This window comes from Condylura cristata, unplaced genomic scaffold (assembly GCF_000260355.1).
Source record: "Condylura cristata isolate star-nosed mole 26May11 unplaced genomic scaffold, ConCri1.0 scaffold00008, whole genome shotgun sequence".
NCBI lineage: Eukaryota > Metazoa > Chordata > Mammalia > Eulipotyphla > Talpidae > Condylura > Condylura cristata.
Window position 1 is genome coordinate 31863891 of NW_004567109.1, and position 72089 is coordinate 31935979.

At 42.6% G+C, this 72089-nt stretch overlaps 2 protein-coding genes across 2 annotated transcripts in view; one reads left to right on the forward strand and one right to left on the reverse strand.

Annotated features, from left to right (window-relative positions):
• The first annotated feature begins 7035 nt into the window (after positions 1–7035).
• C8A (complement component 8, alpha polypeptide) lies at positions 7036–60209 on the forward strand. The gene is made up of 12 exons (XM_004679045.2): positions 7036–7112; positions 16121–16214; positions 20965–21109; positions 22312–22459; positions 27223–27412; positions 29721–29921; positions 31805–32045; positions 50630–50754; positions 51570–51573; positions 51889–52046; positions 55644–55866; positions 60050–60209. The coding sequence occupies exons 1-12, from the start codon at positions 7036–7038 to the stop codon at positions 60199–60201; spliced, it is 1758 nt and encodes a 585-aa protein (XP_004679102.1). The 3' UTR covers positions 60202–60209.
• Positions 60210–71078: 10869 nt separating this feature from the next.
• Positions 71079–72089, reverse strand: part of C8B (complement component 8, beta polypeptide) — a 34166-nt gene continuing 33155 nt past the window's right edge. Inside the window, exon 12 of the mRNA XM_004679046.2 lies at positions 71079–71271. Within this exon, the coding sequence (XP_004679103.1) occupies positions 71120–71271 (152 nt within the window). The 3' untranslated portion in view covers positions 71079–71119. The remainder of the gene's footprint in view (positions 71272–72089) is intronic.

The window sequence follows — 72089 nt, forward strand, 5'->3', positions numbered from 1 at the left end:
CTACTCAAGTCCCCTGTTGCATCACAGAGAGCTCGAGAAGTGCATTCTAAGGAACACACTCGCAAGCATTCTCAAGGAAGGGAGGCACACATGATTATTTTCTTACACTGAGTATGTAGGAGGCATTAACATTCACCCAGGAGCTGCTGAAATCCACTCAACTGGAACCAAGACTGGCGAGAAGGAGACTGACCAAATTTGTTTACAGTGGGCTAATCCGCTCTCTCTCTCCACACAGCTTTATGAGTGGAGAGACAAGTCTAATTGCAGACTGACAGCCTGAGCGTCTCATGGGAAGACAGTGCCGAATAAAAGTATTTGATCCATATTATTTTTGCTAGTCCTGTAGTTGGCAGAGAGATGCCTTAGATTAGCATTTTAGAAGCACACGGTTTCACAGTAGAGGTAATAGAGACAAGTTAGCCTTTCAGTGTGGACACAGAGAAGTCAGTGATTGTCCAAGGTCATGCAAAGCGGGTCTGGTAGAGATTGGCATATGTGTCTAGAAGCTGACACAGGAGTTATGGAGTTCCCACCATCTCCTCTTGCCCCCAAGCAGTTCCTTGTGTCTATCAGGAGCTTGGAGTTCCAGTCTCTGGGATTCAGTTTCTAATATGGTTTCTTTGCCCCAGTCTATCTTTCAGGTTTCATGGGAGTGCAAACTACAAGTCTGACCCATCAGAGGATCTTGCTGCTTCAATTTGTCTCGTGCCCTTCATATCCTTAGGAATGGACTCTAAATCCTTAGTCTCAGCCAAAAAAAAAAGTTCTTTGATGTGGCCTGAGCCTTTGCATCTTCATGGCTCTACCCATGCTATCTCCTTTGTCTGGAATGTTCTTTCTTCCTCCTTTTGTCTACATAAAATTCTACCAACTTCTAAACCCACCTGCCTTCTTCAAAGCCCAAACCACCTATACATGGTCATTCCTGGTTGCTGTCAGCCTAGCCTGCAGATGCCAGGGCCATGCCATCCAGGGACAGATCTGTGATGGGCAAGGACTGTGTTCTCATCATTACTGAGTGTTCCGTGATGCCACAGTGCCTGGGTCCATCTTGGATGCAATGGCTACAATAACAAATTGGCTGTGTTGTTATTTTAGCCAAAATAATGTGAAATACTAGTGAACAGATGGGCTTGGTCAGCTTCCCCAGAGCTCATGTTCCATCTGATTAATCCATCGGGTCACTCCTGGTGTGAAGCTTGAAAATTGCATCTCTTTGAAGAAGTCTCACTCAACACCACTGACTCAAAATATGTAGAAAAATGGCACACACGTGTGTCTACTGTATGAGCTTCTCAGAGCCCCTCACTCCACGGTGGATGCTTCACATGGCACCCTGAGTCCTAGCTGAGGGCAAGTCCCTGTGGCATGGCTGCAGGAAAGTGCTGCTGGAGTACAGAGGGGATGTAGAGGGGCAGGACGGTGGGTTACAAAGAGAAGCAGCGTCCTACATGCCTGGAAAGATCTGTTGCTTCAGGTTAATGTAACAGACATTTGCTAGATGCTATGTATGTGTGCACAGGTGTCTGTGGGTATGCGGGACACTCCCACCACAGCCCCACCCTCCCACTAACTCCACTCTACAGGAGAGAAGATTACGGCTCAGGAGTGGAATGAGCAGTCCAGTCACAGCTGGTTCACAAGAATGTTGCACTAGAAAGCTGCAGTCACCCCACTGCACTGCTTATGATCTAAGCAAGAAGTACCTACTATGTGCCAGCACTAGGAATATGAAGATGGCTTAAAATATCTGTTTTAGGGTCCTCCTTGTGGTGCAGAGAGTTGGGATGCAGCACTGCAAATGAGTGGCAACTTCTTCACTGCAAATGAGCAGCAACTGCTTCAGTGCGAGTTTGATCCCCTGCCCCGGAGGTGACCCACATGGCACAGCAGATCTCTCCTGACCTGCCCGCTGCTCCCCTCAGCAGTGTACTTCATCATTCTGCCTATTTTGCTCCCCACTCTGTCTCTGATGAATCCTCTCACTGCCCCTGAATCTCTGGCTTGTACCCTTAGTTCTGTATGCATAAATAAATAAATCTTAAAAAAAAAAACTCTACTCTGAAGAAACCCTGGTGTAACAGAAGTGTATGTGTAGAAAGTACCAAGCATTTCCATGCAACGCAAGAGGGGTGGAGGGTAGAAGCAGGGGAGCAGGGGCATTCCACTAGAAGTTTAGAGTAGCCTGCACTTGATGTCCTTGAGAGGGTGATTGAGATCTAGTGACAAGTTTTGCACATCTGTTCACCACTGTGGCCCCTCCCTGCCTGCTCCTGGAGCCCATGAAGCCAGTGGAGGCTTGGAGAGCCAGTTCTGCCCGGCCCCACCACTCTCACAGAGGCTCAGAGGCCAGCCTCAGTCCCCCCGCCCCCGCCCAGACTTCCAAGAGATCTCAGAAATCACAAGTGGGACAAACCGGCCCCCTCCAAGTAGGTGGTCTCACAGAGGGGCAGCAGAGCCAGAGCAGGGGCATCCTGTGCCACCCGGGGTGAGGGCGTGCAAGAACCAGACAATGAGACCATTGATAAAGCCCAGGAACTCGCTCCGGTGTAAAAAACTTCGGTTTTTAACTGCAGCCAAATTTCAAGAGAACTTTCCCAAAAGACCACCCAGATTTGGCCAAAACGGCTAGCTACACCCAATGCCTTCTTTGAGGATAGATCTTTAGTTTCTGCACTAATGAATCAGACCCTGACACCCTTGCATCTCACCCCTTCATTGCAAATACAGAGCTTCAACATGAATGGGGGAGAGCAGGCATGCATCAGGCTGTTTGTAAAGCTTCCGATTGAAAGCAATTACTCAGACCAGCCCCACTTTGCTTCCAGCTGAAATCCCACACTAATGCCTATTGGCCGCAGCCTGGGACTGATGAAGCAATCAGGAGGAAAAACAGATACCACTGACCTGCAATCTTACAAAGGGCTGGAGGGGAGGGTGATGAAGGCCAAGCAGTGGACTGGAGGAGGCTGGGGAGGGGTGGGGTGCAAATCACTGTTTGCAGATTTCATGCACACACATACCCCCACCCATCCCTGGAAAGACACTTCAAACAAACTAGCAAAGCTGTCTGCTGTGCCATCTACATAAACTTGCAGCCAGTAAGTTTCTTGGAAAAGCTTCCTGTTCCCCCTCCTCCCCGGCCATCAGTAGGGTGGCCAAATCCAAGCTGAAGTTGCTACCCTAAGTTGCTCCTGGAGTTTTCAGCCTTTGAAGGCCCAGAATGATACTAGAACCTACGCAGAGATGGAGAAGCAGGTCCTGGCACTCTGTCTGATGACCTTGTAACTGAAATTGTTTTATCAACTTTTGCTGGTAACATCCTCTCTCTGGATTCTGAAGACCACCCCAAGCACCTCTACATTCTACCCTCCTCCACTGTCCTCTCTGCCCAGGCTCCCCTTTGCTTCTTTGTTCCCCTTTGTTGATACTTAAGTGAAAGCCCCCATCGGGTGAAGGACACAGGTCGTGGGCAGGGGGAGTAGTGACAAAAGAGTGGAGGCCTGTGGCAACAGCCCAGCACCAGCTGTTCAAAGACCTCGATGGATTCTTCAGATCTTTCATACTGGTGGGGGATGTGTCCATTTTACAGATGAAGAAACTGAGGGCAGGAGACATGATGGTTAGTGGCATTTTCTGCCTTACAGCTGGGTTATTCCTTCCAAGCAAACGGCCTCTACTTGCAGCACTTGCTCCTCCCTTGTCCACAAGGGGCAGCTGCAGACGAGCACAGAGGCGGCAGCACAGTGCTTCCAAAGCTATTCGGAGAGCACTGGCCTGGACCTGGACGCTGTGTGCCTGTGGCAGTCCAGGCCAGCAGGAATCGCTCCCCTCTGAGGCCATAATGCACGCCTGATCTAGATAGTGAAACGTGCTTCCCTGGGACAAGCAATGCGTTTTCAAAATGAATTGCCATCTCTCTGTTCTGCATGGTATTTTACAACCATCTATCTTTGATTATGGAATGCTACCATTAGGGTAAAATCCTCAAATGCAAACCTACCCATTTTTGGCACTCATCTTAGAACATTTTGGCTGAAAGCTGGTAAGTGCCCCACTGCCAGGCAACAAGCACGGGCACACACACTATACACTCGGTCTTGGAGGTAGAGCTTGATTTCATTTGACTCAGCTTCTCTCTTTTTATTCTAACTGTGATTATCTTTCCATTTTTTGTTCCCTGGAAATGACCTTTTTTCTCTACACTAGGGGATAATGGACAGAAAACTGGACATGGAGCCACCAGACCCTGGCTTTTGTCCTGACAGTAAGTAGTCTTGCCACCAACCACCGCCCCCCCCCCTCAAATGTTGCAGTTGGGTACATTATAAACCCATAACGCCAAGACTCACCAGCTGTGTGATTAGAGGCAAATTACTTAACCGCTCTGAAACATAATGTCCTCATCTTCAAAACGCCTTAGTATCACTAGCCTTCAAGATTGCTGTGAGGATTACATTAAAAGACATGGAAAGCAGAATACACAGGTCCTGGTGTATTCTTGCTTCTGCTTCTTGCTTCATACCTACCTAGTCCTGCCTCTCAGGATCTCTTCAGGATCAAGATATTTATCTCACAAGATTATTTGGAGGATTAAATGAGAAAATATGTCTGAAATTATTGTGAAATACTAAACTATTTTAAACAATCATTTGCTAATTTGTTCAATCAATGAGCATTTCTTATTAAAGATTCAGTGTAAAGTGATGTGATTATAAAGAAAAACCAGAGAGAGAACTAGCCCTAGAGAGATTTTCCTTCTTGCTAAGTACCCCCACATCCCTGGAAAACCCTAATAGGAGGCAGTAATGAAAAGTGTTGGTAACGAGTTTATGACGCTCAGAAAACAAGCGATACCACCAGACACAGACCTCTGCGGGACTAGTCATGGAGGAGATCTTTGGTGGGAGGGCAGGAGATCTGGGGGCGGGTCTAGGAGGAGCATAGTAGTCAAAGTGTGAGGAAGGCAAGGGGAACCAGGACTGAGGTAGGTGATAATTAGGGTGCAGTGGCTGATAAGGGCACACTCATGGGGAAATTTCCTAGGTTTATAGTGGGGGAGCCAAGAAGGGTTTTTGAGCAGTTTGCTTAGAGATGAGTAATGTACAAGGAGGCTTGAACAAGGACAGAGGCTCACTAGGAGTCTGTTTTGATAGTTTCATAGAAGCAAAGGTCCTGAAATGGGTTCAAGAGAGTGAGAATGAAGGAGAGAAGTATGGTGGGAAACTGTTACAGAGAAAATGGTAGGCCAAAAGGCATCAGGGAAATTTCGAGGAGCTGGTCTAGGAAGGAAGACAATATTGTCTACATGTTAAAAGAAAAATAATTCACTAGAATGCCAGGGGACAGAAGGAGACATATCAGCCTTTTGTAGGACAGCATTCCTCAGCTTAAGCACCATTAACATTTGGGGGCATGTAATTCTGCATGGGAGTTGTCATGAGCACTGTGGGAGGTTTAGCACATGCCATGCCAGATACCAGGAGCACAGACTCCAAAGTCATGACAACCGTGTCTCTATATGTTCCTTGAAAGGCAAAATCATCTCCCAGTAAATTCACAGCTGCAGGGTGAGGTCTACTCATGGGGAAAGTTGTATAAACAGTGAAGGAAAATGAGACTATATGTTCCCCTGCAGAGTCTGTGGACTTATGTCAGGAACCTGGACTCTAGATGGATGGGACAAGGAGAGTGGGAGACAGAGAGTTGGTAGGATGAACTGTGTTCCAGAAGTGCACCCTGAGCTGCCCCAAGGTGTCCTGATAAAACATCTTCATCTTTATGAAAGCTCAGTGAAATAACAGTCACAACTGCATCACTCATGGAAAAAGGAGAAAAAGCAGTTTTCCAAGTGGGTCAGAATGAGGGTAGAATGAAGAACAAAAGGGTCCACACTTCAGAAGTTAGAAGTGAGGTACAGAAATCAATGCCGGGACACAGAATTGCTGTTCACTTCTGTCAAATGATATACATTTCTGAACAACCAGAGGCAACAACAACTAGGGACCTTATTAAAATTTCCATGTTGAAATAAAACACACATTTCTTAAGCGTGCAAGTCATTCAGTGATATTTTTCACAGCTTTATTTGAGATTAATAATGATACTTGCCAATCCTGATAATGAGAGATCTAAAGACTCCCAGAGATATCAAGACAGCTGTACATTCTCAGACAAGTTAATTGACTTCTCTGGGCCTCCATTTCTTCAACTGCAAAATGAAATGTATCATTTCTATCTCATAAACTTGTGAACATTAGTAAAATAAGACATACGGCAAGACTGCCACATTGGAGGTGATTCATTATTGTCTTTTAAAAATTCACTCCTCCATCCATTCCTCCACTTGTGAATACACCTGGGAGAGTTAGAGATTGTATCATCCAGAGGCCAGATATATGGCTGGTATCATGATTCTGGAGAATGTTTCTAGAGGTGCCAATTATATATATATGGGCTTCTTGGTATAAGCATGCTGCATCTTAACGATATCCAGAATGAAAAATGAGGAGTCCATTCAATTACCCACATTTCTCAGGCTCCAGATGCTTGATAATAATTTGTAGAACCTCCTTGTAACTGTTAGCACATTCTATAGGTTTCTGGTTGTTAACAGCTGAACTGATACACCCATATTCACCTAGTTTTAGTCTTGCAAAAGAGACTGATATGACCACAAAAGTTCTAAAAGCCCCACAAAAAGATGTTGAATTCTGGAAGTTTATCTTGGTTTGAATTTTGCCTTCATCTGAAAATCTGATCCCTTTCCAAAGCTGGAATTGGTTAAATAGTAGGTATCCACAACCATATGGACATTATTTCTCAAATGGTCTGAAGGACAGTGGCCTTTGGTGTCTGGAACTTTAGGATATTTGGCTAATCGATGCCCTAGTAATTAATTAACCATGTTGAATGAGAATCAAGTGAGTTATGTTGGTTTCAAACATTAGCTAGATCTTATGGGTCCCAGTTGGTAGACACCTTTAACTCCCTGAATAGTTTTATTCCTTCTGGGTGGTATTTCTGCATAAGATGTTCACTATTGCTTTTTTCATCCTGTCTTTGATGACTTGTCTGCCTGGGGTAACCACACAGGAGAAGATGAACCGGTGAGTCAATTACAAGTCTGAGCAGAATTTGCATGTAAGAATCAGCTGGTGGGGAACTGAGACAGTTTCATGTTTGCAACTGTCTATTTTAGGATTGAATGTTATCTCCTTTCATGTTATTACTAACTCAGTGAAGGAGAACAGGACACTGGAAAGAGCGTATACTTGTTGTCAGCTAGGTGGTGTGAAAGTCATAGCACTTATGCTCAGGACCTGAGTAATATGAAATGAATCACTTAGTTTCTGTGAGCTCCAGTTTCCCTGTCTGTGAAATGAGAATAATGTCTTTTTTATAAACGTTGATGAACATGAAATAAAATGTCATATATTTCATATACTCAACCCAACATATGTTAATTTTTTTGTGTATGGACAGTAATACCTACTTATCTATTTGTGAGTCATAAGAATACCAAGCTCAATGTTTGGGGTAAGATAAAATTAAGATGATGTGTATAAAACCATCTTGGACAAGGCAAGAGACTATAGAAACACTAGGTTATTTCACTCTAGAAATGAGTTTACTTTGGGCTATAGGGACGTGAACGGAAGTGATATTTTCCTATGTATATTGCAACTTTACCCATTCTATTTTCTTGACTTGTCCGACCTGACTTTCTGTTTTTTTTATATGGTAACATCAAATATTTTGTGGTATTTAACCCTTTATTTATCCTCTGGAATAATTTCAAAGCAGTTCCTGTTACCCAAGCATTAAAGATTTCCAGTAGATTCTTCTCATTCAAATAATAATTCATTCTGAATCATTACTTTCAAATGCTAGAGCAAAAAAGATTCCTTTCAAGTAACAGTTCAGAAGGGGGAAAGACATTTTTATAAGCAATTAATTTGCATCTTGTATTGAAAGCAAATACATTTCAAAAAATCAGAAAATTCATCTTTACTAATTAGAAGATAAAAGCAAGAGAACTGTGCTATAGGAAATCTCTACTGATATACTCTTAATTATAAAGCTTATCAATGCGATCCTTTCTGAAAATGAACAAAGAGTCTTGAAGTTTGATGAACTTATCAAATAAGGCAGACTGGTGAAGAGGCAAATTTGAAGTCAAGGCAAAGGAGAACCAATTAAATACTTTACAGAGTGCTGAAGAAGGAAATCCTGAGGTCTTTGTGTCTAATGCCAGTATGTCTGACCATGGCTTTGAAAATGGAAAACATGGTGAAAAAACGTTGCTGAGTTCAAATTCTGTCACTGGCAGTTACTGTGTGTGTTGTGTCAGACAAGCTATTTGAATTTTCTGAGCCATAAAGTTGGAGGAAAGTAAGAGGAAGAATTAATTTATAGAATGTTCTCAAAACAATGCCCGGTACTTTGTAAGCATTCATTGCAAGCTGTTGCAAATGATGTTGTGTGACTGTTACTGTCAATTTTGGTTTATCTGTTCTCTTTGAGGGTTGATAAAAATTAGAGTGCATTTATATGTGTAATTGCCATGGAACCTCTAAGTTTGCCATTAATGTTAATTTTTTTTTAATTTAACTGGCGCTTTTTTATTACCTCTACATAAAATATTATACACACTAAAATTAAAAACAGTGATAGGCATTTACATTTTTAATGGTGTAAATTTGTTTTTTAAGTCCATGTTTACCATTCATTAAAAGTTTTCAATTGCCTTATTTTTTATTGAGGTAATACTGGTTTACAGAACAGAATGTGCTAAAGTTTTAATAGAAAAATGGGGTTGTTTTAAGAAAAGTCATTTTAAAATAAAGATGATGAAAGAAAGTAAAAATCTTCAGCTTCACATAGCAATGGGTTTCTACAATTTTATGCAAATAATATACTTTAGCATGTGTTTCTTTAAAAAGGTAAGATTTAGTTAAGACTTTTTCCAGTCCTTTCTATTTACTGAGATTTGTTTTATGATAAAGACTATGATTTATCTCAGTGAAGATTCCATATGTATTCAAAAATGTATATTCTAAGGAGCAGAGAGGTGTGTGTGTGCGGGGGAAGTATGTATTCTACTACTGTTGGGTGTAGCACTGTCATTCAGTCAAAGTGGTTGTTAATGTAGCTCAAGTTTTCATCTCCTTGTTCTATCAATTACTGTACAGGGATATTGTAATCTCCAACTCTGTGGGTTTGTCAATTTCTCCTTTCAATTTTATGAGGTTTTACTTCGCATATTTTGAGGAGCTGTTGTTATATAGTTAAATTAACATTTAGAACTGTTTTGTCTGTGTGATGATTTATCCCTTATCATTATGAAAGCTTTTCACTGAATCTGGAAATCACCTTTGCTTTGCAATTGACTGCTATGTCTTGCTGTCTTAGGATTAGTTTTTGTGTAGTAATTTTGCCTAATATTTTACTCAAATTTGCCTGACTCTTCATATTTTAAAGTTTACTTCATGTAGATAGCATGATGAGTCTTGCTTTATTACCTAATCTATGCTCTTTTAATCATAGTATTTAGACCATTTATATGAAATGTAGTTATTGTCCCATTCTATTTTTCCTTTTGTATCATCTTTTATATTTAGTCTATTTTCTAGTTCCAAATTGATTGATTAATGTGGTTTATTTTGTTTGGCAATTACTCTAATATTTACATTAATCATCACTAATTCATCACAAAGTTACCTTTAAATAATGTGATATCACTTCTAATATAGTTTTACTCTGCTGAATGACTTCCTGAGACATTTCTTATAGTGCAAAATGAATTTTAACAATGAATTCTCAATGTTTTGGTGTGAAAAAAGTATTTCACCTTTATTTTGAAGGATATCTTTGCTGAATGTAAAATTTTACATGGAGAATTTCTCCCCTCTCAGCCCTCAATAACTTTAACAAAGTAATTCCATTATCTTTGGCTTGCATAGTCTCAGAGATCTATTTATTTCTTTGTAATATATCTCTTTTTATTGATGGATTTTAAGATTTTCTCTTTATCATTGATTCTTAGCAGTTTGCTTATAATGTGCCTTGATATGGTTCTGTAGGTTCTTATCAAATAAGCAGGGGGTAATTTACCATTACAAATTTAAAAATGTTCTGTGTTTCACATTCCCCTTTCCTTTGTATAGTCCAATTGCATGTATGTTAGCTTCATATTATCCCATGGAACACTGAGTGTCATTTTTGGAAGTACCTCTATGTTTCATTTTGGATATTTTCTACTACTGTAATTTCAAGTCTACTAATCTTTTCTTCTGCAATGTTTATTCTCATGAGCTTATCCAATGAAATTTTCATTTTTTATTGTAATTTTCAGCTTTAAATGTTTTATTTGGTATTTTAAAATATCTTATAGTCATATTCCTAATCTTCTTAAATACTTTAACATAGTTACAATAATATTTAAAATCCTTGTTTTCTATTTTCATCACTGATACTAAGAACTTGGAAGGATAGATAACATCTAGTTTAATTGACTCATGTGAGCCTTATGAGATAAGGGAAATGTTAGATAACAACCAGACTACTCTGCTAAACATCTTATGAATATTGACTAACCTAATTTTTATAGCATCCGTTTAAAATTGTTGATGTCATCCCCTCAGTTGAAGGCCAGAGAGGAATTAAAACAACTTGTGCTAAGTCACCTTCCTCCCAGTGCCAAAGTCAGGCTTTCTAATCCGCAGATGAGTGTTATTTTAGCACTACTGCTGCTACCCTCACTAATCCCCTCACCACCACCACCCCCCCGCCAAAAAAAAATGCTTTTCAAAAATAACTAAGCAAAGCAAGTATTTAAGTTGGAGCTAAGGTGCCCAAAGGCTTCTATAACATTTTCCACCTGACATTCACACTGATGAAAAATCAACAAAATATCTTAGGGGATTGAAGACACACACAAGAGAGGAACACAAACATAGATTTTTTTTTAATAGGTCAAATAGGCAATAATCAAAAAAAAAATCTTAATCATGATCTTTCTTTTTGTCAAGGACATCGATTGTTTACCAATGTTTCCAGAAGGAGGGCAATGTGGGTATTTGTATTAGTTGTAGAAATGACTGGAAGTCAGTGTGTATTCAGGCTACTTGGATTTTTTATATAAACAAGTAGACTAGTAGTTGTGATGTGAAAGTGAGTCTCATAAATAAGGAGACTTGTTCAGGATAACTAAGCTTTATCCACACTGCAAGTGGCATTGGATATAGGCTCTGGAGAGAGGTCAGTCCGAGTTCAAATTGTGTTCTCATCACTTAGTGTCTATAGACCTTGGGCAAGTCACTTACACTCTCTAAGTTTCAACTTTCTGACCAGTAGAATGGAGGTAATATATATTTCATAGAATGCTGTTAGAGGTTAAGGGAATTCATATAAAATACCTACCACAGAACCTAGCCTATAGTAAGCTTTTAGAAAGTTATTTTTATTACTCTGGTTTTTTTCCTGAAATTCTTTTTTTTTTATTGAAAGTCCCTTTTACTCCCCCCCCCCCAAAGCTTAGGTTTTAGAATCAAATAATCTTGGTTTTAATCCTTGCTTTTCCACTTACTACCTAAATAACCTCAAGTAAGTATTTTCATTACCTTATGAATCTGTTTTACTTGCCATTAAAATAGACCAATTCCTATTCCACAGGTTCTTATTTAAATTTAAATGATAGAAGATTAAATGAGAACTTAGATTTGGAACCATTAAGTTTGCTATGCCTGAGAGGCAATCCATGCAGAGATAAAATGGGACTTTTGGATAAACAAAACAGGATTTCAGAAGCAGGGTCTAGATTGAAGGTCTAAATCTAAGAGGTATGAGCTTAGATGGTTATGTGAAGCCAAAGAAATGTGTCCTTAGGGGTGTGGAAATGTAGAAAAAGAAGCAAAGCTAGATGCACCATGAAGAGTTTCAACTTTTAGAGGAGTCCAAGAGAGGAAAGATTTCAAGAAGGAAACAAAGGTGACTAGAGGGGAACTTTCCATGGGATTTAACAACATAGAGATCACCAGAGAGAGACTGAGCACTCTCAAAGTCAAATTTAAAACATTTCAGTTTCTTGATGTAGCTTCCAAGTGAGTGAATGGGACTGATTCAATCACAGAATTAGTGACAATCAGTCTTAAATATAAGCTGAGCCACCTCATTAGGATGAATTCCTGGTAATAATCAAGGTTCAGCCTTCTGACTTTTCCAGCCTAGGACTAATTATTTTGTGATCTGAATTGCTGAAGTAGCCACATTCTGAGGTCAAGCACTTAATTTTCAGGTTGCAAGTTCAATTCCAGATTTTAGGACCTTGCCCAATATGCTGTCCTTTTCAGAAGGCAGATGGGAAACACCCCCCTGCTCCATATGGTGATGGCTTTCCATACATTTTTGATGATGATGGAGGAGTTGATGAGCATGTATAGGGTAGAGAAGGTTTGAGAGAAGAAACTATCATGCATGTCAAGCTTTACATACATAACCTCATCCCAGATTCAAAATAGTCTAACAAATTGTTATTATTCATGTTTTTGGAAGTAGAAAGTCATTAAGAAGCAGAAACTAGTTTCACGCCACATGTTTGGTGGTCTCTAAGTCCCTTTCTGTTATCTCAGTTGTCTTCTACTATGTTACATATTGCTACAGATATTGCATAAAGGAATATGCAATTTGACTGTGTTCAAAACAACTGGCAAAATACTAAGTTAATTAAACTGAAATGCAGAATTTCTCAGAGCTTTTGATATGGAACATTTGAAATCTACAGCACTTGAATTGCCTGAGATTTATTTAAGTGTATTTGACCAGGGAACTTCTCTCCCTCCTCTTCCCCTGTGCACATCTCAGGAACCAGAACTCCCACAGAGGAACTTGAGGAACTCTACAATGACCCTGTGGCATTTCTATAGATGAATAAACTAAAAGTCAGGTCATTATGGCTTATACTAGCACATCAAACTAAAGCAACTAAATCAAATTAGCAAACTAATGGCTAGATTAAAGACCTGGAATCTGTGTTCTATATTAAACACCTTGCTGCTTGAATGGATTTCCAGTAGCAGGGCAATGCTTTAAAATGATCTGGCAAGATTTACTAAGCCACCAATTTGTTAGTGATTTCTTAAGTAATTGAAAAATTGATATGATTCCTTTGGAAAGTCATTTGGCCAGATAGGTTATAAAACCACTTGTATTCTTCTACGCAGTCATCCCACTCTATAGAATGTATCTTCAGTACATTATAGTGGACATAGAGCACCTGGATACTCAAACTTATAACTGTCTGACATTGGGGAGAGGAACAATATACAGCCATCACAAATACTTTGCATTCCTGCTATAAGTGGAAATACCATGATATAAAATGTAATACTCAGAATGATCTCAACTCATAAAAAGAGTGAAAGGAAATATAATAAAACATCAATGGTGGGAGGGTCTGGGGTCACTTTTGAATAATCATTTCCGTGTTCTTTTTCATGAGAATGTATTGCTTTTAGAGTCAGCAAAAACAAATTACCTTAAAAAAACATTCAGTGGAATGATAAGAGAAAATGTTGCTCATACTGATACTGGCCAAAGGCTGGAGCCCTGTAATCACTTCATGCGTGGTTCTGGTGAGCTTGGTGTGCTCTTGCTTCAGTGATAGCATTAGTGTATACGCCTCAGTCTAGACATCATGTCACAAAGCTTTTAAAACTACAGCAGCAGAATCCTGTTCTGTCTAAGCTTTTGCTTCCATCCATTAATACTGTTTTCTTCCATTTTGACATAACGCAGTCTCTGTGGGTTTACAATGACATTATCTTGACAATTTCTGTAGTGAGATGCAGAAATAATACTGGAGTCATTTTCTGTTCCCAAGCCTTCACCCTGAACCTTCTCTCCTACCTTTCAGTGACTAGAAATCGTGTGTTTCTCCATGTCCTTATGCTTCAAACTTTACTATTAAGACAACAGATGAGAAAAATGACATGTGGACAAAGACTTGGGTCATTTGCATGTCTATATACCAGGAGTATTTAGTCAGGTTCTAAGTGGGAATTAGGGCCAAATAATCTCCAAACAGCATCACTCTATTTTTTATAAATTGATTTCATTTTTTCCCCCTGCCTTTCCCTCCTTTGTCTCTTTCCCTTTCCTAAATATTTACTGAGCACCTTCCTTGTGTCTGGCACTATGATAGGTACTGGGACTTCAGTCACAAACAGTTTAATACCTGCGTTTAGAGTGCTTACAATCTAGTGAAGAGGACAGAAATCATGCAAGTCATGTTTTAAGTAAGTGCTAAGAAAAGATGTGTTGAAATGAACAAATTGTAAGAAGGAAGGCATCTAACATGTCTGGATATTGAGGATGGTTTCCCTATAGAGCTGATGTTTATGATGAGACTGAAAAACACCTAGGCGCTAACCAAGTAAACTGATAGTTTAATTCATTCAGGATTGGGTTTTGCAGGGGTGTGCTGGAGGGAGCAGGGAGGATTCAGGATCCAGAAAAGCAGTTAATATTTTAAAATGATGGCTCAAAAAACAAAACTGATTATAAAAGAAAATGAAGAGAGAATGCTCAGTGGAAGTCCAATGGGGGCCAACCAAGTGCAGTGAGAATCCTTGAGCATCAAAAGATAAAAAGGAGAAGGTGTGGAATCCTCAAGTAATTGCTGACACTGCACACACATTTAAGAAATGGCCACTTGTCATTTGAAGTATAGTATCAAAGACTACTTATGACCAGACTAGTGAAACACTCCTCCGCTATATAACTTTTCCAGCTGCATAGCTGGTTGAGGCTTGGTTCTTGTAACAGATTTTATCCAAAACAACATAAAACAACAGATTAAAATGAAGAAGCAGAAATAAGAATCCAGCTGCTTTCTGTTAAAGCAGACATTAGAGCTGTACAAAAGTGTAAAACAATGACATTCTTTCCACTAATTATTTTTCTTGGAAGAGCATTTCTAATAAAATCATGCTATTTATGGTAATGTAACAGATTTGCTACTGTAATTTTAATTTAATACAAATTTAAACATTTCTCAGTTTTGATTTCTTGAACATTGATAAATGCAGCCCTTTTGAAACAAAGGCTCTTTAGAGTCCTCAGACATCACTGGATTATGAGAGGTCCTGGGACCCAAGTTTGGGAACTAGAGTTAAAGAGGATATCACGATTACCCCAGCCTCCTGTCTAGGGTTTCAGCCTTGGAGGGTGCTCATTTATCACGAGTAGCACTCACTACATGAGATCTGCCATGTTTTAGGGAGATAATTGTGGCATTTATCACAGCAGAGGCTTCTGGCTCTCTGAGGCTGTGTCAGTTCATCTGGTGCAGAGCAAGTCTGCCCAGGGGCCTCACTAGGCCTGGCCACGGGCCCCAGAAATGGCCTGCGCAAAGGGCGACTGCTCCCAGTGAGGTGAGCTTGTGGATGGTCCATCTTGCCTGAGTGACCTGGGCTAGCTCCTGAATAGGCAAACTTAATAAAATTAAAAATATGAGTATGTATTCAGCCTTAAAGAAGAAGGAAATACTGCCATTTGTAACCACCAGGCTGAAACTGGAGGACAATATGCTAAGTGAACAAATCAGACAGAAAAATAATGTATGATCTCACTTGCAATGTAGAGTCTCAAAAAGTTGAACTCATAGACGCAGAGAACAGAATGACAGTTATAAAGGGCTGTGGTAGGGATTTGGGGTGGGCGGGTCAGAGGGTACAGGGTACACACTTTCAGTAAGTATCTTCAGTAAGAAGATACGTATGTTCTGGGCATCTTCTACATAGCACCATGACTGGTTAACCACACTGCATTGTGTATGGGAAGTGTACACAGTGTGTATCAATGTGAGCTGATAGATGTGTTAGTCAGCTTGATTGTGATGATTATTTCATAGCCTATATTTATAGCAAACTAACATGCTGTGCACTTTATATATGTTTGATTTTTATCTGTCAATTTTACCTCAGTAAAGGTAAGGGAAAAATCAGTGCCTGTTTTTGTACTATCAAGATGCCTTTATAAGACCTTTTTTGAACTTATAAGATGATTATCATAAAAATGTGCATACCTAAAGCAGGGTCTTTCCTCGCTTTAGGAGAGAGAGCCGGGAAGCTTCCTCCCCTGCACCAGTTCCCTGCCAGCTGAGCAAATGGTCTGAGTGGACAGGCTGTTTCCCATGCCAGAACAAGAAGGTAGGCTCTTTATGATGAGTCTGGGGGCACTTAATGTTTGAATTGTGTTCTAGGTACTCAAATGGAGATAAATAGTAGGGTCTGTAAGCCTAGCAGTATGGGGATAAATTGAGTCTGGAAAGAAGTATTTGGGAGTTACAGACTTGCAAATGGCTGAACTTTTCTTGCCTCTCCTGATTTTGTTTGCAAGGTATTATTGTGTGAGGCTGCAAGACATGTGTATGCTCTGGAGTATGTGCAGAGAAGTGTCCATCTGGACACAGGCATTCTGATCATGATGGCCTTTCTATATCCTGGCCAACCTATTTCCCTGCCCCCAGGATCATCTGGAGGGACGAATAGCTAACTGACAAAATGCCAAGCTGTGAAACACCCCTGGGAAGCTGAGATAAAGCAGAGCAGGCCACTGAGGATGTTCCTGAGGACCCTATTTACCTGGACTGATGTGCACAGTGAACCAAGGGCCTCTCTTGCCTATTTAAGTGGTTGTGAATGGTACAAAATGGTCACTAAACTCAGCAGCAGCACTCCACCCCGCCCCCCACCCAAGGCAGGGGGATGTAGGAAGCTCTCAATTCCGTTTGGGCAGGAAGGAGTGTTAACATTCTGACTGTTCTGAATCACTGACTCTTGTTGATAATGAAAAGAAGACTAACTTTGGTCTTATTTTGTTAAAATCTTTATAGGTAACAGGCACTTCACTGGATGCAGCCAGGTCCCTGCCTCCCCACATGGCTCCCCAGGGAATTTTATCTGTTGGCACATCACTGTCAAGGCTACGTCTTTAAGCTCTGACTTTACTATTTGATTCTGGCTTTGCATCTTCTTTGGTGTGCTATGTTGGGATTTTTAAAAAATACTCTGTCTGCTATTCTTGATCTACAAATGGGAATAGTAAAGGTATTTCCATTGTAGTTACTGGGAGCACTAAATTAGTAGGGTGTACAAGTACTTTTTGTGGCATCTGGAACATAATAAGCGTTCAATAGATGTTTTTTAAGTCACACCTTTGCCCTCCTCTCTCACTCCATCCCACAGCCTTCAATCAAGGCCTGCCCTTGCAGAGCCCCTGGTGTTATTCCCTCCAGGCCTGCTTCTGAATGTTTGATGGGCTATTGAACCACAGAACAGTAGAAACACAATTTGGACCTAGTTTACTGAACTTCAGAACCTATAATGTGTTATCCTGCCTTTCCTGTCTCTGAAATGCCAAAGAATTTAGACTGCCGCTGGTTAAACGTGTTCAGCCCCCGAATTCTCATTAGGCCTTGACATTCGGTATTAGTTATTTCAGTCTGCTGGAACAAATGACCACTAACTGGGTGGCTAAAAACAACAGATTTATTCTCAGTGTTCCTGAGACCAGCAGCCGGACATGAAGATGCTGGCAAAGCCGTCCTCTGCGGCTCTAGAGGAGGCTGGGTTTTGCCTCTTCCAGCTCCTGGGGCTGCTGCCAGTTCTGGGGGGGGCATTGTGCCCTACCTGCAGCCTATGCCTCCATGGGCACACTCTCGTCCCTTGCCTGTTTCTCCTCAGTCTCTGTGGGTCTGTACAAAGTCTCCCTTGGCCTGTATAAGGACACGGGTGGCACTTACAGCCCACCGGATAATCCAGAGTATTTCCTAATCTCAAAACGTTATGAATGTCTGCAAGGAAGCATTTTCCAAATTAGGTGACATTTACAGTTTTTGAGGAGGAGGACTTGATTTCCTTGCATGGCCATCAACCACCTGTTCTACATCCTATACCGTCAGGTGTTGCCGTCTAGGTAGCAGAGATTACCCGGGACGTAGTTTAAATTGGAGTTGAACTACTTCCTCAGTGACTCAAGACATAGTCTTTAATAGCAGCCTTAAAATAATTAAATTCTGTTCATTATTTAGGGAAAAGATCACCCTCTTTTTTTATTTTTATTTTTTAGCAACATTGTTCTTTCTTTTAAAATTACCCAAGCAATGATGTACATTTCTGGAAAGAAACATTACCTACCAGCTAGTAAAGGAGATTATGTCTTAATGACACTAACCACAGGCAATGACACGGAGCAGTCCCTGAGGGGGACTCTGCACCAACCTTTCTGTAACGTGATGTCTTCATCATTTGCTAGCAACTCAGACAGTAGGGAGTGGGTGGGAAGGAGCCTCTTGTCTGCACCATCACTACAAATACAGGAAGCCCAGGAGGGATGGCATTAGTAGTTACTATTTATTAAATGATTTTTATATTCCAGGCACTAGGCTAATGCTTTAAATAAATTGTTTTGCTGGGTTTTCATGGCCAACTGTAAGTGACAGATTTCATCACCCTCTTTGCTTAAGTTGCCCTTTAAGAAAGTAGCAGAACCCTGGGATTGAAACTAGGCAATCCCATATGACAGGCCATGTTAGTGGTCACTGAATCCAGGTCCCACACAGTCATTTGTTTTTCTGGAGTAGCCCAACAGCAGGAGGAGCCCAACATCTGACTACAATGACCCATGTTATAACCACCACGATGCAGTGCCCCCTGCAGCCAGATAAAAAGCTGATTTCTTTCCTGTATGAGCACCAATCTTCACAGCACTCTCCAGTCTCACTCATGCTACAGGGGAGGCACAAGGGACAGAGACAGGAAGCCATTCACCCAGTGATGTATGGATGTGAGCAGCAGAATGGAGTTCCAATCCAGTTTAAAACAGTACTTAACCACGTAAACAGGGTGAAAAAGTGTGACTAATAACCACCATTCAATAAATGGTAGTTTCTATCACCATGATCACCACTGATAACTGCAGGTTTTAAAACCCTGATGAACTTAGTAAGAAAGAGAATTGGTTCTACATTCAGTATGCGGAGCAGTCTTAACTGATTACATTATGGAGAAGGCAAGTGTGGGTAGAACATTAGAATATTCTGATATTCCCAAATGGACATTAATTATAATCTCTTACCACAGTTTATAAATCTCTTATGGATGTTATCAACTGAAAGGCAGAGGAGGCAAATGGACAGGTTTAAGCTTCACCTCTTTGACTAGCTGTGATTCATTCTTTGCTAATAAGCAGTCAAGTAGGCAGAAACAGACAAGAGGGGAGAAGACGGGAGCACTACATTGTTCTAGAACTCACCCACTGGAATCATCTAGAAAGACTTACTGAAAATAGTTATGTCATGGAACTGCATCTTTTTATTGAGTGCCAGTGATATGCCAGGCACAGGGTGCCACATCCATTCTGTCACTCCATGTTCATTCCATCCTCTCATTCCAGTATTGCCATTACACCCATTTTACATACTAGAAAACAGAAGCTCAGAAAAGGAAAGTGACTTGCTCATGGTCAGCTGGTCAGGGAATCTGGGCTCCAAACCCCAGTAAGTCTAATGTTTATGCTCACGTCTATTAACTGTAGTGCAAGAAATCATTAATAATTGTCAAGAGGGAAGTTACCACCTTACTTTACAGACTTGGAAACTGAAGTACAAAGTACCAGAACATAACATACTTTACACAATGAGTAAGAAATAGATTCAGGTCAGGAACTCTAACTGCTCCAATAACAGCTGGCTTATTTACTTATTGCCGTTCTTCAAAGAAGGTCCCGTGGGCTGAACCTACAGACAAAATAGCAGAACATGGCACTGTACCTTCCCTGATGGGACATCCTACATGTTTGCCTTTTAAACATTTTATATCCTCAAATAGACTCTAAATTTCTTAAAGGTGGTGGTGGGACCTTATCTTTCTCGGAATATCCTAATGTTCTGCTTCCTCCTCCACACTGTTCTTGACATGGTCCATCATGTGAACACAGTCATAGCAGCTGCAGTGCTGAAGCTGGTGTGCATTTTTATTCTTTCTTCAGCAAATACTTATTCCTCTGCAGTCAAAGCTTGACCTGAGACAAAGATCAGGGCTTCAGAGATCTTTGTCTTTCTGTCTCTTGAATGGGTTCTCACTACAGCATTGACAAGATAGCCACCTATTGTCCATAATTTTCAGCAAATTAAAAGAAGCTGTCTTTTCTAAGAGTTATGGGGGAAAAAAGTCAGAGAGAATTATGATTGACCAGGGTTGAGTCCTGAACTGATGTCTGAACCAATCATTGCCATTGCTGCTTTGATTGGCTGGGCCTCCGTCATACCTGACATCACTATAATTGAGGGGAGAAGGTCACCCCCACCTGACCCATAGCAGGAAGGGAAGCAAGGACCTCATGAACAGAAAGAACACTGTGAAGGAAACACAGCATATCTGCTACAGTGTCTCCCACACACCTGGCCTAGACCTATACCTACTGTGTGAGCTCAAATAGAACATGGGCTTTCCTTCCTGCACCCAAGCCTAACATAAACTAGTGGGAAAGGCAGACATATAAGAGACAACCCATAAAAGCTTTCATGACAAGGGCAGGAGCAAGGGAAGCCTAGGGAGCTGCAGAACACGTTACTAAGAGAAGGCACTGAGATGATAGGTAGAACTGGGTGAGGGCGGAGGGACAGGAGGAACAGAGCTACAGACCTCTGCTAGGGACTGTAGCTTTACCTTGTCCAAAATTGTCCTTTGATGCTTGGAGCCCTATTTAACATTCCAGTCGGTGACTACTACCGCTGGTTGCACATCACTATTTATAAATACTCACCTCTTAACAAGACAACTTTTTAAGCAGTCCTCAATCATAAGACAGCTGTTCCTTATGTTGAGCTGAGACCTGCCTACACACATCTTGGTTGACTGATAGACAATGAATGCATCTGGTTCAAATCTGATTTAGTACCGACACCGGAGCCTTCTGAAACCCAACAAGTTTGGGGGAAGCATCTGCAGTGGCGATATGTGGGATCAAGCCAGCTGTCACAGTCCCACAGCTTGTCTAAGTCAAGTGCAGTGTGGACAGGATTTCCAGTGTAAGGAGTCAGGTGAGTAGCTTCTTGGGAATAAACAACTGTGCCTGTCAAACTTAACATGCAAAATGCTTCTCTGGGGGAGCTTGTTTCAATGCAGACTCAGAGCCCTTCCTTGGAAGGCATCACTCTGCAGGCTTGGACTGGGGCCCAGGAACCTACATTTTAAGCAAATCCAGCAGCACAAGTAGTTTTGATTCAAATTTATAGGAACATCTGTGATTGATTTAGAAAAGATACAACTTATTTATTCATTCTTTCATTTAATATACATTGATTTGGTACATACTTTGCACGAGGCAATGTGCAACCTGCTGGTGATAGAGATGTGCTGGCCTCAAGGTACTCCTAGAGTCTTTGAAAGAACCTTAAGTGGAAGCCAAGACTATATCTTAGGATTTTCAGTGTGATGTTCCAAATGGACTCTTTAGCATGGGATGCCCAATGAGCTTTGTTGGGGATGGAGGGAATCACAGCAGGCTTTAAAATGGTACTTGAGTTGAGAGTTAGCGGGGAAAAAAAAAAAAGTTACCAGGAGAAAGTTACCAGGAGAAAGAATGTGCAAAAGCATAGGGATTTAGGCATTCACCATCATTCTTACATTGCCTTCCTTACATTCTTACATTATCTTCCTTTATCATTATAGATTGTAGCTAACTCCAAATTCTTCCAAATCAGATTTAATATTTTACATCATTTTGTGCTTTTAAGATTAAAGGATTTTTATTTAACCTTTATGATATAATATATTTCATCTAGCCCATCAATAAAAATCACTATCTCATAACTATGAATAAATTTAAAAATACTGCTGATTAAATAATTAATGACCAGTGCTTTGGAGAGAGAGAGACAAGAGATGGGTCGGGTAGGTAACAATGGCCAGACTGTGGCATTTAGAAGAAGAGGGATGGGGATGCACTGAAGGAATCGGAGTAGAAGGATGACATGGCCAGACTGGCATATTAGGAAGATCCCTGGGGCTGCAATGTGGAGGCTGAACTGGAGAGGGGGTGAGGGGTGAGGTCCTGAGCTGGGGGAAACATAGCACACTCGAAGGACAGAGAAGGTGAGGACCACAGAAAATGGAACAGGACAGATAGGACTGAAGTGTCATTTCTGAGGTGAAATGGACTTGATGACTATAGGTGTGGGTCATGAGGGGCAGGGAAAAGCCCACAAGTCTCTAGAAACATCCCCAGCCTCTCCTCTTGCAGGTCGCTGCCTAAAACGCCACCTTGTGTGTAACGGAGACATGGACTGCCTTGACGGCTCTGATGAGGAAAACTGTGAAGATGTCAGGGTCACTGAAAGTGACTGCAGCCACTATGACCCAATTCCCGGGTCGGAGAGGGCAGCCTTGGGGTGAGCTTCAATTAGTGTCTTCAATCAGTTTGGGGGACAGATTAAATAATTAAAGACCAGTGCATCCTGTAGGACAGTCCTCAAACCCCCCTTCTCCCCCCCACACACACACTTAGGCAGGTTCTCAGGCCACTCAAGCTGCTGTAAAAAAATACCTCCCACTGGGTAGTTTATAAATAATAGGAGTATGCTTCTCACAGTTCTGGGGTGCCAGCATGGTCAGGTGAGGGTCCTCTTTCAAGTTGCAGACTTCTAGTTGATTCTTCAAAGGGTAGAAGGGAGTTCCATGACTAGGGAGCTCTTTTATGAGTGCTTGTTCTCTTCATAAGAGCTTGATCTTCATTTCCTAATCTGAAGACCCCACCTCCTAATACCATCATGCTAGGAGTTAGGGCTTTGGGGCGACTCAAATATCAAATCATCACAGGTGGCTTGCCCAATCCTGCCTGCATGCCTTACCCCCACATCTCTGCCCAAAGAGCCACTTCTTGCTTCACTCTTCCTGTGCAACCACTCACCGTGTCACCGCTCACCTCCTCAGGCCAATTACATATGAAGCCTCCATGGAAGCCACATCTTCCATGCAGCCTTTTATGATGTCTCTGAAAGATTGCTCTTTTCTGACCCAAGCATGCCTCCTGGTAGCCCTGCTCATGTTCTGCTTGGCACTGTAGTTGTGGGTCTGACCAGGTCTAACGATACAATACAAAGGAATGGGCTTTGAGATGATGAGCAGGGCTTGAATTTCTCCTTAGCTTTTTCTTATTGACACCTCCCAGTACATAGCACTTGATTGACTAAGATTCATTTGTCTTGATTGTAACTTATGTATGCAATGTCCATGTTTGGTTTTTTACTACATCACACTTGTTACTTCTAAACCTTGAAAGACTTAGCTCTCTCTTTCTGGAATGGCCTTCCCCATCTTCCTAACTTGGCAACCCTCTTAATCTAATGTTAAGGGGCTGAATTATAGACACATAAAATTCATATGTTAAAATATTCAATAGAAGTTAAGCTATTAATGCAATTGAAAGGTTAGGATTTAACTACTCTATAGGTATACCACTTGCAAGAAGAAAAAAAAGGCAATTATAATAAATTAAAAATCAAAATCAACAGCCTATAAAATCAACTACAAATCAGAGACATTCTACAGAGGAGGGAGAAGAAGAAAGATCAACACAGGTGTGGGAAGAGTGCAAGGGACTATGGTGATGGTGCATGGGTAATTGTTGGTGGGCATTTCATAGGGACTAGACTGAGAGGGGAAAGCATACAGTACACAAAAATGAACCATGATGTAAAATATATAGAGAATTTAAAAATCAAATAATAAAAAAACCCTCATTCCCAGTGTGTCTATATTTAGAAATAAAAATAATCTTAAGATAATTAACCTTATTTATTTATGCATACAAGAACTGGGGTGTAGGCCAGAAATGGGGAGGGTAAAAGGATTCACCAGAGAGAGTGGGGACAGAACAGGTGGGTCTACTGAAATACACTGCTGAGGGGACAAGCAGGTAAAACAGGAGAGATCTGCTGTGCCATGTGGGTCAGATCCCTGGCCGGGATCCAACTCATGCCGCAGTGGCTGGTAGCAGCTTGACAGCACTGAGACTTAGGTCCCTGCACCACCAGGAAGGCCTCTGGAGATAGATCTTTAGGAAGGTGATTAAGGTGAATGTGGTCATCGGGGTGATAAATGGCGTCCCTATAAGATGAGGAAGAGACATCAGAGAGCTTTCTCACCTTATCACAGAGAAGAGGCCATGTGGGAACATAGTGACAAGGTGGAAAAGAGATCTCACCAGAACTATCACTTTGACCTTAAGCTTCCAGCTTCCAGCACTGTGAGAAAAAAGATTCTATGTGCTGAACACCCAGTCTGTGGCATATTTTTATGACAAGTCCAGCTAAGACATCTAGGTATTCTCTTCTCTAGGTGTTCTTCTTGACACTGTCTAGGATGGCTTATTATTCTCTCCTTGCTCCCAGAATCCCTCACGTGTCCCCCTCTCCCAGCACTTCCCCAGCAGGCCTAGGGCATCTGTCAGTGTCCACCCAGCCAGGCTGAGAGGTCCTCTCCATCTCTGCCTTCTAGCATCCAGCACAGGCCAAGTGAAACAGTGACTCTTGGTTTTGTCATTCCCTGTCATCTTGTCTTTTTCTTGGGTCTTGAAAATAAACTCTGAGGACAGAAGAAGCTTCTGACCCATTTTTTTCACTCCTCAGTCCTGATATCAGTTTTCCCTATAATGGCTCCTCACTGAGAGTTGAATTGAAACCAATCAATGTAACCAACTAGATCTTTACAGATGAGGAAAGAGCTGCAGCTCCCTCAGGGTCTGCTGCGTATCACGGCAGATGCTGCTCTCGCTTGCTGTGGCCTCATGGCCCCAGGGTTGCATCCACCTGCCAGAGGAGCTAGGATCCTCTGCATGCATGTAGACATACACATATGAGAAAATGATCAAACCCAATCTCCCTCTATTCCAGTTGTATTATTTTTCTTGAACCACCTAAACCAAAGTGGAACAAACTAGATGGTTTGAGCAACAAAAATTTCTTTCCTCATAACTCTGGAGGCCAAATTATATTATTCTTATAAATAACCTTGCAGTGAATATCCTCGGACATGTACTTTTATACACGTGGTTATTTCTGTATAGATTTCCAAAGAGTGAGATTTCTCTGACTACATATTTTCCATTTTCATTAGAGATCGTGCCACTAGCTCTCTCATATGTATGTTAGCTTAGTAACCTCTTCTGCCTAGAGCTGAGGTCACATCCTTGGGTTTATTATTCCTTTGAATTTTGATTGACCAACCAGAAAACCTGTATTCAAAGCTACCTGCAGAAATATATTCAGTGGGTATGAAGGTAGGAACTGCAGGGCTGGGTAAAGGGAAGGTATAAAGATTTTAGCATCAACAAATCTAGGAAAAAATTCAGCTGTGAGTCTATACTCACAAGCTACGTAATTTTTCTGAGCTTCAATTTTTGCATTTGCAAAATTGTCATGAGGTTGAAAGCTAATGTCTGCTTAATGTCCGAGAGAGTGTGTGTTCAATTCATCAAAGCTATTATTGCATCACTTCCACTAATAAAAAGAAAGAGATGAAAAAAGGAAAAGAAGAGGGAAGTTAAATTACAATGAATTGCCACTATGTGCTGTGCACTCTATAATTATCTATTTATTCTATCAAGGCAGGTTTTATTCACTATTTTTTCCTGCTCATCTTCTGCCTTTTCACAGAGGGTACAAACAAACACAGTGCATGGGATGCCAGAGGTAATCACTGAATGTCACAGGAACACAAGGAAGGAACAGCTGTCTGTTAGCATTCTCAAAGGCCATACAAAAGATGCACCTTTGACTTGGGGCTAAAAGACTGACTAGAAGTCTGAAAGACAGAAGCAGTCACTTTAATACCTACAGCATAAGGTGCTTTGATCAATAGGTCTTGTCAAGTTACATGCTTTTAATATCTCTTTAAAAATATTAAATTTGGGGCCCTCACAGTGGCATTGTGGGTTAAAGCACAGCATTGCAAGCTGGCCACAGCTGCTTCAGTATGAGTTTGAACCCTGGTCCCAGTGGTGATTCACATGGCACAGCAGACCTCTCGTCTCGCCCACTGCTCCCCTCGGCAATCTGCCTGATCTGCTCCCCACTCTGTCCCTAATGATTCCTCCTACTGCTCCTGCAGCTCTGGCCTGAACCCCAGTTCTGTGTGCATATTAATTAATTAAAAATATTAAATTTGTATTTTAACTGCTTAACATTATTTTACCTATGTAAAATCTGTCCATGATATAAAGCCTGGAACTTGAGCAGAAAGATTTGAAAAAACCCAGAGAAGTATGGAAAAATACTTCTGGAAGGTACGAGGACTGGAGGACTGAATCATTTATTGAATATGTAAAAGATACTATCTACTATGCTTCTGTTTTACTTTATTTCCATCACTTAGACTTCAAAAAATCCTAAGAGATAGTTTTATTAAATCTATTTTCAAATGAGGAAAATTAACTTCAAAATGTGACTAAACTCACACAGAAATTAATTCTCCCTGAATTTCAAAGTCTGCATCCCTCAACACTGCATCTACCTGAGGACAGAGGCCTTTTGGGATTTCTAATTTAGCACTATGAGCTACATACAGTATTTCAAATTTATTAATATTTTAGCAGCAGAGTCCTTTTCTGAAACAACAGATGAAAATATCAACATTTTGGTGCTTAGCATCTGCTAAGTACTATCATAATTTCTTTACATGTTTTAACTTAAATTGAACTCTACCAGGGTGGTACTAGAACTGCTTTTCACAAGTACTAAAGTGTGGCCCAGAGAGGCTAAGTGATGTACTGACGATTACACAGTTATATGTGGCAGATAGGGAAACTAGGCTCAGACTGTCTGATCCTGAGCTTGATTTTTGTGTCCACTCTTCTCCATAACTTATTCAAAAAATATTTAGGGGCCTCTGCTATGTGGCAACACTGTCCCAGATGCTAAATGGAGCCCTCTGTCTTTTCAGGTTAAAGGGAACTTGGGAACCAGCTTGAGCCCTCTTTGTCTTCCTTTGTTATTCAAAGCAGCCTTTGCCTTAATTCAAGGAACCCTGAGGTTCCACAGAACATAACTTGAGAAACCACTGCTCCAACTACCAAGTACATTTTCTAGAGGATACTTTATGCTCTCTTGGTCTTTCTAGTGCTCTCTCCTAGAAGCTGCCTGCCTTTTTAATGTAGGTATAATATCCTGACCCGGGAAGAAAGGCAGAGTGTGTATGATGCCAAGTACTATGGAGGCCAGTGTGAACCAGTGTACAATGGGGAATGGCGCGAGCTTCGCTATGACCCTGCCTGTGAGCGCTTCTACTACGGAGAAGACGAGAAGTATTACCGGAAACCCTACAACTTCCTGACGTACCACTTTGAAGTAAGTCTGAACAGGCAACTGCCACAGGCTGTTGACAGAGGGCGAGAGCTGCTTTACATAGGTTTCATTGCTGATGGTGACACTCCCTTTCCACCTGCCCAAGGGGCACACAGTGCTGACATTTAAGCATGGCCGCCCACCTGCTGAGCTTCCGCTCCATTCAAAATCAATAAAATATATTTAGGGCCCTGTTCTCTGAGTTGGGAGTTGAAAACCTATCTCCCAGTACTGGCTCTGCTAGAATAAAAGACCTCAAACTGCCGACCAGTTTTCTAATAGATAAAATGGGGGGTGGGTTGGCTTGAAGAACTGCAACCCCACAATTTCCTGCAGGTGGCAGAGTAGGGGCTCTGTGTCCATGTGCCCACATCACCAGAGCATGCTACACTGATCACTTTCATATTTTGGCTTTCTGTATATAATTTTGTTTTAGAAAAAGTTCTGCTGTTTAAAGGTGCTCGCTAACTGCTGATGGTCCCTAGCATTCTCTCCATCTGTAAAATCTTGTGGTCCTGTTACAGAGCAACCTAATGAGAACTGGGTTACCTATCTGTGGCCTTCACCCATGGCTTGAAATTCAATTGTACTGCAGGGACACACAAAAAGGGTCAATAATGGGTTTATTTACAAAGGGGAAAGAAAAGGAACAACCCAGGGAAAGAGAGAGAGAGAGATACAAGTTAACTGGAACATCCTACCAGCTCCACTGACTTGAAACTCCAATTAACACACTGATAGCTCATCAAGAGCCAAAGGACAAGCCACCAGCCAAGCAGTCCAGAGACAGAGAGCATGTGTCTAACATGGCTCCCTTATATATCCCCCAAAGTGTCAGAATGCCTGCTTAGCTCCACCCTTGGGTCCTCTCAGTTCTCCCCTAGGTATTGCTGGGAGTTGTAGTTTCAATAACTGGAGTAGGGGGTGGCGTCCACAAAACTCTGCTGAGTTCCTTCAAGACATCCTTTCTCCCTAACAGTCCCTTGGTCACTGGGAGCACTACATCCCAGCTTCTAGCCTGCTCATGGGTCCTTTAAACTTCACTTTTGAGCGAGTCAGCTATGTTACAAACTTTGTTGAATGTTTACCACGTGTTAGATCTGCTCTTTCTAAATAAAAAATCTCCCGTTTCATCCTCCTAACACAAGGGGATAGATATGATCACAGTTCCATTTTAAATATACAAAAAGAAGAAAAAAAAACCTACACAAACTTAGAGGGATAGAGCATCAGGTTCAAAAGAGGCATAGAGGTAAGTTTCAAAACCAGATCTATGTGAACTAACCAAGCTACATGTCATTCATATTATATCTGTATACTCATAGATGACAGGATCCTAGATTCTCAAGAGAAAAATATTGACAGACGATAAGGTCAGTCTTACGGAGCCTGTTTTTAAGAAGTTGGTCCCCCTTTTCCCACCATTAGACCTATGGTAAGCCAAGCTGGGAAATGTAGATAGATGATGCCATTTTCCTAACATCATGGGCAGTCTAGGGTCTACATGTCAGGTGAGACAGAGTAGGCTCCACTTTAGTGACAAAGGATTCTGAAATCTCTGCAATTGAAATCAACAATGCCTTACATATGCTAGATGTCCATTCTAAGGTGAGAAGAAGCTCTAATCATCAAAGACAGCAGGGTCCAAATGAAAGCTCCATTTCAACACATGTTCTCTTGGCCACAGAGCAAACTGCCCGTGGTGTTTAAACCTTCCTCCCTCAGCTCAAACAAGTATTGAGATTGTGCAGCAGTTCAAGTTAGCAGAGAACTACAGCCCTACTGTGTTCCTAGAATGAAATAACCAGATATTTGTGGTCCAGTGAGAGCACATCACTGCTTAGAACTACCATCCTCTGCAGCTTCCTGCCCCTTTGCTCACAGGCCCACGCCTGCACATGATTTTCTGCATCTTTGTACTGCGAGCTATGTCTACAGTCTTTCTCTAAAGAAAGAGTGAGCCAGCTGGAGAAATCAGGCCGACATCCCCTTTTATTAGAATCATCTCTGTGTGTGTTGTAATAAATATTTTAGTGCTATCTAAACAGACTAAACATTGCTGTATTTTCTGTATTACAGTTTCAATCTAATGCCGAGATTAATCTTTTGAAAATTATTTATAAGCTACAGTGACCAACACCTGAGGGAAGAAATGCTATTTTGTTGAGCTATTAACAAGGATGTAAAGCATTGGTACTACATTTTAAAAATTAAAAATACAAATTACTTATAATAATTGAAAAATTTAGATATCTTTATAAACCAATGATATTAAATATGAACTGGCTGACAACAGTTCCTTTCCTCTCAGGCTCTGGCAGATACCGCAATCTCCTCAGAGTTGTATGATGATATAACTGACCTTCTGACTCGACTAAAAGACGACAACTTTGTGTCTGCTGGTGTGACCATTGGTGTAAGCCCTGCAGGCAGCCCATTCATGGTGGAAGGAGGTCTATCTGGATCAAACGACAAATCCCTCTTGAAAATGTTAACCCAGTACAATAATAAGGTACTGAAGCATAAAGCCTGTGTCACACAGTATTCCATAATCTACACTGAACACGTATTACCTTAATTGCATTTAAAAAGTACAATAGTAATTGAACCTTAATTTGGTTGTGTAATTGGAAATGTCTGATCAGTGGTAATCATGTTTATTTTTCTTATTACGCTTTCACACACAGAATCGTCACAAAGGAAATAAAAGTGAATGATAAGGCTAAAACTCTTATCACTTCACCCCATCCTTTCTTGTGATTACCTGGAGCATAAAGGGAAATACTTTGAATGGTAATGTCTTCAAGGGAGGTAGTCAGGCCCTCTAAACCAGAAGGGAAGGCTTCAATACAAGGCTTGTTTTTCTAGATAACTGGAGGGCCAGGCTGCCCCATCCTTCACTGTTAAATATTCACCACTAGTCCCTGTTACTCTTAGTGGTCAGTCAACGCATCCCTGAGGAAAGGACATTACTTCAGCTGACCTGTCCTCATAAAGGGAGGCAAAGTTAATTGAATGGTATTCCAGGCATGGAAATCAGCATGTGCAAAGGCCTGGAAATGAGAGGATGCCCCACCTCAGTTTGGGATTGAAAGCATCCTGCAGAGGTAGCACAGGTGGAAGGGAAGGAAGGCATCTCAAGGACAGAGCAGTCATCAGGAGTTGGAGAAGTAAAATGATTAGACACTTAGCCAAAATCTCAACAACACTGATATCAAAACTGGATTCAGTTGGGGCTCAACACAGACTTTTGGCTAACGAAATCAGTTATAAAAATTAACTTCAGAAGCCCAAGTTATGTTCTGCAGCTTTACCAGAAATTAGCTCTGTGCTCTGTCGATTGCACATTAATATGGACCTTTGTGAAAGCAGGTGGCCTCTTTACTAATTTCCACTAACATTTGGAGCCAGGTTTATATTACCTTGAGCTAATGTCTATATATGACATTTTCCTTTTAAATCAGTGCAGTGTCACTCTGGTTCTATCTATTTTGGTTATATTAGGATCTTGCTTTCCTTTATTAATTAGCAGGACAAGAGTACCACTAGAATGTAAGCTCCATAAAGGCAGGGGCTTATCTCATTTAAGAGTATATCCTCTGCACTTAGCCTACTGCATCAGGTTACAGGAATTTATAGATATATTCTCAATAAATTAAATATATATGTAATACTGTAACTTTGCTAGGTCATCAAAAACACTCATAAGCATAATTTTTCATGACTACCTATTGCTTGTATAGAAGATTGCATAATGCAGCACTTTAATTAAAGCAGGGAGAAACATGAACATGAGAAAGGACTAGAGGAGAACAGAGGTGGGAGAGAGTAAAGAGGCCATTGTGATAAGTACTCAGGTGAAAGTAGTGCACGTAACCAGCACTGGGGCAATAGTAACACAGATGAAAGCAGAAGAAAAGAAGCTAGGCATATACTGGTGTCTAATATAAAATAGCACTCTATTGGGCCTTCCTGGTGGCTGGCACAAGGGGTTAAGTCAGCACTATGAAGCTATTGGCAGCCACTGCAGCATGAGTTCGATCCTCTGCCAGGGAGGTGACACACATGGCACAGCAGACCTCTCCTGTCTCACCTGCTGCTCCCCTCAGCAGTATATTTCAATCAATCTACCTCTGTTCCCTACTGTGTCTGGTGAATCCTCTTACCACCTGAACCTCTAGTCTATACTCCAGTTCTAGTATGCATAACTAAATAAATCTTTTAAAAAATAGCATTATCAAATATATTTATGCCCATATATTTATATGTAAATATGTATGTGTACATACGCACATTTGCCAGTTACTATATGTTGATCTTTTGCATTATCTCAATGAAATGTAAGCTTCTTTGTTTTTTTCCCCATCATTCAATGGGAGGTTTTTGTTTTGGCAGAAATATCAATTCATGAGAATTTTCACAAAGGTGCAGACTGCTAGTTTTAAGATGAGGAGAGACAATATCATGCTGGATGAAGGAATGCTGCAGGCATTGATGGAGCTTCCAGACCAGTACAATTACGGCATGTATGCCAACTTCATCAATGACTACGGTACCCACTACATAACTTCTGGATCTATGGGTGGCACTTATGAATTTATCTTGGTACTTAACAAAGAAGAAATGGCTTCATCTGGTAAGTAGAATGGAAGCTTTATTCACACAGTAGTTTGGTTCTCTGACTACTGACTATGAGCCTTCCATGATCTAATTTCATCTTCATAGCAACCTTTCAGTAGCATTACTATTTCCAGGGAACTAAAATCCAGAAAGGTGAAATGTCTTTCTTTACCACCAACAGCACTCAACTCAGGTGTGTCTGAGTTTTCCATTATACTACAGTTATCTCTTCAATAAAAAAGAAACTTTGGAATTTTACCTATAATGTTAAAATTGATTTTAAATGCAGATTCTTGACTAGTGGAACTGCCCTGCAATTGATTAATCAGAGTCCTGGGGTCATCCCAGATTCCTCCTCCCATTCATCCTTGTCCAACTTGAGGTCCTAACCTGGCCTCTTCGGTTCTCGCCCAGTATTGGTCTTCCAGCAGCGCTGACCCTACAGCCACAGAGGGCTCTGCTCTTTCACTTTCTACTACATTGGCTAAGTGGTACCATGGGGAAGGCTCACCCCTTCCAGTTCATTCCTGACAACCCAGTCACCACCAGAAGGGCCTTGCTACCACAGATCTGATGACTTCACTTCCTTGCCTAATTTCCTAAATGGCTAAGCGCAAGAATCTATTTTCTTTTTTTTTTTTGCATGACTTCAATTGCCAGTTTCAGGTCATTTCTCCCAACTGTACCAGGCCAGGTTGTCTATTTCCTTACTTCAACATACTCATATAAATTCCTCACTGTGTAGTCTTTCAAACATAAAAATCTAAATGTTCATATTTTTCTCTTCATCTAGACAGCAAGATCTTTGAAAGTGTCAAGTTTGACACTTATATTTAGCACTCAACACAGGCGTTAGAGCCTAATAAGTGTGCAGAAAAAGACACAGAGTTTGAAAGGGAGCACCGATTAGATTTCTGGCTGGGCTCATATATTATTCACCCATCTATCCTTGCATTCATTCCTTTATAATTCAAATATCTAATGTCAATATGTTCTAGGGATACAGTAATCAATAACCTAAATATGGTTCCTACCCTCCTATAGCAACTATACTTTTCAAACTTCAGGTTACAACCCAAGAGTGAATCCTGATGATTAATGTATGGGTTACATGCAAAGTTTTGTGCAGCAAAGGACAGGACAGAAAATATCACAATGGATTGTAGGCACAGAAGGCACTGTAGGCAGTAGAGAGAAATAACTGCTTCAGGAAACATTTTCCATCAAATAAAGATATGCATATATACATAGTTAGTCATGCTATAAATAGTTTAGCATGCATCAATATTGAAAAAGAGTGTGGAAACTGTAGTAAGTGGGTCATTTAAGGAGAAAGGAAAAAGCACTGACATTTGTTGAATACCTACTAAGTTCCATAACTACCTATATCCTCATTTCATTTTCTTGACCACCAACTTAGAGGTTGGTGCTATGCCAGTTTGAACCCCACGGTTCCTCAGGGAGGTTAATTACCTTTCCCAATGCCACAAAAGCTCAGAACCCTGGACCTCGGTCTTTTTGCCACGTGATCACGTAGAGCCTTTCATTCGGGTTTTGGCGCTGGATTACTAATTAATTGCCTGGAGTATCTCATGGTCCCTTCTCTTTAAAAATCTGTGAGGCAGAAATGGGTTTCCAATGTGGTTAATATTCAAAAGGAGCCCACCACCAAATTGTCCCAGGGATAATTACCTCAGCTCTGTTTATAGAAAACCATATGTCGATAATAGCACAATTTGCTATTTGTGAAGAGCTGATTTTCTATAAATCTGGAAAGTTAGTGTTGCTTTTCTATAAATATGGAAATGTGCTAATCATCACCTCATCTGCTGGAGACCGCTAATAAATCAGAATGTCATTTACATATTAACCTACAAAGAACAAAAACATCTACCTTCTTTCCCTTTGACAGATCATGCGCATCCTCTTTCCATGTTTGATGTTTGCCTAGTTTCCTTTGTCTCATCCCATTCTCTCTTTTTTTAAAGGTTTATTTATTTATGCATACAGAACTAGGGTACAGGCCAGAAGTACAGGGGTGGTGAGGGAACAGAAATAGGCCAACTGACGAAGTACACTGTTGGGGGAAGCACCAGGCAGATCATGAGAGGTCTGCTGTGCAGGGGAAGCACCAGGCAGATCATGAGAGGTCTGCTGTGCAACGTGGGTCACCTTTGGGGTGGAGATCGAACTCTCACTGAAGCAGCTGTGGCTAGCTTGTAGTGCTGTGCCCTAACCCATTGCTCCACCAGGGAGAGCCCCCATTCTCTCTTTCTCAGACAGGCCTTGCCTGGTAACATAGTCAGTTCCCTCTTTGTTACAGCAGTCTATTTAGGGGCCTTCCCTGGTGACACAAAGGGTTAAAACACAGCCCTATGAAGCTACCGGCAGCCACTGCACCATGAGTTTGATCCCAGGCCAAGGAGGTGACCCACATGGCCCAGCAGACCTCTCCTATCTTGCCTGCTGCTCCCCTCAGCAGCATATTTCAGTCAATCCACCTATTCTGCTCTTTACTGTGTCTGGTTAATCCTCTCATTCTCCCCCCCCCCACCTCTGGCCTGTACCCCAGTTCTTATATGCATAAATAAATCAATCTTTAAAAAAGAAATGACAATTTACTTAGTAGTTACTATGTTATTGTGCTTATTTGCTTATTGTCAGTTCCATCTTTCTAGAAAACACATTCTGTGAGATCAAGGATTATTTGTTCTGTTCACTGCCGCATATTAATTTTATAGGACAGTGTCTCGCTAATTTTGGTTCAGTGAGTGAATGAAGTGATCATTCATTCAAATATGTATTTGCAAATATGTTAAGATTTATACAGAAAGTGAGCATGTTGTAGAAATAGAGAATACCTGAGTAACTGAGGGGGGAGAGGAGACATTTTTTCTGAGGATAATCTCTTTGACAAGGTAAAATCTAGACTAAGATGCAGTTCCAAAGACAACTGGAAGGTTGTTGGGCAGATTGACAGCTGGTGTACTGGGAGTTTAAAGCAGGCACGTGTGGCTGAAGCCTTGTGGAGAGGGGAGAATAGCAGGAACAGGGGTTGGAAGAAATCTAGAGTGGTGCCAGAGGGTCTTGCCCAATTAGTAAGAGGTATGGTGCCTGTCTGCAGGAAAATGGGAAGTCATGGCAGGGTTATCAGTGGGGCTTGGTCTATCCTGAATCAGCAGTGCACGCAGAGCACAGATCAGAGGGGGTGGAGTGTGTTCAGGGAGAAGCGTTGGAAGGAATAAAGATGGAGATGATAGAATATGATGGGCTTGATATATATATAATCTTTTAAAGCTTAAAAGATTAATTTTACTTATGTATGCATGCAAGAGCTGGGATATTGGAAAGAGGTGTATGGGGGTAAGAGATTCACCAGAGACAGATTGGGGGGCAGAACAGGCAGATCTACTGAAATACACTGTTGAGGAGAGCATTGGGCAAGTGGGTGAGACAGGAGAGGTCTGCTGGCCACCTCCACAGCCAGGGATCAAACTCTTGCTGCAGAGAGCTTCACAGTGCTGAGACTTAACTCATTGTGCTACCAAGGAGGCCCTATTTGCTATATATTTGAAAGACAAATTTATATATAGATAATTTGCAGGTGGACTAGGTGTAGATTTAAGGTATAAATGACTCCTTCCTCTAAATTTTATTTCCCTCCTGTACCACACACACACAGGGCTGATGCATGAGGACATGATGTGTTAGCCTGGTGGCTGCCAGATTCCTGGTAGAGATGCACTTGAGGCATATGAAAATATGATAGGTAATCTGGGGCCAAAAGACAACTCTGGGGTCTATATGTTTTAAGTTCATACATTATTCTAGTTGTAATTACTTCTCTCTTCTAGACAACAGATGTTTTTATATAAGTACTGTGTTTTTTCTCCTGGGATATTTTTTGTATCTGGCACAAGGCTGGGCCTGGAGTGGGTGCACGAAAATTATTTGTTGAGCTGAAATGAACATATCCTACTTCTTAGACTACCAGTTCTCCACTACTCTCTTCTCCTACCTGCCCCTGATGCAGGGCCCAGCCCTAGAGAGCATCCTTAGCACATACTCCCTATTGGATCATCATCCTCCCTTCCTCCACACCATCCTCACTTCCTTCCTGTGAGCCCCATCTGGATCCATGACAATTTCCAAATATCTGAAAGAGTCTCAAGAGCAGTTGGCTCCTGCAGGCAATCATATGCCATCTCACCCAAACTCTGGACTGCCCATCCCCCCAAGTTCTTTCTCTGTCAGAGACACAACCAGCCTCCCATAAAACCAACACAGAAATGGCAAACAATTAACGCTAGTATATGCCACACATTCTTACTAAATGCTCTCACATTCATCTTCTCACTTAGCTTTTAAATCTCCCCCCCAGCTTTGTTGAGGTATAAAAGATTGAATATTCATAAATGAAATTGTAAGATATTTAAAGTGTACACCATGATAATTTTACATGCATAAACATTGAGAATGGATTCCCTCATACAACACACTCATCACTTCCATACAACACACCCATCACTTCCTATCTACACATTTGCCTTTTTCTTTTGTGACTACACTTAAGTTCTCTTCTCTGAGAAAATCCCAATTATCCAATACAACATTATCAGCTATAGTCACCATTTTAGATTCTCAGATTATATTCATCTATAACTAAAAGTTTGTACCCTCTTGCCAATCTCTATTTCTCCTACAACTTAAGTGGGAGATTGCCCCAGGCAATCACTTTTCTACTGTTTCTAAGTTGACTTTCTTAATTTTTAGATTGACCAAGTAAGAGAAATCATGTAGTATTTGTTTTTTCCTGTCTGACTTATTTAACTTAGTGTAATGCCCTGAAGGTACAGCCATGTTGTTAAAAGTTAGGATTTCCTCGTTTTTTAAGATCAAGTAGTATTCCACTGTATATACACATCACGTTTTCTTTATCCATCCCTCTGTTGATGAACAATTAGGTTGTTTCCATACCTCACTTATTGTGAATAATGCTGCTATGAACATGAGATGACAGATCTTTGAGATAATTATTTCATCTTCTTTAGATAAAAACTCAGAAGTGTGGATTGCTGGATCTTGTGAATTCTATTTTTAATTTCTTAAGGTACCATTTAGCATTCCCACCTACAGTGCATGAAATTTCCTTCTCTCCACACTCCTATCAGTATTTGTTGTCGCCTATTTTTTGATAACAGGTGTGAGATGATTTCACAGTTGGTCTTGATCTGCATTTCTCTGATATTTAGTGATGTTGAGCACCTTTCACACATCTTTTGGCCATTTGGCTCTCTTCTCACTTAATTTCCCACTGATTCTATGAAAGAGGAGAGGTTTCCCCAGTTTTATAGAGAATAGGAACCAAGGCTGACAAACCCTATCCCTAGTAAGTGAAGAATACATAAGATAACCTGAGATAAGTCCAGTCTTCTCTCCTTTTCCATCCCATCTGCTTTTGTCAAGACCCACACAGCCGGAAACTATTTTGACTTCCTTTCTTCCTCCCCGCATATCCCATTGCCACCACCTAACTGTCCACAATCTGTTCCTTCCTCTCCATTACCATGACTACTGGTCACCACACTGGGCCACTTGCTCTCTGCAGTTTCCCTGTAGTCATGCAGACATGCAGAATGAAAAAAAAATATATCAGCATCAGGTGAATATTTCATAAATGCCTCTGAAACAAAGATGTTAGTATTGTGCTCTGGACACTTTTTTTAACTCACGTAGTCAAGTCTTGACTCATCTGTTTTAGCTTCTGTGCTCTTAGTTCTTCCAAATACAACATGAAATAGAATTTTCCTATCAGTTAAGGAAGCCTAGTAAGCCTGACGGTGTGCCTTGATCAGGGATGCAATATTGGAAACCATGGTAGAGTAAGCTAACAATCATTAAGTCTGCAAAGGTTCACAATTCTATAATTTGGGGCCATATATAAAGAGCTTTACGAAGATGGCAGAAGACACTTCTATTAATGTTTTTCTTGTGAAGGAAATCAGGAGCATTCCACACCACATTAAGAGCCAGCAGGTAGTGTGGTAAAAAGAATATTTACTGTGATACTGTGCTTTTCATGTAAGGTTTTCCCACTTAAAATCTAATGCTTCTCATTGCTGAACCTCAGTTTTCCCTTAACTAGTGTTTGGGTAGTAAACTAATTCAAAAAGTTAGTGTGAGAATTAACATAGATTATATGTTAAAAAGCAGTGTGATAAGTAAAATACTGTTCAAATAGGAGTGACTACAGTTTTAGGTGGAGCCAGTAGGTCGTAGAATGAAAAAAACATGCTGGGGATGTGGCAGCAAGGAACCCAAAAAGTTTGCAGTAAGAAACATCTGTGTGGGCAGCCTGGCCACTGTTCAGCAGTCACTTGGTATTGAACAGGGCACTTACTTTCTCTGAGTCTCAACTCAAAGACTCAAAGAGGAATGATAACAGGGCTTGCTTTGGGGTGAGTAAATCCAAATACACATGGCATGATATGTGTCTCTCAGGTATTTCTCCCCCTTTAATGCCAAATATTTCTACAGGGCAGCAGCAGCCAAAAGCATGGTTTCTGCACTTCCTGCCAAGGTCCTGGGTAGCTCACTTTCCCCATGTGATAAGCTGGAGATATTCGTGTCATTAACCTCCTAGGGTGCTGGTGAGGCATAAGTCAACTGATCACAGAAAATACTCAGTGCAGTTCTCATTCTCTGACAAGCCCTCACTAAGTGTCAGGTGTTGTAAAAATTGGGACCCAGATTGTCTGGATTCTAATCTCATCTTCACTATCACTAGGTCACTACTGAAACCCTATAGCAAATGATTTGACTTTCTGAGATTCTGCTTCCTATTCATTCAAATAAACCCAAACAGTAAATACTTCTTAGGACTATTGTGCATATGAAAAGAACCATCTGTGAGCACGGGGCCTGGTGCCTGACATACAGAGTTTAAAAATGCCACCAATTATTGATGTGCGATATTGTTGTTACAAGTTTATTAGTCCCACATTTCTTGTTAACTTTGTCATACTAATTGTCCTCTCGCTTGGAAATAGGAATCATAGAAAGGTCTATCTCATAGGGCTTTGCAACTGGTCGGCTTGGAAACGTCCCAACAGAAGGGAAATCATTATTATTATGCCCAACCTGTCGTGGCTGATGGTTTTGCTGTGGATTTGGAGCCTCAGCAATCATGCCTCTTCCCCTATCTGCCCATTTTTTGATCAATGTCATTCATTTCTGTCTCCAAAGCTTCATCCAGTTTTAGGGGGATTGGTCCCCCCATTAATCAAGGTCACTTTGAATTCTCATCACCATCTTTCAAAGTGTTAACAACTCTGCTCAAATCAGTGCCTGTGTTCCATCAGTCCTTCCTTGATTGATGCCAGATAACAGTGACCCTGTGAAAGACCCTTCCAGCAAGAATGCAATATATCCACCCCATCACTGATCATTACTTTCCAGCTATAGTCCTTGGACCAGCTGGTCTACCACCTAACATACTGCATAGAAAAAGCCAGAGGGACAGACATTCTCATGAAAGTAGATTTCTGTTATAGACGTACAGCCTCTTCTCCCCTGTTCTTTTCTTTTCTTTATTCACTCATTTCTTTAGCTTTACATTCAACAAATATTGACTAAGCATGCATGACATGGTAAACATTGTCTAGATACCAGTAAGATTTCTCTCACTGAGTATTCATAGAAAATAAGTTTCTCTTTGTCCTAATCAGCTGATTATGGTCTGAGATGATTTATTCTGTGAATGGCTAAATAGGGTACCACCCAAAGTGAATTAATTTATCTTTTTAGCCAGAGTACATAGAGTCAAATGAAATATTTGCTTTTAATAAACTATATCAACACATAGTAATTCCTAACACTAGTAAAGCATAATACCTTGTATTGAGCATTCAAGGTGATCTTCATAATAGCCTTACAAGAAGTTGTATTATAATTTCCTCCAATTACATATAAAGAGAAGTATGAGGTCCCAAGAGCCTAAGTAAATGGCTTGATGTGATCTAGTTAGTATTGAATCAAGGTCTTCTGCTTTCGAGTTCATGCCCAAGTATGTCTCACACACCCCACACATTCTGCCATTCACTCTGAAATACACCACAGACTCTAGCTACAGAAGGAAGCAGCCAAGATTTGCTTTGTGTAGATACTCCCTTAAGTAGTCTAAATGCACTATCTCATCTAATCCTCAGGAAAGGCCTAAGGAGAATATTATAATCCTCAATTTACAAAGGGAAAACTGCAGTTCATTAATGTTTAGTGACATGCCTATGGTCACACTCCTATTCGTTGGTGAAGCCAGGGGAAAGCCTGTGATCATAACCAACATGCTATAATATCTCAGAGATATCTGACATAAGATTTCTCAAACTGCAGTCCACAGGCTGTTAGTAGATTGTAAAAGAAATTTAGTGGGTCATGATCAGTATTTAACAAAATGAAACAGAGTACAAAATGATGAAAAATATCAGAGTATCCCATAAAGGATGGCTAAGAATTGGAACTTAATTTTGGTCAGGTATTTATGAGTTGGAGCATAATAAACATGTATTGACTACTTTTGGGGGACTCAAAAAATTAAAACTACTGTCTTAACCCATTGTGTTCTACTAACTATAGACCAGTGTATTTAATCACTTTAAATAAAGGGAAAATCATCAATAGCCACAAAGAAGGCATTAAGAAGCAAATTAGTTGGGGTTCTCCTGAAAAGTAATCGGATATATACACGTGAAGAGATTTCTTATAAGTAATTGACTCACAATGATGGAGGCCGCCACATCCAAGTAATCAGCATGCTGGAGACCCAGGAGAATTGATGGTTTAAGTTCCTGTCTGAGTGCAAAGACCTGAGAATAACAAGAGTCTATGATGTTAGTTTCAAACTGAAAGCCAGCAGGCTAGACAATCACGAATAACTGATATTTCAGAAAAGAGTCTATGTTCCAGGTTAAGTCAGGTAGAAAGAAGTCACTCTACTATCGAGAAGGTTCACATTTCAGTCTATTCAGGACCACTACTGATTGGATGAGACCTACCACCATTATGGAAGACAATCTGCTTCACTCAGCTTACCATTTTAAATGCTGATCTCTCCCCAAACACCCTCCTCACCCAAAAACATCCTCACAGAAACATCCAGTTTAGCACTATGAAACAGATGTGGGCTCACTCACAAAGTTCTGTGATCAATAAATGATGTCTCTTATAGGCAGTTGGTGTAGGGGAATGAGGGCCTCTGGACTGTGTAGAATGAGATGAAGGTGGCCCAGATGATTAAACTGTGTATGGAGAGTAATTGGAATGGGATAGATGTATAATCTAAATCCCTCAGATTTCTCATACCTTCCATTACCTTTATATATAATTGCTGTTCTTTGCTTACAATTCCCTTTCAGGAAGGTTCTGAGTATTTTCTCTTATTACCCAAAGAGGCAGGTAATAGTCTCCAGGAAAAATCCTACTCATAATCCAATCTCCATGCATGCATCTATCCATTATTTCCAGGGACACAAAGATGAAACCCTGCTCCGAAGAAACATGCTGATTGCTGGGGGCTAAGAATAATACAATGTGATAAATGGAAATAGAAGAGAATACAGGAGAAGCACACTGTTTCTGGTTCTACCATTTTCCTGACTCTAAAGATGGTCAAACTTGAACTTCCAATATTAGTGAGAATATGAGCTTTGCTGGTGAAGGGGGCTGGGGCTTCCTAGGCAAAGGGAGTTCAGTGAGAGCAGTTTTAGTAGCCATTGGAGGAGTAATTGGAGGAGAGAGCAGTCTGTTTGGCGTTCTTGTCCCTGAGACCTGCGCATGAGTGGGAACAATCACATGACTGAGTTATTGCAGAAAGATGATTTCAGTAACCTGGAAATGAAGGCAGCATTGGCCCTCAGGTTGCCACAAAGAGGAACACAAGATGCAGAATGAGAAGTTGCTAGGCCATGCAAAGGTGAGCACTGGGAGGAGGGTACTGCCACTGGGCGAGATGGCCAGCATCAGAGTGTGCATGCTCTGTTTGAGCCAGCCCTCAGCCCACCTCTCTCTGTTGGGATCTCTGAGCCACTTGCTGATCCCTTCACTTCTTCCTAGTCACTTTGTCCTTGGAGATTCACAGGAAGGAATGTGCTGTACCTTCTATTTGGAAACCTGCTCACCTTCTCTTAGCTTATCCTCTTCACCTAACATTCATCCTTGATGGCTGCTTAGAGACCTCTCTGTCAGGCAGTTTCTGTCACCCTGTTGTGTGCTGCAAGCTTATCTTGGGAGCTTCTGTGTTCCCTGGATTTAGCTCCATGTATCACATGATTGTAGCTGTCTGTTTCCAGCTTGCACCCAGCTAATGGCGAGACCCTGGAGTCTGCCCACAGGCTAAGACTAACTCATGGTCAAGGCTCAGGGTCTTTTTAGCAGTGACAGCTCAGAATCTAAGCCTGTATATGCTGGGCATACTCAGGAGCTTTCCTTTTACTCTGCAGAATTGAGGTGAATTCCCTCCGGGTCTGGCCTGTGCTAGACAGTTGAGAGGATGAGGAGGTCAAGTGGTCAAGAACCTAACTGTGGAGGATCCTATCATCATGGCCAGGCAGTCTGGGCTGGCCTAGAGCTCCTTTGCTGTGCCTGCTTGTTCACGGTCACCCTGAACAGCCAGGCATGAGATTCTAACAAGCTCCAGGCTTAATCCCCAGTTACCATGACAACCAGGCGTCATGGTGATGGATGGATGGTATTGATTGACTGACAGGCTCTTGGTGTCTTGGCTCTGTCCCTACCCCCTTAAGTCATTTGCATACACATGGAACTGAGAGATGCTCAGCACCATCCTCCTGATTTGGTCTTGATGCGGAATTTTTTTCCTTTATTATTGAAAATAGCCTCAGCCTAAAAGGAGAAATAGGAGCGATGATCTCAAAATCACTCCCAGAGCCACCCTCTCTCCCATTGGTGATACAATGGGCTTGGACAAGAGTTGCTATGGACACATCCTCTAGCTCAGTCTCAGTTCTACTTTTATTATTAATTTTAGGCAAGTGACTTAAACTAGCTAAACCTCAATTTATTCATCTCTAAAATGGGAAAATTTAGAGTTGTGGAGTATTGTATGAATATCAAATGAGATAACAGATGAAAAATCTTTACTTAGCACATAACAGACACTTATCAAATGTGGGGGTTCCTTTAATTTACATTATTCAAACTTAATTTATTGGCTTTACTGCAGAGACATTAAGAAAACTTATTTTCAGAAGCTCACTGGTCTCCCTTATATTCTAAATTTACAGATTCAGAATGAGGGACCAAGAACTCAGTCTATAAATACTGCAGCATTTCTGGTGAAAACAATAAAAGCAATATGTGGCCATTATTGTTATTCTGAGCCAGGCCCTTTCCCAAGCACTTTTTCATGGTGTCAGTCAACTCAGTGAACCCTTACAGCTACAGACACTTCAGAATCGTCTTTCAGATGATCCTGAGAGGTTACCCAGATAGCAAGTAGTGGGGGTGAATTCCCCCACTCAGGATAACTCTACTGCAGAGCCCAGATCATAGTAATCCTACCTCATGGCATGATCAGAGTCATCTAGAAAAGCCAAAGACCCTGAAGAGAGCCCTTATTCACAGGAGAAGATCTGACATTGCACTCCCAACATTGCCTGGTGGAGACAGAGCTCCTTGCTCTGAACTGCTTTGCAGGATGACAATCTCATGGTGTGAGCGTTGGGTAAGACCACTGCTACTCACGTCACACAGTGACCATCTCCCTGGTGTGAACTCACCAGAGAAACACTGGCGTGATGAGACAGAGCATGACCGAGTTTGGGTACAGCACACCTTGATTCTTGACCATGCTAGTCACAAACTCAGAGCCAGTTTCCTAACAATAGTTAAGCTCTGTTCAACACTTAACTGTGCCAGACCCATTTTTATGGGCTTGGCAGAAACTGCTATCATCCCAGTTACAAATGGGAAAAATGAGACACATAGAGTCAATTTACTGAAAGCCACTCTACTAGTGAATGACAGAACTCTGACTCCAGAATTTACCCGTAACCACCAGTTATTGCCACCAGTTGTTGCCTTTGCTAACTCCAGTATGCCTATAAAATTGAAAAATCCTCCTGTTCCCATGAGATTGTTGAGAGCTTCCAGAGACATAATGCTGATAAAAGTGCTTTATAAAATGCTAGCTCTTAGTCAAAGATGGAGCTGATCATAACTAAAAGGAGACCTGTGACTTCCTAAACATTTTAGAGGTATTTTCTAGATAGGCTGAACTTAGCCCATCCCCAAGCAATCCATGTGTCTGTCCCCAGCAGAACCTCAATCCCCAAGAGATGACTTTATGAGTTTGCATTATAATTTGAAGAGCAACTCCCCAAATTCACAATTCCTAAGGCATACCAACTACTGGGCTGCAGGGATAACACAGAGGACATACAAAGGTATTGTGGGTTCACAGATACAGGGACCCTGGGCGTAAGGGAAGGATTTCCAGAATTGAGTGGAAGAAACCTAATGAAAGAGGTGAGGGGACCATCTACTCAGAGCAAACACGAAGGCCCAGAGGTACCTGGCTGGGCAAAGCCTGAGGTTAAGTGGGTAAACAGAAGCGTAGTGGGGGAGGTAAGCTAGCCAGGACCTCTCTAAGAACCCAGCCACAGTCTTCATATTAATTCTTCCTAATGTAGTAACATGGAATAAAATCACACAATTGTTTTTTCAATCTGAGGCAGCTTTGAGGGCAACCAATGTAGCAAAGCAGCATAGAAGATAGACCACAGCAACCTCAACAGTGCTTGTTTGTTGCAAAGAGGTAAATAATGCATTACACCTGCTGTTTTCTACCTGCTGCTTCTATTCGGAGGAATGACAGAAACTTTTGCTGCTTCTTGCACCTCAGAAGTCAAGCTGCCTGGTTCTGCCTCAGAGCCACACTGATGCAGCAACTCCACAGAGGCGTGAGGACTGCTCTCATGCCTGCACCATGGCCAGAACCCGGTAGAAAGCGTCAGGAGTCAGGATGGCCAGAGATACATCCTCTGGGAGACTAGCCTGGCAGGTGGGCTCAGTAACAAGCTCCTTTGGGGATCAGTCTAAATGGGAAGGGGCCCAGGGGCTCCTCGTACCACCTGAACTGATTCACAATTCCCCCTTTTCCACTCTTGAATTAAGGTGATGTTGGCCTTTCTGCTGGGGACAAGGGCTCCCCATGGTCCCCCTCCGCGTTCTCACTTTGTCTAATCACTACTCATCCTGCAGACTTGACTCTGACTCCTTCCTCTGACACTGCTACTTTCTACCAAGACCCCTGTCACACACAATAAACCTCCAGGTCTGTCTCTCCACATTTGACCGTAAACTCACTGTGGGCATACACTCTTTATCTCCTGGATCTCTGGCACATAAATCAGAAATCACTAAGTCTGTGTTAAAGTTGTTGAAAATGAATTTTAAGTGTTAAGTGTGTACTTAAAGTTTCAGAATCTGTGTTAGAAGAGACAGGCCAATTGTCAATCCTTTCGACTGTGCCCCTCTTGAGAAAGTCTCTGCTTCGTACCTCCAGGAAAGGGAGCGCCCATCACCTTGTGAAAAACATTACTTCCCCTTGCCCTCTTGTCATGCAAACATCACTTTCTGTTGAGCCTAAACCCCCCTCCCGGTAGCTCCTGCCTTTTGGTCCCAGTCCTTGCCCTTCTGACCACACAAACAAGACTAATTCCTCTTCACAGCCACCTTCTGGACAGTTGACTCAGTTCTTCTGACCACTCTTAGAGAGTTCCTCCCTTGCTCAGATAATAATCCCACCCCTGGAACATTCCCAAGAGGATACAGCTTTGCATCTCTTCACCCTCATGCCTTTTTTTCTCTGGTCACTCCTTATTTATTTTACTGTGGTAGGAACCTTTAACATGAGATGTAACCTTTTAATTTTTTTCCCTTTTAATTTTTTTTTAAGATTTATTTATGCATACAGAACTAGGGTACAAGCCAGAGGTGCAGGGGTAGTGAGAGGCTTCACCAGAGACAGAGTGGGGAGCAGAACAGGCAGATCTACAAAGTACACTGCTGAGGGGAGCAGTGGGCGGGTCAGGAGAGGTCTGCCACGCCATGTGGTCACCTCCAGGGCAGGCGGGAATCGAACTCATGCGGAAGTGGCTTCAGCTTCTCATTGCAGTGCTTTAACCCGCTGCGCCACCAGGGAGGGCCCCCCCTTTTAATTTTTTAAGTGAATACTATTCAGTATTCTGAACTATAAAGACAATATAGAACTTATTTGTATAATTGAGATTTCATGCCCATTAATACGCAACCCCTGAGCTCCCTCTCTCCCCAACCTCTGGCAATTGCAATTCTACTATATGAATTTGACTAGTTTACATACCTCACACAAGTGGAATCATGCAGTATTTGTCCTTCTGTGACTGATTCTTCATCTTTATCTTCAAGGCTCAAACATGTTGTTGCATATAGCAGGATTTCCTTTTTTATTTTCCTTAAGGCTGAATAATGTCCAATGGGTGTCCTATTATATCCTTTTGAAAATGTGGATTCTCAAACTTTGCGCCGAGTTTTGGGTTCCTCCGATCTGTGCACAGAAACATGAGCTTATCCTCTCTTCTACAGTCTTTCCTTATGCTCTCCTGCTGACTTTCCTGTCCATTCCTTTCTGGGCTCATACACCTTGGGGAGGGTATTACAATTTCCCAAATGAGTCTCATTTTACCATGTTTAGTCTGGCTAGTCTTTCTGAAAGCAGCTGGCAGCCTGGCTTCTTATCTTGGCATTTCCTATCCTGGTATTTTGCAGCCATCCCAGGCTGGGTAGTTTCACCACAGTTCTAACCATTTGAAAGAGAACGCTGGAGACCTTGGCGTCATCTTCACAGGCTTTAACAGCGCAGGGAAAGCAGCAGGAAGTCGGCCGCTTGAACTCCTCCAGGGAAACACCGCCCTTTTATCCCCGCCTTCCTAGGCACAGGTGTGCACACTTGCGCACGCGCACACACCCCTGCTCCAGGTGGCCACCATCAGGCACTTGTGCCCCACATCCATGCGCCTTCTGCGTTAACACCATCAAGGTCACAGGTGAGAGCCACAGAGGCTAAGTGGCATAAGAAGCTTGATAACTCACTTACCCTACAACTGGGTAGATATGCGAGCCTGATTACTAAATCTGCATCGAAGGCACCCACTAAATGAGCAGAAGTGTGTTCTGCAGCGGGCCTCCACAGATGCTTTGTAGGCCATGGTACACAACATCTAGCCCCAGGTACACTGTGTAGGAATCATCTGGGATATATATACACACATACATGTGTATATATGTGTACATATATGTATGTGTATGCATATATACACCTACACACACATATTTAATTCAGATTGCCGTTAACTCAGTAATACAGAATCAGAATTGAGAGAAATGGGGTCCAGGAACCTGTGTTTTTCATGTACATGCCAGATGCTATCACTATGCAGCCAGGTTTGGGAACCATCAGCTTTAGACACTGAGTTCAAAATCCCAAAAACAAACTCCACTATGATTTGGTCCATAGCTGACATCTAAGACAACCAGAATGATGGGCTAGGGTGGAGTGGGTACAACCCTCTCCTTTCAGTGTGCCCACACCACACACTTATCTGGGCAAGTGTGACATCATTGCAGGGCTTGTTTAAGGTTCTACCCCTGTCTGCTTGTGTCTTTCTGGTTCTTTGTGTCTTGGTTTCCAAGATCAGTTACAAGTTCTGGATTTTGGCACTAGGGTTGACCTTCTTTGTCCCCACCCAGTTGATCAGTCTTGATTTCCAACAGGCTCTCTGTAGACAGCCTTGATTTGGCATCTCCCAAAGCTTCTAACAAGAGACTCCTCTTCTAGTCCCACTATATTGAAATAAGCAACTCTCAGAATACAAACAGTTTTCATTTAATAAATGGTCCCAAAGAAGCTACCTTCTCCAGAATTGGACCCTACTTTTTCAGATACGCATCGTATTCCTATTTTATTCTTATGTTGTCTATATTGCCAAATACTTGATGTCCTGGGGATGGTCCACAGTAGGTGCTTGATAAATTGTTCTCTGTGATAGCACAATGCTTTAACTGACTGGCCTCAGGTCATCAACCTTTACAGGCTACAGATAGCTCAAGTGAAATGCAGTAGTGTGGGCTTGGTGTCTGAGGATACCTTTAGTTTTCATGCTCCATGATCCTTTGTAAATCACAGACTTCCCTTGCTGGCTAGGATTCTATTTCCAGTACTCACAAAGCAGTTCTTTGCCTCAAGTCACACTGTTCAAATCAAACTGGAATTCTCTTCTGTTGGCACGTAGCAGGGTATGTCAGACCCTCCCTGAGCATAATCACTGCAAGGCACCCTCCACCCCCATTCATTAGCAGGTCCTGTCGCTTTATTCGACAAGCACCCCACCACTCACGTAAGTAATCACTCTGGCTTCTGCCCATGAATTCCTTTCATCCACTTTTGTTTATCACTGTTGAAGCATTTTTTAATCAAAACAATTAAATATGCTAAATCTTCTTCAATTAGTGATGCATTAAAAATGACAAGTGCTTGAACAGAAGTGTCAGAAGCAGCCTTGCTCATGGCTGAGCACAGTGCTTGGAGTATCCTGTCTGAGCTCAGGTCTCCTCCAGATACCTGCATGGTCACAGGGTGCCGGGCTGGGGACCTGGGAAGTGAGCAAGTCCAACATCTTCTCTCCTTAAGTGGGACACTGAACCCAGTGGTATCACTGGCCTTCTTTAAGCCCATCCTGGGTATCCGTGACTGGGATTTGCTGTGTTTTGTCTTACTTTCCTTTAACACAAGATTTGTCTATATGTACAGCGTACTCCATGATGACTTGATACACATCCACCACGTGAGATAATTATTACAGTCAACTAATTCACAGATCTTTTCTTCAGAGTTACCATTTATCTTTTTTGTGATGAGCACCAAAATTTACTCTCTATAAAATTCCATATTTAATACAATATCACTAACTAGTCATCAGAGTGTACATTATATCTCTATGCTTATCTATCTTACAAAATTGCTTCTTTGCTCCCTTTGACCAGCCTTAACCCATTTCCCTACTTCTCTTCTGCATACCTGATATTACAAGTGAATATGTAGATTTTTATGTGTGGCTGGCTTGCTGCACTTAGCATAATGTTTTTCAATTTTATCCATGCCATGGCAATTGACTGAATAACATTTACTCTCTCTATATAAGTATCTGCATCCACATCCACATGTACATATTTGCATGCATGTGTGTGTATCTTCTTTTCCTTATTGATCCATCCAAGGGACTGAGACTTGAATTCAGGATTCCTGACTTCTGAGATTCTTTCCTTCAGAAGCCTTTACCAAGGGACTCAAAACATTCATTTATGCACTCATTTTTTCCATTCATCAATCCTTTACTCTGAAAATAATATGGAATTCCATTTCTGGGATAATCACCGTACTGCTATACTGATAAGAGAGAGTAAATTAGAGACAAATCCTTGACCTCATAGAGTTTGCAATTTAATGAGGATGTAGGCAAGCAATTTTTGTTGCTCAATACTCCCTTGAAATTATTGAATCTAATCCATAGTGCAGTGGCCAAGAGGTATAAATTGTTTTCCTTTTTGATGATGCTGGAATCAGATAATGCTTGCTGGTAATTGTCCCTTAGAATTCAAAGTAATTATATTTTGAAAATACAGACTTCAGTTTACAACTTTCAGGAGTCCTTATCTACAGGTGAAGTTAACTCTGCAGCATGCTCACTATCTTGTTCCAGTCTTCATTCCTGCCTCATCTTGCTAGACAAAACAAGGGCTGAAACTTGTTTCAGACAAGGACTATAGGATTAAGAAAAAAATTACTTTATGGCTTTGAGAATTGTGTTCCTCATCATCCAAATGCACATTCCTCAGTGGGTCCTCAGCTGTAGGTGGACAAACAGCTGGTGTGGGTCAGACAGTCCTCATGATGTCAGAAAGCAGACTCCAAAGGGAAACCCTTTCATCTTCTAATACCACTCTGGCCTCTTTGAGGGGCAAAGAGTACCCCAAAGATAAGTACAGTTATTGGGGACAAACAGAACTCACTGGCAGCTCTGAAAAGAGAGAGAAGTGTTCATATCCAGAAGTGCTTCATGGAGTAAATGCCATTTGAATTGGAGTTATAGTGGACTTTGGAAACACAGTCCCAATGGAGAAAGGAAAAGCATCTACACCGAGGAACAGGAGGTGTGTGCCAAACTGCAGAGTGAAAATGGTGCTCAGCATGGCTCAGGCACTGTGCTAGGCACAATGGAATATGGAGATGGATAAGATGGAATCAATGTCTAAAGGACGTTCACTGGAGAGCATGTGGAGGAAAGACTACTGGCATTGATGAGCAAGTAGTATGTGCAATTCCTTCTCACTTCAAGAATTATGTGGGAACCATAAAGAAGAAAACACTGAAAATGACTTTAAAAAACTATGATGTTGATTGAGATCTCTTAGACTCCCAAGACTACTGTGAATACTATATTTTAGTATCTCATCATTTTCTTTTTCCCACTCTCCCCACTGTAGATATTACTGGTGAAGACATCAAGAGCTGTTTTGGAGGTCATGTGGGCCTTACCTTTGCCAAACATAATGTAGAAATTGGAGGAAAGTTATCAGGGAAAACCTGTGAATCGTTTGGAGATGGCAATGTTTATGGCAAGTATTTGGTAATGGGTCACCCTAAAAGAAAAGCCTGACTTCTATGCAGGGCACAGAAGTGCCCTGTATGGGACATACACACTATTTTCCCTGACTTGGTTCCATTTCAGTTAATGGTGATGCTGTATAATTGCTAAATACCCCAGAACAATGCCCAGTAAAGACTCAATTTTGACTCCATCTTGGGCTAATATCACCTTAGAAATATTTGACTTTGTATGGTGCAAACCCTTAGATTTTAAGCAATACATAAAGGTCTAAGTAAGAACTGGGATGAAAGGAATGTGTAGACAGAACCTGGAAAGCCAACTTTGGGGATGAAGGCCTATCATGTGACAGTACCAAGGGAAGACACAAGCCTGCTGAGAGAGCTGAGCAAGGTTATCAAGTCCAAGCTTAAAGAATAATTACAAAAGAAAAATTGTATGAGAATATTTTATGGCATTTCCTGAGCAAGTCAATATGAATATTCATGTATTCACCCATTCATTCATTCATTCACTCGACAAGTATGGAGAAATCTTTTTTTAGAGGGAGATATAAAAGACACAGGGATGAGAAAACAGTTTATAGTACAATGGAGAAAGTGGATATGAAACAGGTTCAAGTTATTCTGATTGCATTAGGCTACTCCGCATAATGGTCTTACATCAAATTGCATCTCTCTGGTACTCTGCCCTCCTCTCTTCATATGCCTGCAAACCAATTGATCTTCCTAGTCAAGTCACCTTTCTCCCTGACCACTCCTACCCCTTCTAAAAATTTGACCACATCTTTCTCCATGCCCTTACTGAGCCCTGAAGAGACAGGTGCCATTGCACCATTGCATTTCATTCAGCCTATTTGGCATATAAAGGGTACTGAGTAAATACTGAACACATGAATGAATGAATGAAACATAAATTTCCCCAACCTTTCCATCCTTCCTGTTGTCCCCCCAGTGTCTGACCTTCTCAGAGGATGGGTCTCTCCTGCTCCTTCCTGTTAGGAAGGACCAACCAGGCAGAGTGAGAGACAGCTCTAAGGAGAGCACATGGACTCTGTTCCAAAGCTCATTAATGGCACTTGCCAACCCATTCTGTGACTTTTGGGGAAATGAGTTAATGCTTTTATCCTCTTGGCAGAATCAAAGAGGAACAATACCGTTGTGGAAGACATCATCTCCCGGGTGAAAGGTGGCAATGTTGACTGGGGTGGTGGCTTGATGCAGAACAGCAGCATCATCACATATCGTTCCTGGGGGAGGTCATTAAAGTATAATCCTGCTGTTATTGATTTTGAGGTAAGTCTTTTTGCAGTTGAAGAAACTCTACGTCCACAAGGAATGAAAGTGAAGCAGACCAGATCATTTCATATTTTTTATTATGAGACCATCAGAGAACAAGATTAAATGTAACGGCACACTGAACTGGTGGCCTTCTCCATGCCTCACGCCAGGGGAGCACACCTCTAAACCCAGGTCACAAGAACACAAGGATCAGAAGCTTATTTTCTGGCCCATGCCTGGTTTTATACTACAGTTGCCATAATTATAGTAGTGGGTCTAGTCCCTATCAGCATGTATGCATAAGAAGATTTTAAGAATCACATCTGTTCATTTAGGGACTGGCAAGCTTTTTGGGCAAAGGTCCAGGTAAGAAGTGTTTCAAGCTTTGTGTGAGACTATAGTCCCTTTCATGTACGTTCTTTCCTGTCTCCATCCCCACAGTCATCTTCCTCCTCCTTTTTCTATTATTATTATTTTTTAACAAAGAAATGTCTATAGGGTTGAAATTGAGAATGCTGTCTTAAATCCCTACTTGAACAAAGGGAGTAAAATTGTTTTTATGTCACAAAGGAAGTTGACTGCCTACAAGCTGTCAAACCATGGTGATTAATAGATAGGATAGGCCATAAACAAAGGTTATAGTTGGGGCTATTGAAGAAAATCTTATTGTTTTTATGCCCATTTTTCTCTGACTCTTGCTGATTTTTCTACATCTATTTAAAATTCTAGGTTACACACTTCCTCTGAAAATATGTACCAGTAGTGAAGCCCCAAAGACTATGGTAACACACTGTTCTTCATGAACAAAGAGATCAGATGAATTAACCTTGATGTTCATACACCTGTAATTCATAGAGGGTCTGAAAGTCACTGTCATAGTAATCAGTGATTTGGGATAAACCTATAAAACTGATATCAAGAACAATAGATAAATTTTCATGGACAGTAGATGAACTTTGTGTTTGTTTTAAGCAACACTTCCTAGGGGAAGGCTGGGGAACATGATTTTGAGAAGATGAAATATTATCTTTTGGGAGAAAGTACCTGGACTTTGGGGTGAAAAGATATAGTTTGATGCAAAAGGCTCACACACCTTTTATGTGTGACCTTGAATAAGTTGATTTTCTGAACCAGTTTCCTGGCCTATAACATGAGGAAAATAAAATGTTACATCATACATTTGGGGAGAGAAAAGTGGAGGTACTGTAAAGGTCAGCTAGGGGACCTGCTTCAGGAAGGTTAAGTAACCTGGGCTGTCTCACAGCTGGTACAGGGCAGGGCCCTGAATGATCTATGTCAGACTCACCCAACACCCACAATCTTGTTAGAATCCATGTTCCCCAAAAAAGTTAGGATTCTGTGCATAAATCCTCTGACATTTTGAGAGAAGGGAAGTGACACAGCCAGAGTTGTACTTTAAAAAGAGAATGTCACAAAGATATGAAGGGTGAATCAAAGGGGAGACAGACAGACAGACAGACAGACACTATGGACAAGGAGGCCAGTTGCAAATTTATTAGGAGCCTGGTGTTACAATGGCAACAGTGTCTTAGTCACCTGCATACTCTAGAGCTTAGAGGTGCTAACTTATCACAGCTACTAAGAGGGAGTGAATGTAGAAATCACAGGAATTCTGTTCTGATGCTGTGCTGTGTTGTGTGCTGCTGTGTGTTGGACATCACAATCTGTGGCTATACCACACCATTTGTCTTCCCTGAATCTGTTTTCTCCTCTATAAAGTAGAACAAGACTATTGCCAATATCTTCTGAAGCTCTAACATTCTAAGATGCTTTTCCTCCACCACCCACTTCTCCTTCCACTCCTCACCATCCCTTCCCAAGGTGTTTCTCTTTCCTCTTCATGAGGGCCCTCGCAGGGAAAAAGAAATGAGGAATGAGTACTTTGCCCAATTGAAAGGTCAAAGGAAAGTTGCCCAATGGTCCTGGCCTCCCCTGGAACTAAAATCCATCTTTTGCCAGGGCCAAGCACAATCTATTCAGCACTGACTTCCTAACAATGAGGGTGAGGCCACATTCCCTGAATTTCCAGTAAGTAAATGGTCTTCTCCCCTTGGCTGGGGGCCTGACCAGTCCTGACACGACCAAGTTGGTGACCTCAGCTGCAGCCTCTGACACAGACCAAGGTCTGTTTGCCACCAGTCTTTCTGTACACATTTCCAGGAACCCATGCAACGGGCTGGTGATCACCTCTATTGACTTTAGATTCAAACAGTGAGATTGCACCACTGTGTCCCTTGGTCCTGTCTTCAGGGTCCTGTGACCCTGGCCCATCACTCCCCTCTCAGGGCCTTGGCTAACTCTCCTGCAGAATAAGGCATTTGGAGCAGAGCTTTCAGTGATTGTGCAAAGATGGACTGCATTAGAGCATGTGTGAGCATAGGCCCATGCATTTGAATAAGTTAGGATCTTTTTTTTTTTTAACCGATTATCATACCTAATGAATTAAAAAGTTTTTAATTTTGTGGTATTCTTCTCATACTCACTGATTTCCTTAGAGTCACATAAGAATTCCAGAAAGCAGGTTGGGACTCCTATTTTGTAGATAATAAGGTCCAGATTTAGAGTGGGACAGTTAAGAGCTCTCGGACACAGCTGGGAGACAGCAGCATTTACTTAACTCTTACTATGTGGCAGGTCTTTCCCCTCCATCAACTTTAATACTCACAATAATCCCGAAGGGTGGCACTGTTGTTCTCACTTTACAGAGCAGAGGGATGGCTCCCCGTGCAAAGTGAGGCCACATGGTTAGAGTTAGTAAAGCAGGGATTTGAAGGCAGAATCTCAGACTCCAGCTTCAAGGCTCTCCACTGCACTTGCTAACTCCAGCTGGCGGTATCTTCCCACCAAGCATCCCCCAAGGGACAATACCAGGAGACAGTTTTGACAATACCAGGAGACAGTTTTGGTCCTTCAGGCTAGAAGGTACCACTGGTGTTTAGTGGGGAGTGAGATGCTATTTAACATCCTACAATGCACAGGACATCCAGCCTTGCCCACAAAGAATTATGCACCTGGAATGGTTGAGAAGGCCCAGACTCCAGCCCTACTTGGAGTGACTGCTTCAAATGCAAAGTGCCACCTACACCCCTGACCACCTCCCCAGGACCACCCCCCCCCCACAAAACTTCACTGCCTATCCAAAACTTTATTAATTCCTGTGTAAAAGGCTTGACAAAAAGATGCATACACACGAACACATGTATACAGATTGTACGTTCCCTATCTCCTAAAACTGCTAAAGAAGGCAGATGTGGGCACAGATGATTCCTGAGCTCTCATCTTCCTCTAGGCTTGGGAGGTCAGAAGTTTCAGTTAGGTAGGTCCACACTCTGAGTGTCTCTTGCCCGTGACGATGTGACCCTGTGCTGGTGACTCTGAGCTGGTGACTCAAGGGCAGGCAGGGGAGGTTAGCACCGGCCTCGCTGAGTGGCTTTGAGGATCCAGGGAAGGGGAGATAGCTGGATGTCCGGGGTCTGTGCCTGGCACACAGCAGGTCTTCCAGAAGCTAGACTGCCAGTTCTAGGGACTTCCCTGGGAAGCTGAGATCCCCAGACCCACAGGGAGGACCCTCTGGTCTGCCTGTGCCCACAGGTGCAGCCCATTCACGAGATCCTGCGGCGCACGAGCCTGGGGCCCTTGGAGGCCAAACGCCGGAACCTACGCCAGGCCTTGGACCAGTACCTGATGGAGTTCAATGCTTGCCGCTGCGGGCCCTGCTTCAACAATGGGGAACCCATTCTCGAAGGCACTAGCTGCAGGTGTCAGTGCCCCCTGGGTCGCAGGGGGCAAGCCTGTGAGCGAATGGAGCAGCCAGGTAAGGCCCATGTGTCCTCCTTGTGTGCAAGTCTGGCCAATACAGCAAGGGCCTTTGGGACCTCACTTCTCCTTTCTGTGCCCTCCTGCCCACTGCCCAAGAACCCACTGGCTGAGGGTTATGGCTGACCCTCTATACTTAAAGTTTCTGCTGCTTTCTCAATGGTGTCGACACCATTTCAGATGAGAACTGGTTATATCTTGTTGTTTTTTCTTCTCTAAGGTATATCTAGACAATGGGGGTCTTTCTGAAGGGACCTAGTAATTTCCAAGATGGTCATAGTAATTGCCACAAGCTGTAAGAAATGTAATGGCCATTTGTTGCCTGACACTATGGAAGTTAGAAGCCCGACATTCAGGTATATGAACCAGATAGTTTCTTCTGGGTGCTCTGAGAGACTCTGTTCTATGCCTCCACCCTGGGTTCTGGTGTTAGCTGGCAGTCCCAGCATTTCTTGGCTTACACACCATTCCAGTTTCTCTACTCTACATGTTTCTTTTCTTATAAGATCTCTAGTCACTAGGTTAATCCAGCATGATCTCATTTTAACTTGATCTAAAAAAAAAGACCTTGTTCCAAATAAGGTCACATTCACGAGTAATGGAGGTTTGGATCTGATTCTATTTTTTTGGGCAGGCACAATTCACCTATTACAGGGATGTATAAGTTGTCATTCTAGTGCAACAAATTATGATTAAAAACAAGTTTGGGGTGGGTAAGCTTTAAACATCTATAGATGTGATGTGAACCAGCTGGCCTTAGGGAGGAAGCTTCTCATACTGGGTTAGAAATCCTTCAAAGATGAAGAAGTCTAGAGACATGGATGGTCAATCCCAGCTCTGCTGATTTACTGTGAGACATTTGTCTTCTGGGGCTCATCTTTCTCATCAAAGTTTCCTTTGTACTCCAGGAACTTCTATGCATACCTTATCACTAAGCTTCCAGTTTTCTATGCATACAAATTTCAGAATGATGGCAAGAATGATAGTCGATCAAATCAACGTATAAATCCATCTCAAAGGCAACTACAATGAAGGACTTTTTTTAAAGGACGCCTGGATGGGGTTATCTAAGGGACTAGACTGAGTTTGGGAAACAACTGGGGTGGCAGCCACGAGGCTCAGCAGCTATATGTTCAAAATAGATCATGTGTTTAGTCCCAGTTCACTCAATGGGTATCGACAGCATAGCATAGATGCCCCCCAAAGTGAACGGCTAGGTTACTACAGGAAAGAATGCAGAACAGGATTCTTCTCTGACACATCAGGAGACTATGTTCTAGGTGCCACAACTCAGTAGGCCTTGGAAATGCAAAGTGGACAAATGAGGAGACAGGAAAGACTCAACTACTAAGAAGAAAAGCTGACAACTTTTGGTACAGAGACAAGAGAGGAACCAGTCCCAACTGAAATGCCACATGGGGAAGGTTGAGACTACCGAGATTAGGTTGTAGGACTAGAGGAGAGAAGCTCTATCTGGCAAAAGGATGTTGGCTTAGGGAAGAAGGACTTGCTGTGTGGTGAGAGGTGGAGGGGGATAGATGCTCACGAATCAGGAAGTTATCTGAGAGATGCAATTATCCTATGGTGCTGGGTTAGATGCCCTCAAGGTCCCTTCTACTCTAAGGGTCTCTGAATCTGCCCAAGACAGGCTGACCACACGGCTTTGGTAACTTTAAGCTCAAAACATTTAAATTCAGTTTAGCTTGGAAAAAACCATAGCTACCAGTTATATTTAGAATTCAAGGGAGATATCCACCCAGCAGGCCTGGATTTTAAGGGACATGATGATGTGGGGGAGGGAGGCGAGTTAAAACTTTCTCATTGGGAGAAGAGCTCTAAATGGGAAGCATCGCTCTGCTGTCAGTGAGGCTGGTGAACTCCAAGGCTGCCAGTTTTCACCTGGGCTTCCCTTGTAATGAGAGGCTACTATCACTACTCACAGGTGGTGAACTAGTTTCCACATGGGTGGGCTCTATAACAACACACAAGAGGAAGAGGTGGTTTCAGTAGTAGAGGGATTTGTCTCTGGTTGTCACTTTTCAAAATCCTTCCTCTGCTAGCTAAAGGGAGTTACATTTTGGGTCCCTAGTACCTTGTAGAAGGAATTTTGAGAGGGGTGAGTCCCTTTGAAGTATGGTACATAGAATAAAGCCAAGGAGACCAATTACCAGGGCCAAACCTGGTACAGTGTCCTCAGGTGAATTGGGAAAAGGTACTTCCTGACAAGTGGGTGAATTGGGAGAACAAAGAAAACCACTTGAGGTTGATAGTATCCAAATTCTATGGATCAGAAATATCTTGGCTTCCCAAGCAGAGTGTGGACTGGGTTCCAATTCCCTGTTGCCTCACTGGCAAAAACAGATTTCACTAGGGACCAAAGGTCAATGCACAGAAGGGATCCTTACTCTGTGCCAGACACTGGCTTAGAACTTCTTGTAGATGAACGCACTTATACCCCAGGAGGTTTTAAAATAAATACTGCTGTAAGCCCCAAATTACAGATGAGAAACTGGGGCAGGAGACAGGTGAAAGGCTGCTCAAAGTCACCTAGCTGGGGAATGCCCCCATCCGTATTTAGGTCTAGCATCTGAAGTAGACCCTGAGCTCTTAGCTGTTACAGCTTGCTGGTTTACATGGGAAGAATCAGGTAATTTGAGGAACGAGAGCAGCAGGTCTGAGGTGGGTGCAGTGATGGCTATTTAGGGGAGAGGGTTATGTCCTAGTTCACAGCTTTCAATCTGACTTTAAAGGAAGAGGTGGGAAGCCCTGCCTGGTGATTAATCTTAGCAATACAAGAGCCCTCAGAACTAGTCAGTTACTTGATCTCTGTCCACACAGCAGAGAGACAGAGAAGAGGGAGGGTGGACTACTTAGACATGTCTCGTCAGTGGTCCCTGCAGGGTTCAGAGGCCATGATGAGTCATGTGTACATGTGGTGGGCCCTAAGGAGGGCACATGATGCCAGTGACCTGGAGGGGGGTGGTGGCAGGTGCAGAGGGTTGGGCCTTCCCCTCCCAGCCCTGCTCCTTCTGCAGGATGACTCTCCATTGGTTGCATCGGCTCATGGATGTCCCATGAAATGGGTTTCAAGGGTGTGTGTGTGTGTGGACAATAGGTGTCCTTGGGGCCACTAGGTTGAACTTTCAGCTTGACAGATGGATCTGGCAAGGGTATCTAAGGCTGGGGAGTTAGTCAGTCACCATGGAGACCACTGATGTGGGTCCCCTGGGATTTTCCCAGCAAGCTTTTGCCTATAGGGACCAAGTCACAGAGGGCAGAAATGGAGACAGAGAGCCCTGCTGTGGCTGCCACACCAGGGGGTATAATTACAGAGCTGGAAGGAACCCGGAGATAATCTAATCCCATGATACTCACACTGGGATCTGAGGAAACTTGGGGTCTTAAGGGTGCCCCAGGCAAGGAAGGGGAGTGTGATAGACAACCCAGCTTCAAATAGAACTGCTCCACTTTCATTTGACATCCATGTTGGGGCCCATGTCAGATTTCATTTAGGAATAAAAATAGTAATGAAAAAAATAATGATGGCAAAACCTCACAGGTTTAGTCCATTCTTCCATTTTATAAAGGTGAATCCTCAGGCTGAGAGAGAGAATGGTCTTACCCAAAGTCAGTAGGAAGCAGAAGCCACAGGACAGAGGGATTGTAGGAGCTGGATTTCCAGGGACAGTCCGTGGTGGTGGTGGTGTGTTCTGATGCTCTGTACAAAGAATCTGTCACACATATGTCTCTGTCGCCAGGACTCCGAGGGTGTGACTAGTCACCCCTTATTTCAAAGGCTGGCAGTGCTCTCCAGAGGGGTATCTGGCTGGCCTTTGTCTCTGAATCCCCAGCTGCGCTGTGCTTCCTGCCCATCACACTCTCCAGCAGCTCTGTGTTGTTCTTCCAGAGGAGCACGCCCGCCTGCCCTACTCCGCTATCCATCTTCCATGGAACTGCGGATTCCAATTTCATCAGATGGGCTCCCAGCGGCCTCTTCCCACTCCATTCAGAGTTTTAAATTAAGAGTGAGGTGGCAAGTAAAGCCGTCTTGGTTGGCTACACCAAAGCATTTCCCTAAGGAGAGGTGGCAGACCCTGCCAGGTCTGAGGGTTGTCCTCCCTCCTTGCTGCCTGGGCTGCTGCTTGCATGGTAACCTCCTCCCCGCTATGTTATCTGCGCAGGGGTCAAGGCAAATGGTCGCTGGAGCTGCTGGAGCGCCTGGTCTCCTTGCAGAGCAGGCACCCAAGAAAGGAAGAGAGAATGCAACAACCCGGCACCCAAGAATGGAGGGGCCTCATGCCCAGGGTGGAAAGTGCAGAGCCAGGCTTGCTGAGTGGCTCTGGGCACAGGCTGGACAGATGTAGCAGATGTCACCACCTGTACTGATCACTGGAGAAAGACTGATGTTGCTCTAACACACCCAACTCAGCAAAGCTGTCACTTAACATCTGGATGTGGAGTGTTCACGGGAGACTTGTCTCTGCTCACAGCATTTTGGATCATTAAAAAAGATAGAAAGAAAATTAATCCTTAATCCTGTTTTATAGGACTTACAGGATGTTAGAGGGACAAAGAAGGCAGATGCTCTAAAAAGAATCAATGGCCAATAAAAGTATGAGAATTAATTCAGCTCTTGGATAATAATATTTGTTCATTCATAGAACCATTATGAACTGGTAGGATAAGCATACACATGGAATAAGGAGAGAAAAAAATAAAAATTGACTTGAGTTCATTCAATTTTCCTTCATTTCGACTTAACATTTTCTTGTATTCCTTCAGTTAATCTCTCATTTAAGTTCTCAGCACCAATATCATATTCTCTCAATTAGGATCTCATGGTAATACACTAATCTTTTTCCTGATTATGTGTTTCATGTTTGTAATTATATTTTGGGTCCCCTATCTCTTGTGATTATTTATGACCTGTTTTCCTATAGAGAGTAATCATGAGAGCAAGTATCAGCTTTACTTATTCAGCACTGTATGCCTTGAGCACCCCCAACCCAGCCCCCAAAGACAACGCCTTCAATAGGAAGAGACCTAAAAACAACGGTGGATTAAGTGAGGGTCTGAATTCAAGAGCTCAAAGGTGTGGTCCATTTGGTCAGCCCCCCAGTATGGAGCATGGCATTGGAGGGGTTAACCAGTGATGTTCAGTATACCTGACCCACCTGTGGGGCAGCCCACACACCTGCCCACCTGGTATTCCTACAGCACCCCAGTCACAGCTCTAAATTCAGTTGCACTGAATTTTCTGCTCACTTTTTCTTCTATAACTGATAAGCTCCTTTTAGGCTGAATCTGCACCCCCAGTGTATCATGGGTATAAGTGCCTGTTAACCACCATATATAGTGGTGCTCTCTAACCTTCTAGAATCCTCAGTCTTTTTAGAGAAACTGTAAGACTTGTATGCTCATGAAACACTTAGAAGGAAGTTTATGAGCAAAGGAAATTAATTGCTGAGTTAGTGATAAAATGTATGGCACACAAAATAAGTGCTGAAGGCATCGTACCCAGGTCTTGAAGGGTTGTTGAACTAGGCAAGGAGAGCGTCAAGGTAGAAATTCAGCATGTAGCAAGGTTTGAAGGCGAGAAAGAGTATCAGGAAGGAATATGTGTAGGTGTATATGTACTGGGGATGGGTACTGGGGAAGAAAGTGTATCCATCACATATAAAATTATTTTGGTTTTGAATATTGACATTATTGTTATTACTGATAATTAAAGCTTAGAGTTTAGAAATTTATTTCTGAACTCTCTAGATCTTGTACCTGAAAGAAAAAAAAAAAAACTCCTTTATGGCTTCTTACCATGTCTTTACATTTTACTTTGAAGTGGACGTGCATTGATAATGAATTTCCATTCATTATTTTCTGGGGAGTGGTAGTTACATGCTAGAAAGTGTAGCTAGGCCAGATTGGCCAGACCAAGTGGGCCATTTACAGAGGACATTCAAACTTGATCGAAAAGCCATACTTTCGAGCCTCGGTTGCACATTAGAATCACCTGGGGAGTTTTCAAAACCCTGATGTCCAACGACTGTGTGTCAAACCGATTATCTTCGAGCCTGTGGGGTGGGGACCAGATATCAGTAGCTTTAAAAGCTCCCAGGCTAATCCAGTGCCATCATGGCTGAGAACCCTTCAGAATCTGGGCATCCTTCCATCACATGGGGGTGCCGTACGTGACTAAACAAGAGGGACACCAGAAGGGACTCTCTTTGCTCCTGTAGCTACTAAAACAAGGCTCTCTGAAGACTTGGACTTGAGTCCCAATTCACAGTTAAGGAAACTGAGTCTCAGTGAGCCCGTGGGTTGCAGGACTGGTGAGTGCATCCAGCACAGCTCCCCTGCCTTTGCTCCACAAAAATCAGGCTGCCCTGCCAGGCGGGCACTGGGAAGAAGCCCGGGGCCAGGGAGAGGCAGAAACCAGAGATGAACTCATGCCTCTGAAGGCAAGTCCAGGGAGGTGGGGTGGAGCAGTTACCTGGATCACCTGTGAGCCAGGACCAGCCGCTGAAGGCACAGTGCCACCTTCCTGTCACCCAAGTGGCGCCAAGGCCAGGGTCTGCCCCACTTCTCTGAAAATACCGCATCCCCAGCAGTTTTAGAAATGAAAACATAGCCTCCGCGGCAGCTTCACAGCAGCCTCTGCTTCCAGAATGGCTGGCTTCCACAAAGCAAAAGGCATAAAGCTATCAAATGCACTCTCCCTCAGGTCCTTTAAGCAGATCTATAATCTACGGTTTTATAGGTAGTGGATGTAAAAACATGGTTTAAAGATATAATCTTCAGCTTGACAAGGTGTCTTTTGAAAAGTAAATTAATGACAGGATGAAAAGCAATAAGGAGAGGCTCTCTTTTTTCTTCCTCGAGATAGAGGAAGATCTAAAGAGTTCAGCACTCAATGAATCTCGTCTGAACTATATGCCTTTAGGGTGAAGAAAATGGACAGAGAGAAAGGGTAGGCTTCAAAAATCACATTGCAGAAATGAGAGATGGCAGAGTGAGGACAGGCACTGCCAGGAGCCCTCTCTGCCCACAGAGACAGCTCCCCTCCTGCTACCCCTTCATGGAAGCAAGGGGAGCACCCCCATGCACTCTGTGCCAGCACCCGAGCTGGGTGTGGTACAAAATGCAGCAGACATGACCCTGACCCTGCAAAAATACATACTCTGGGAAAGGCCTGTGGGCTGTGGCGGCAGGCTCATACCAGGGTGGGTAGGGAGGACAGCATGGAGGAGGGGGCCAGCAGAATCTCAGACCTGAGTGGAAGCTAGACAGGCAAAGAAAGGTGAAGATGGAAAATGCAAAGGAGTGGCACCCACACAGTCACCAAGCTGAGGAGCCATGGAGTGGGGTCTGGTTGCCCTTCTCAGCTGGGTGGACTGAGTCTGAGACCTTTGGTTTGGTGACTGGACCTTTCTTGAAGGCCGTCAGCCCTTGGCCATGTGGAGATTTCCACAGGTGGCCACTTCCCTGCTCGCCTCAGGTACCCCTGACAGTTTAGTACCCCACAGCCATTATTACGAAGCCCAAGTATTTTCAATGTGCTCATAAGGTTCTCAATGACCTGACCTCAATGCCCCACTCAACCTTCATTTCCCTCTTCTGATCTGTGGGCCCATGGTGCTGAAAATCTATTGTCCCCACCACAATGGACCAAGTCCTATATGACCAGCCACCAGCTATTTCTCTCTGACTCAATTTCCCCCCATGCGGCTCCAACCATTCAGGCATCTTTGCATTTCGCTCATTACAAATGCCATGCTGTCTTCTTTGAACATGCCATCCTCTCTGCCTGAAGTGCTCCTTGCCCCAAACAAATTTATACAAGACTCACTCCCTTATTTCATTTTAGTCTCTACTCAAATATTAACCCTATATTTTTTCTTGCATGGCACTACCACTCCCTGAGATTAAAGGTTTGTTTATTCTTTGTCCTATGTTGCCTCCCCCAAGTCATTTTTCAAGCTTTCTCATGGCTAGATCTCACACAACTAGAATATTTGGTTTTAGCAGGGGTTCAATAAATATTTAAAGAATGAACTAGTTCCCATTTAGCCTCCCAAGAGTTTGGGCTTGTTGTCTTCTCAAGCCTTTGTACATACATATTCCTCCAGAAGCAACCAGCTCACCAACTGCCACCTCGCTTAATTCTTCACCAGCTCTATCAGGGGTTGGTGAGATGTCCACTCACCCCACCAACCCGTGCTCAACCCACCCATTACCTCACACTTCATCAAGGGCTTCCCTCACATAGCTCTGTCTCCAGCATGTTCCGGATTCTGTCACTATAGCCTGCTCAGTTAGCTACCCAGCATATGACCTATTCCAAGGCAGGTGGGTCCTCATTCTGACCTTTGGAGCTGCAGCACCTGGCTTAGTCCAGGAAGGTCTCCCCTACTGTCAGAATAGATAACATTCCTATGTGGACTCTTGAGGTTTAGTAGGTTATTCGGGGGTGAGGGTATGGGGCGGGGGGTGGGATTTGAGAATATTATTACCATAAATTTGTACGGACATTTTTTTATATGACTATATTACCAAATAGGAAGGCTAACAGAGAAACTTGTAAGAGTTTTAGGATTATTTTTAAGCTCTATGGAAGTAGATATATTTATTTCTAATTAATTTACATTTATTATCAGAGTAATTTCCTGTTTCACACCTCCAAGAAGGCTAGATCTATAGCTTCATTGTTCCAGCACTCTAGTATTGAGACTTCATCTTTTTTTCTTGATGGGGTGGGAGGGAAACAATCTTGTCCACGAGTCCAGGAGTTGTGCATGTGTGCACACATGTATTTGTCAGGAATATTTTCAAAAGTGAAAAAAACACTCAAATAATAGACCACTTAAGTAAAATAGCAAGCTATTCACTTAGACTTGGCAATGTAACCAATTGTACATGAACCAAAATGGTGCACATTGCTAGTTCATTCTTTTTTTGAAATTATATATTTCCAGGTATATCATTAAAAATTAACATGTGAATGTGCTACATTCAGTTTACCATTAGAAGTACAATTCTGGCCCTCCCTGGTGGCACAACAGGTTAGGACGCAGCACTGCAAGCTGGAAGCAGCCACTTCAGTGCGAGTTCGATTCCAAGCCCTGGAGGTGACCCACAAGGCGCAGCAGACCTCTCCTGACCCGCCTGCTGCTCCCCTCAGCAGTGTACTTCATCCATCTGCATGTTTTTCTCCCCACTCTCTCTGGTGAATCCTCTCACTGCCCCTGCACCTCTGGCCTGTACCCCAGTTCTATATGCATAAATAAATAATTTTTAAAAAGTACAGTTCTATCCTTCCCCAGTAAGAGTGTTTTTTGGATTCTGTTCTCTCTACTGCCTTTGTGATAGAGCAAAGGCACAGAAGCAGGCTTTGCAATAATGGGCCAGAGAATGGTAACAGAGAAGCCCATGGAAGGGGGTTTCACCAGAGTCCTCAACCCAACAAGCTTCTGAGTGCATCAGAGGCGAGCCAACCTTGGCTCATGGCTGCATGGATCTAATAGCATAGTGTACCCTTTTCCACATTATGAAGTCCATCAAAGTGAGTTAAAAATTCTGCATCATGGTTTCGGGGTACCCCTGTCCCTTTAGAGAGATAAAGGAAAATGTTTCCCATCTATATTAACAGCTTAAAATATGAGATAAATCTTCCCATCCTAGCCTGTTTTTACAAACTGACTTTGCTGTCCAGTGGCATGATACATGTCTGATGGATCTATTTGTTCATTCTATTTCTTTAGAGATAACAGCTAAGAAGTTTTATCTATTATTTGTCTCTCTCCCCCATTCCCATTTTCCTAACCAAGCATGTGGAGCAAGCAGTTGATGGATGGATGGTGTTTGGGAAAAATGCAGCCAGAATCAGATAATTTTCAGGATATGAACAAACTGGCTTATTACAAGGAGACCCATCTGGCAGGAGGTAGAGGGGGAAGGAGGAGAGGCTACCAGACAATGGCCAGTGATGGATGGATGAACACCTGGGGTTGCAAGGTGTAGACGCAAGATAACCAGGGGACGCAGCCGCCAATGAGGGGTGTGCCCTGGCTCCAAAGCAGCCCTGCACAGAGGTGAATGTCAGACCAGCCTCTTGACTCTCTGACAATCCTTCCAGAATGCCCCACTGCAGATGTGATCCCTATTTCTTCTCCTTTTCTGTAAAATGCACTCCACCTGCTCAAAACAGAAAGCTGCTAGGCAGAGTAAGAAAAATAATCTTAGAAGGGCTTGGTTTGTTCAGCACCCAAGAATGGGAACAGAGCTGAGCATCTGCCCTGCATGGGGCCCTTTGGGGCCATAGCAGACCCTCCACATGTCATTCAGGCCTCACCCTGTGCCCTCAGGGGTTCTGAGCCCATTTTCTGCTGAAGACAATGAGGAACAGAGAGAATGCATTAAGGTCACTCAAGCAGGAAGGGCTGTTACAACTCTGACTCCCCCAAAGCCCTCTGAAGAGCTCTGCTTGTCTGCTGGAGGCATGCCAGACTCAGTGGCTTTCTCTGCCTCTTCCTTGTGATGAAGCTGGGTCTGCCTCTGCTGCAGTGGGAAGCTGGGGAGCACTGTGGCCAGAGCTCTTGGACAGAGATGGTGCTGCCCCCTGCAAGATGTGTGGTCTTGGACAAACTGCTCAGACTTTCCAACGCTCCATCTCATCACCTGTCAAAGGCAGATAATAAATCCTTCCTCTTGCAGGCAGTGAAAGGATTAAGCTGGATTAGAGATGTGAAAGTTCTTTGTAACTGGTAATGCCCTCCACAAATATTAGTTAATATGCTGTTACGTTTTCCCTTAATAACCCAGAGCTTGGGATATAACCCTCCTCCCTATATTAAGACATCTCCTAGGAGCTCAGTTATTTTATGTTTTTCTTATTCTCATGGGTTGTAGTGAGTTTGGCACAGAAATGTCTTTAAAGCAGTTTTAAATAACTCACACACACCAACCCACCATCGTTCTCATGGGTGTTTTGAGACTCCCCAGCAATACTGAGGACAGTGAACAGCAGTGTGTGAAAGCTGACTTCATCCCACCTGCTCACAACACCCCAGGAGGCTACTGCTGTCATCACCCCCATCTCTCAGATGAGGGAACAAAGGCAAAGATGGGTACTAGCTTGCATCAGCCCACAAAGCCAGTAAGTCAGAGAGCCAGCTGAAGACTGGCACAGGTAGTGTGGCACCAGAACTGATGCTTCGAAGCACAACGACACAGCTAGGCGTCCTTCTCTGAGGCCAGTTCTGCCTGCCCGCGAGGTTGTGACATTCCCCCGGGTAAACTGCTCCCTCCCCACCAGTGCATGCTGCATTTCTGGACTCTGCCCTAGTGTTCAGAAGATAACTCAAAGAGGCAAACACCCCACAGAAAATTCCAATTTCATGACAACATTCAATAAACAGAAACTCTCCAAGCCGAGAGTGTACTCTTCTGGGGTGCCACAGTTAGATTTTATGGCATTCAGGATTCAAAACAAATTTACAGATGAGCAAACGAGGTGGAGGCCCACTGTCAGAAGACCTTTTATTCCTCAGTGACCCTGTCCTGCCTGGTGCCTCTGCCACTGCCGGGTAATCCTCCATTTCTTGGGCTTTGGCTCTTGGCCACCCTGTAAACGTGAGTGTCTCTCCTTGCTGCTCCCCTTTCTCTGCTTTGCCCACCAGTGATTGCAGACATTTCTGCTCCCTCCCTTTGTAAAGTCTGACTGCCAGAAATCACCCCGAAATAACTCAGTCCCCACCTGACATCATTTTCTGTCACTTTTCTTCTGTTACTGCCCACTGAGGATGCCACTCCCACTCGGCCTGCACAGTACCCCTATTTCTGGGCTCACTGTACCTCAAGTCTCTTGAAACCACCAAACTCACTCATTTCTCATCAACCTGGGAAGTTTCCCACTTTGGCCTCACATCCCTGCCCATCAGCTCATGAACTCACAACACAATTTTGTTTGTGCCTGGCCCCGAACTGGGGCTCAGACTAAATGAGTGTCATGCTAGATTCTATCTCTGCCTTCGTGGACATTGTATTTGAGAAGGATTAGGAGACAATAAATGAGTCCATCATAACACAATGTCTGTAAAACCCAGACACACCGGCAAAGGCACATACTGCCACTACAGACCTCCATAACCTGGAAAGCAAAATATTTCCTCATCAAGATGCTCATCACAAAGGCCCCACAGAGACCTGGCTGGTATCTTAAGGACTTCCTGCTCCAGGCCCCCTCTCTCCCAAGGGCTTTTTCAGAAGTGCCTGGGAGCAGGCCCGAGTTCTCATCTTGACAACATCTGCTATTTTCCTCTGGAGTCTCCCAATCTCAGCAGCTCACCTTGATTTTCACAGTCAGCGCATCCGATATAAGAATCATGCTTCGCGTTCTAGCATTCTCTACTTGTCACCTGATGATTGTATTAATATCTACCCCCAGTTCAATTCAGATAAAGATTAAGTGAGATAATGGAAGTTAAAAGACCTCATAAACTGAGAAGCACTCTATAATTGGCAGCTATTATTGTTATGACTATTGTTAAAATAATTGTAATAATTATTATTCCCACAGACGTTTTGTTATCAGCGCAAGGTCATGTGGGGAGGAAGCACAGATTTCCCCACTCCCACCAAGCTCGTGGAGCCGCTCACAGCATTTCAGGAGCGCATACCTGGGATCCAAAACCCTCCCATATCGAGGTTCTCTTGTGCTGTATTCAAGCTTCTAGGACCCCTGCCAATGCACGCTGCCTGGACTGCACCCCACGGATACTGCGCTCCTCCACAGCTATACCAGCCTGAGCTCCAATTGCCAAGGTTTTCAAAAACCACAGTTTGCATTTATTTTGTTTAATTCTTACATTATGTTCCAGCCTCCTCCTAAATGCATTTGTTTGCAGAAAGAGCCACGAGGGGAAGTTCAGCCCACAAATAAGAATATAATTATTACACAGTTTAGCAGTGCCTGGGCGTCACCCGGGTATTCACTGGTGCTCTGCAATTCAATTGTCTCTCCTTCAAGACCATATTTAATAGGATAAACAATTTCTGCTAAATGCAATAAACGCGAACCTGGGCTGTCATCTCCATAATCAACTCAAATTTCCCATTAGAAGCGGTGGCTGTGATTGAGATTCAGAATTTAATTTGGCGGTGCGTGCCTCAACGTGCTAGTGTCGGCTTCGTGGGAGCCTCCCATCAACCAAAGACAGACCTGCTTTTCCCCATCTCTGGGGAATCTTAAAAGAAGATAGATTATAACTCAAGAAAATTATACAGCCTTGGTATAATGAAAGAGATAAAACATTATTGGATTAGCCTGTTGAAATAACAGTAGACGGCAAAGCAATAATATTAAGCCAAACAAGGGCCCAGACCCGTCAGCTCAATTGCAGGGACACAAGGATGCAGGAAGGCAGTCAGAATCACCATACTTGCTGCCACAAGCCCCAAGCAGTGAAGAAGCAGCTCTTCTAGAGAATCTAGTTGCTCAGTTCCAGTGAGCTCGTGGGGCCCAAGTAGGTGTCACTGATGTGTTAAAATCAGGTCCCAGTTCTCAGTCCCCTGACACACTGCAAGCAGAGGACATGGCTGAAAACAAACAGGCTGAAAATGAATAGGATGAAACTATTTAGCCTCAACCATTTTTTTCCTCCAGAATTTGATGTCAACAAATTCACACAAAGTTCTGCAATCAGACAGGAAGTACCCAGGAGCAAAGGAAAGATTAAGGGGTGTTTCAATATCAGCAAGGAGAACAATAGATGCAATCCAAAGCATTTCTGAAAGTATAGGTGTTTAGTATCCTAGAGACCAACTGCTCCTTTTACTTGTCTTCACATACCTTCCTTCTCCAAGGAGTATTTATACCAGAGTGGGAGGGGAGCAGGTGTATCGAGGCAGGGGAAGTTTGCACATTGTCCTCCTAGCCACCAACTTGACTTTCCTCTGCTCATCTTTGAAAACCTTCTTATCAGATCAGTTGTGTTGGTTCTGGTCTTCATCTCAGGACCTTTTCAGGGCGCCCACTCCTGTCACTCCCTTGTTAAGCACAATTCAGCTCAGGTCTCCAAACTCCTGCTTTTGATCAACATAACCACACCCTTCTTGTGCTCAGCATAAAAGGAAGCTGAGCTGCCAGGCTCCTCAGGTCAGTACATGGTAGAGATTTGTCAATCACACATAGATTAGTGGACACATATATGCACACACACAGACATAAACACCAACACACATACCATCTTATGTTGCATTTCATCAAAATGTCTTTTTCAGTCAAATGTCCTTTTATAAAGTGGGAGGGAGCATCATTTAAGTAGGCTCAGGCCCTCCCTGGTGGCGCAATGGGTAGGGACGCAACACTGCAAGTAGCTGCAGCTGCTTCTGTGCTCATGTGATCCCTGCCCTGGAGGTGACCCACATGGCACTGCAGACCTCTCCTGACCCGCCTGCTGCTCCCTTCAGCAGTGTACTTCGTCGATCTGCCTGTTCTGCTCCCCACTCTGTCTCTGGTGAATCCTATCACAGCCCCTGCTCCTCTGGCTTATACACCAGTTCTGTATGCATAAATAAATAATAATAAAAATCTTTAAAATAAATTAAAAAAAAGGTAAAAGGCTGAAGCCCAGCCTCTACCACTGCCTCACTGGAACCTTAGAAAAGTCACGTAAGTGTTCCAAGCCTAAGTTTTCCCAGCTGTTTAAGAGGGCTCATATAGCATTCACCTTATAAGGTTGTCATGAGGATGGAATGAATTAGTTCATTGAACCCCAAAGCTGGCACATGGTAACCATTCAGTGAATATTAGCTGCCATCATCATTGAATGAGATAGTGAAATCCTCAAGAAAAAAATAATATCTATTCATTGATTCATTATTGGACACCTACAACATGTACAACACGTAATTCACTGCTAACTAGTGGGACTTCAGGATGAACTACTCTCAACATGGTTCCTGGCTGGTAGTAAGTGGAAGTCAAGTAAATTTGTAGAGATGAGCGAAGTGAGGATTACCAAGATGCTTAAGCCCTTAAGGAAACTACAATTTTTGTTCAACTCACTATCTGGTCAAATCAATGAGCATTTTACAAATGACATCTTTATTTTAAACCCCAGATAGCATGGTCCTCCACTCTTGGCTAGCCCCGGGTGGTGATGGTGTGGGGGTGAACTGGCCTGAGAGCCTAAAGGTTCAGAGTTCTGTGTGCAGCCCACAGTGGTACCAACTGTTAGGAAAGCCCCCTCTTCTCAACAGTTCAGTGTTTCTGAATCAGGACCCAAGCAGGGACTGCCCCCATTTTGAGGAGGTGGATTGTTGCATTGTCTTTGTCTCATCTTATGTCCTCCAGAACACGGAGACCAGTTTGACCAGCAAGTCCACTGCCCATCAATGGGGACGTCTATGAGAAAGAAAGTCAATAAACATTAATTAGCCCTTACTGTATCTGGTGCCCTATGAATGGGATGGGTGTATAAGCCAAAAGTCTTTGGGAGTCTGAATCTCAGATCGTCCCCCTCCAGCAAATTGTCATTTTTCAGGTCACTGTACTTGCCATGTCTCCTCTACCACAGGAGACATGTTGTTCCCCTGGCTCTTCCCTCTATTCATCTGTTCAATCCTTTCACCATTTAAATATCATTTTAAGTATCATTTTTACAGGAAAACATTCCCTGGTCTCTAACTCCTACTGCATGTGCCATATTTTAAATTAGCTGTGATATTGTAGCCACAACTCCAACTTTGAATGTATTAATATGATAGTTGAAATGAAGTCCATCTTCCTATCCAAAAAATCCAGTCTCTCTGATATCAGGGACTGTTTGATTTGCCCACTTCTAAACCCCACACCTAAGCTGGCAGTCAATGTTAAATGAAAACATTATTTTCAGCTTAGAGACTTCTTTTCAATATATAAAACAGGGGCTATGTTATCTACTGTGAGTATTGTGATTTACATGAGGTAATAATAAACACTATGCGTTCCATTTCATAGAATTTGCCTTTCCCTGGAGGAGTTCTGGTTGTTGATGAGAATGGCATATAATCAAATAGGTCTAACCTGCTGTACCATGTGTCCAGCTGAGCTGTTAACTCATGCCATCATTAGGGCCTTCCCCTACTCAAACAACTAAGGGCCTTCCCCTACTCAAAAATGCAGGGGAAACACACACACACACACACACATACACACACAAATATAATGTGCTACAAGCTATA

Bases quoted from the DNA above. Each gene is read 5' to 3' on its own strand.
- C8A (XM_004679045.2), top strand. From the start codon at position 7,036: ATGTTCACTATTGCTTTTTTCATCCTGTCTTTGATGACTTGTCTGCCT. The intron at 29,922-31,804 runs GTACTGAAGCAT...TTGTTTTGGCAG, and splicing joins TAACCCAGTACAATAATAAG to AAATATCAATTCATGAGAAT. The intron at 32,046-50,629 runs GTAAGTAGAATG...TCCCCACTGTAG, and splicing joins AGAAGAAATGGCTTCATCTG to ATATTACTGGTGAAGACATC.